Source organism: Perca flavescens, chromosome 10 (assembly GCF_004354835.1).
Source record: "Perca flavescens isolate YP-PL-M2 chromosome 10, PFLA_1.0, whole genome shotgun sequence".
Classification (NCBI taxonomy): domain Eukaryota; kingdom Metazoa; phylum Chordata; class Actinopteri; order Perciformes; family Percidae; genus Perca; species Perca flavescens.
Genome location: NC_041340.1, coordinates 7,480,772 through 7,552,860, shown reverse-complemented (window position 1 = coordinate 7,552,860; position 72,089 = coordinate 7,480,772). Strand labels below are relative to the sequence as shown.

General features: G+C 41.9%; 2 protein-coding genes and 1 long non-coding RNA gene across 3 annotated transcripts in view; all 3 read left to right on the top strand.

Moving 5' to 3' along the window:
• afg2a (AAA ATPase AFG2A) overlaps positions 1 to 23,475 on the top strand; it is a 128,998-nt gene extending 105,523 nt beyond the window's left edge. The window contains exon 17 of the mRNA XM_028589954.1: positions 23,230 to 23,475. Within this exon, the coding sequence (XP_028445755.1) occupies positions 23,230 to 23,412 (183 nt within the window). The 3' untranslated portion in view covers positions 23,413 to 23,475. The remainder of the gene's footprint in view (positions 1 to 23,229) is intronic.
• Positions 23,476 to 26,519: 3,044 nt separating this feature from the next.
• spry1 (sprouty homolog 1, antagonist of FGF signaling (Drosophila)) lies at positions 26,520 to 30,141 on the top strand. Its single transcript, XM_028589407.1, has 2 exons — positions 26,520 to 27,221; positions 28,694 to 30,141. Exon 2 carries the CDS (start codon positions 28,749 to 28,751, stop codon positions 29,835 to 29,837), a length of 1,089 nt encoding a protein of 362 aa, XP_028445208.1. The 5' UTR covers positions 26,520 to 27,221; positions 28,694 to 28,748; the 3' UTR covers positions 29,838 to 30,141.
• Positions 30,142 to 49,095: 18,954 nt separating this feature from the next.
• Positions 49,096 to 60,580, top strand: LOC114563423 (uncharacterized). The gene is made up of 3 exons (XR_003693612.1): positions 49,096 to 49,467; positions 49,793 to 49,994; positions 60,545 to 60,580. It is a non-coding gene; the product is annotated as an uncharacterized LOC114563423 (long non-coding RNA).
• The last annotated feature ends 11,509 nt before the right edge of the window (positions 60,581 to 72,089 follow it).

Here is a 72,089-nt window from a genome sequence, read left to right as displayed (position 1 = left end):
AGTACTAAAGATAATGCTGTGTTTACAAGAAAAGAGCACCAAGGGACAAATGCAGCAAATCACCAAGTAAATAAACAAGTAAATGTCCAAACACACTGACTGCTGATTGGTCACATCTTGACTGGCTGTTCTTATGCTCATATATGTCACTGTTATGCTTAAAGATATTACACATTACAGAGATACCTCAACGTTTTTTCTTTCTATTTCTACTGAAAGAACAGCCAGAGCTTTTAAATGGAGCAGATTCAAAAGTCCAATCCAAAAGTGTTTGTTTCCTGCAGCAGGAAGACACCGGTCACCGCAGTTTACAGTCAATGAAATTGCAGTACATCCAGTAAATGTTGACTACTCAGAAAATGTTTCCGGTAATTAAAGTGAAAAGAAACCAGACAGATCAGCTGCTGATTATGAGTTTCTCTGACAAAATAATAATAGTAAAACTTCATGCATTCATTTTGGGCACAATGATGCTGCATACATTACAAACAGTGAATAGTAATCTACAATCAGATTAAAAGATACCGGTCAATAAATAGAAAACTGTCGATCAGTAAATATAGCTGGTGCAATGGTAGCAGGTAATAAATAAGTACAAGATCACATTTAATAAATATTACAAACTAAATAAATAAAAATTCTCTATGTGTCGACTGGTTGCATTGAGGCTTTGCAGTAATGTGACAAATCTTCTGTCAACTGTAGTCTGTGTGATCATTGAGCTTTAACAATGATTTGGTTAGGGTCTTCTCTGTTGCAACCTCACTTCCTTCTAAACAACTTGCTTAGTTCTGATTCAGCATGCTGTGTTGATCAGCGGCGTCGGACTGGGGGTAAAAAGGGGTCTACAGAGCCCTCATATGTGGAGGGCCCACAAAGATACTATAATGAATAGCCGTGGATGCGGGATGGGGCCCATAGAGAATGCCTATATATAAGGGTCCAGAATTTAGAATTAGCTACACCCCTGGTGTTGATTACTTTTATTTTATTTATTGCTGTATTCTATTAGTATTTGTTGCAACCGTGGCCCGTTATCCTGTGTAAAGTTTTAACCAACCTCGATGCCCTATGGCCTGCAACCTGGCCACATGACATTGTTGCAGGTGACCCTGTATTGGCGGCAGGGAAGAAGGGAGAATGATTTTTAGATTTTATTACTTAGTTTAGTTTTTTTTTATCTCTCTCCGTATGAAAACTCGACGAGGGAGCTGATTAGTCGAGCATTTTGCGGATGGCTCGCACATTGTTGTCGAAGTGATGCACGAATGGGCGCATTGAGCACGTTTCAGTCCTCAGTCTTGGCAGTCCGACTACCTGAAGCTTTGACTTTAATTACATTCCTGGGATTTCAGACTTGTTTGAGAGAAGAGGGAGGCAGGGTCGAGAGGAGTAGGAGGTGGGGGGGGGGTCATGCAGGAGGACACGGTTGTTGTCAGCTCGGAGCTAGAAGCTTGTTAAAATCACCTGTCTTCCTATCTGCCCCGAGTGACATCTGGTTTCACACACACCTTTAACTCACGCTCATCCCAGAATATTGCTGCCGGCTCTCCTTACTAACCTCTGCCATCACTTTCCTAAACAGAAGCAACATTTGATACTGTAATCACAGTGTTGTCTCGAAAAAGAAGAAGAAGGGCTTAACTTGCTCCTGAAGGAAGGTGTGATGCTACTCCACTTCTCTCTCTTTTTTTCAATTTATGATCAAGCCCTGACAGGAAAAGACCTGGAGGATTGATTGCACCCTGTCACATGCACGGAGTCAGTTCCAGGCCTTGTTTGTAGCCTTGCTGAAAAGCTGAAGCCTCTCAGTTGTTTTCACAGCTTTTTATTTTTTTATTTTTTACATTTCAATATAAAGAGATTTAATTCCAAACTGAAGATTTTTTGCTATAGAGGTGAGAAAAATATTGACCACACAGACTCATTTAGTCAACAAAATGTTTTTAAGATATTGCCAGTGAGCATGTGTACACATTTACTCATGTCTCACGCAGGCATAACATTTTGAAAAAGTTCTAAATCTGTGGCAAATTGTGCATTATGTCTTTTTAATCTTCTCTCATAATGATCCTACTTTATATAGTCTTACATATATAGGCTACATGCATATGTTGTCTATATGGGAGCTTTAGTTGAATCCATTAAAGAAATGGTCCTGCAGCTAGCTTTTCAGTATTCCAAACTCTTTGGTAATGCTGCCTCAGAGATTATTATGGCTCTATAAAAATAAACTCAGTGGGACATCTTTTAGACTTCCCAACTCGCTGCCTTGTTAGCTAAGTCCACTTACTTGGTTGGATGGGGTTGATTAAAAGTGTATGGCTAGATATTACAGGATTTAGGAGTGAATCAAAATGTATGTTCAACAAAACATACACATTAGGAAACAAATGATCAAAAGACTTCAAATAGGCTGGTGCAGGCTGAATCCATACGATCAGAAATCTATGCCCAGATAACAAAAACTCAAACATAAATCAATGTTTTCTTCTCTGTGTCCTCTCAGTAATATTCACACACACACACACACACACACACACACACACACACACACACACACACACACACACACACTCGCACACTCACCTGTGTTGATCAAATTAGTCTCGTGGAGGGAGACACATTTTTCAAAAACATCTGGTGTCATACTCACTGATGGGTGTTTTTCCCCAGCTGGAGAGACAACCAAGCTGATCACAGCTCTGTTGATAGGAATAAGAATGGGGACTTTTTTGGAACCACGTATAAAAAAAATCTTAACTGGTCATAGTAACCGGTACTGCAGCTTCCGTGTTGACTGAAAATTACATTGTGCAAATGTGTTGATATTTTCATTGAATATAATATAAATGTTTTTTTTGTTTTTTTTACTGCTTTCCTTTGCAGTAAAAACGGTTGAGCATGTACAGAGTAAAGAAAGGCTTTTCTGTTTGCTGTTCCTCAGATGCACACACATTGATGTGTGTCCTTCAGTATAGCCTGTTTGGAATAAACAGGAAAGGAACTGAGTCACTGAGTCCACAACTTATAGAAACTCAATAAGCTTCATTAACCGAGTGTGCTGCAGACCTCCCTGTGCTGTGTGATTGACAGGGGACCTCTAGGAGGTGAAGTGCAAAAACACCACAGCAATGAGCACTTAGCAGATGTTGACAAGTTCTTTCTTTTTTCTTAAAGATTATTTTGTGGCCATTTTAGGCCTTTATTTGACAGGACAGCTGAAGACATGAAAGGGGAGAGAGAGGGGGGAATGACATGCAGCAAAGGGCTGCAGGTCAGAGTCGAACCCGGGTCCCGCTGCGTCGAGGCATAAATCTCTATATATGGGCGCCCGCTCTACCAACTAAGCTATCTGGGCGCCCGACAAGTTCTTGACAAAAGAAATCAGGATTTCCCCGCATGCAGAGGTAGAAAGTAATGAAATACATTTACTCACATTACTGTATTGAGTAGTTTTGTTGTGCATTTTTTATTTTTCAAGTATTTTTTAAAGCACAATTTCGACGCAAAACGAATGTGCTAACGTGTGCAGCTTCTTCTTCTCTGGTTGCAAGTCGCAATTAAAAAGAAGTGGAAGAAGAACTGCAATGTGTCGGACCCGTTGTCTTAATACGTCCATGGGTCAGGTCGGACCCATGGATGTGTCGGCGAGCCGCGAACTGAGCTTAGGAGACATTAGCACAGACGTGAATGAGCTGTTATCCCTCCAAAATGATAGCTAATGGGAAAGAAAGAGGTCGATACAGAGTGCTGAGATTTTAACCAAAAATGGACTTCTAAATATTTATTTGCTGAAGTCAAAGATAAAGCCGTGTGCTTAGTTTGCGGAGAACAGATCGCTGTGTTAAAGGATTACAATACTGAACATGCAGAGAAATTCAACAACTTGACTGATGCAGAGCGGGCACGGACATCTGAAGCTTTGCTAGTTAAGATGCAAAAGCAACAAGGCATCCAGGGATGCAGCAGTTAAGACCAGATTTGTGATATCTCACAAAATCGCCAAAAACAGTAAGCCATATTCTAAAGGAGAGTTTATTAAGGAGTGTTTGGTAGACAATTTATCAGATTGTTTGTTAAATAAACAAAGATATATTCTCTTTCGTATATGTATATTCATAGAAAATATTAGAAATGTATCCACATATGTGTGTGTGTGTATATATATATGGTGGAAATTTGTATTGAGCAGAATTGACTTTAGCCTATTGGTCCAGCCCTCCACAACAGTCCCTGTTTCTCATGTGGCCCCTTGGGAATATGAATTGCTCATCCCTTGCCGTAGGACAACGTATGTAAGAGACTGGCTAAGTTAATTCACATACATCTAATTAGCTCATACGGACTACTTAGGTGTGTAGAAGCTAGCTGCTAGTCTGGGCTGTGAACATTAGGGTCTAACCCATTTATGGAGTCAAAACACGTGATTTGGCCTTGATTTGCATTATAACTGTTGTTTATATTTGGGAAGAAAAGAAGGATGGCCCTCAGAACTAACAATGTATGGCACTGTCACTTTCAATTGATTGTTTGAAAACGTTTTATGGGATGGTCTGAACTGAAATTACACAGTATACCTTTCTAAGGGTTTTAAATGTCATGTGTGACATGTGTTATGTTGTTATTACATGTGTATACATTTGTATAGATGTTTATTACGGTGGCCGACAGGGGCAAACGCCCTGCAACTTCAGAAAACACATGCAAATAGACAAACACATGCAAATAAGAAAACAACTACATTAATTTGACAACACATGCGCAGCATTCAGCAAACGCGATGCAAATACACACAACACAACCAAATGATGCGAATAAAAAACGATGCAAAAAGAAAAGCACACAAACCCCGAAAACAAATGCAAAAGAAAAACGCTGCATCCAGATTCCACAACGGAAGTTCTCCAGACCTCTAGAGGGAGCAGCTAAGTGGAACAGCTGGATTTTCGACCCCTTTTCTGCCTTTTTATTAGAGTCGGGTATGGCTGCATAGTAAAAAGAGAACTCCTGTCTCATGCCCTTATTAATGACATAATATAATATATTAGTAATATACAGTCTATGCTCCCGTCTCAGCCGGGAGGCGGGTGCTCGAGCTTCCACCTTTCAAAATAAAAGCTTGCGTTTGGTCGGCTCGTCTTCCTTTGGTGTTTTGGATGTTTTTGAACTAAACCGTACGGCAATCATGCTAATGAATACAATAACTTTTTTAGGGATCTATTGCTTACAACACAATGGAGCAAGCAAAGCAGTTTTGTCTTTATTTGCAGGCGGGATTCAGTTTGATAAATCCCACGGTAAATTGGCTGTTTTTTTAAACAGGGAGGGATTATAAATATTCTGTTTTTTGTATTTCAAGAGCAAATTGCTCCACAATATGAATACAGATTGGTCACTTATTTTGTTGTATAATCACAATATTGAGGAGGTCTACACTTCAGTGATGCGCTTTCGGACCTGGAAATTAAACCCTCTTAATTAATGTGGCTTAAACAAACGTCAACGTTAAACACTGATGCAGTTTTAAATGTTTTATTACCACGAGTTTACGGACACGTTTACAGACTCTGCTGATTGAGTATCAGCTGTGACCCGAGCCGAGACACACCCACCAAACGAGAGAAAACATATCTCAAACATAGACTAAATATTTACAGTCTATGATCTCACCGTTGCACACCGTTCTGAGATTGAACGTCTCTCTCCCCCCCTCTCTCTCTCTCTCTCTCTCTCTCTCTCTCTCTCTCTCTCTCTCTCTCATAGACTGTTAGTAGGCTAAGCTCTCCCCCCAGCCCAAAAAAAAACTCAGCTGTTCCACTGCTAGTGTAATATTGTGACAAAACAACAAAATAAGTGACCAATCTGTATTCATATTGTGGAGCAATACGCTCTTGAAATACAAAAAATAGACTATTTAAAATAGTCCCTCCCTGTTTAGTAAACCAGCCAATTTACCGTGGGATTTATCAAACTGAATAGCCTAAATCCGGCCTGCACATAAAGGCAAAACTGCTTTGCTTGCTCCATTGTGTTGTAAGTAATACATCCCTTAAAAAGTTATTGTATTCATTAGCATGATTGCTGTACTGTTTAGTTCAAAAACATCCAAAACACCAAAGGAAGACGAGCAGACAAAACGCGAGCTTTTATTTTGAAAAGTCGAAGCTCGAGCACGGCACCAGCCTCCCGGCTGAGATGGGAGCAGAGACTGTATATTACTAATATATTATATTATGTCATTAATAAGGGCATGAGACAGGAGTTCTCTTTTTACTATGCAGAAAAAAGGCAGAAAAGGGATCGAAAATCCAGCTGTTCCACTTAGCTGCTCCCTCTAGAGGTCTGGAGAACTTCTGTTGTGGAATCTGGATGCAGCGTTTTTCTTTTGCATTTGTTTTTGGGGTTTGTGTGCTTTTCTTTTTGCATCGTTTTTTATTCACATCGCGTTTATGTATTTGGTTGTGTTGTGTGTATTTGCATTGCGTTTGCTGAATGCATGTGTTGTCAAATTAATGAAGTTGTTTTTCTTTTTGCATCGCTTCTTTTTTCGGGGTTTGCTTTTTTTTTTGCATCGTTTTTTAATTGCAGCGCGTTTGTATATTTGTTTGTGTTGTGTGTATATGCAGCGCGTTTGCTGAATGCTGCACATGTGTTGTCAAATTAATGTAGTTGTTTTCTTAATTTGCTTGTGTTTTGTCTATTTGCATGTGTTTTCTGAAGTTGCAGGGCGTTTGCCCCTGTCGGCCACCGTAGTTTATACATTTGTATAGATTTTTCTTTAATTAAAAACAAAATAGTTTTGGATTTATGACCCCTTGTCCTATTTTCACTACATGGGAGAGATCCCTCCCGCCCCGTTTTATAGTTTTTTTAATGTAACTAAGTAACTTTTACTTAAAGTACATTTTAAATGAACTACTTATTACTTGTACTTGTGTAATATTTCATCAAAGTATTGGTACTTTTACTTGAGTACAATATTTTAGTACTTTTTCCACCTCTGACCGCATGAACATAGTGAGAGCAGAACTGAAAGTTGCTGTTTAGATGCAGAGCACGTTGAGGTGGCGTCGTGACTGACAGGCAGTGCCAACCCCGCTGCCCGCCCTCCCTCCAGATCTCAGTGTTGTAACATCCATCTCCCTTGAGGGGGGGCATTTTAATAAAACCTCAAGCTGCAGCATTCAGCCGTATCAGAATAACTTTGTGTTCAGTCACAGATGCCTTTGACCGACCGCGACCTCCATAGCGGTGGGTCTTTTCACTGCCAACAGGGGGAGAGCTGTTTGGTCCGAGCCCAGGTGTCTGAGACGCTTGGCTGACAGCCATTCAAACTCACTGCCGCAATTGTTCCCTTAACATTGTTTTTTTATTATTTTTTCACACTGGCAGGAGCAAGCCTTGTTCCAATGCAGCACGTACTGTACAAATCAGGCAGATCAACAGTCTGTCTTGACGTCAATGTGCATGTGCCTGTGATACTTAATGTCCCCCTTTCCTATAGATTACTGAGCACCTCTGCAGCTCCCAGTCAACAAAGTCAGTGTGTTAAGTAGTAACTTGATGAAGCAATGTGGTGCATTTGTGCATCAGTTTAAAGGACATAAAAGTAGTTTTGGAATGATGATTAGTTTTGTTTTGTTTTTTTGTGAAAGCCCACATTATGAAATAGAAGCCTGAGCAGACATGCTGGATTTGTAGAAGCTTGTTTGCAACGATTGAAAGCTATTAAAAAAAATTGTGAGTTTGATCACAAATAAGGCTTTGTATAATGAAACACACAGACACTCCACCACGATGACACACACACGCACACACACACAGAGCAAAACCACCCTCACAGGAAGACAAATGGTTTCCTCTTAACACCTGTTGTGGTTGTGGCTGTTCCTCCTCTGGCTCTGTGTGTCGTTTGTCTGATTTATGACCCGGTATTTGTTGTTGCAAAGATTTTTATCACCAAGGACACAGACGCAAAAAATGCATCAACAAAGCATGTTGCCGTTTGAATAACATTACACAACGTACAAAGCTGATATATGCCATCAACCCAGGACTCTCTTATGTGAAGAAAGAAAAAAAAAAAAAAAAAAAAGATCTGTAATCATCATCAATAAACATGTCAGCTTTGGTGGAATGCGTATCGGACGAGGTCTGAAGTTGGGAGTGATTTTCCAAAATATGGCTTAACCTTGTGTGTGTGTGTGTGTGTGTGTGTGTGTGTGTGTGTGTGTGTGTGTGTGTGTGTGTGTGTGTGTGTGTGTGTGTTTGTGTGTGTGTGTTTTATTTTTCAATGCGGCTGACCACAGAAGCGGTCACGCTGCCACTCAGAAAAACATAGTCAACAGCTCCACAAAGGCTGGGAGGAAAAGGCCTCTCACACCTCTGTAGCTCTGTGTGACTGTGAAACACCTCGCCTCACTTCCTCTCCAACAAGCCTTTTGCTCCTTGTCATTGTGAATATATTGTTCTTAGTCGACACTGCAGGTTAAATAAAGGTTAAGAAAGAAAACATTTCCCTCATCGCTCCAGCCTGCAGGCTGCTGCGGTTTGCAAAAGGCCAGCAATGGCTGAGAGGGAAATGGCTCCTATTGGCCCTAATTTAACAATTTATATATAAAGCCTTCGCTGTGGTTTATGTGCGAGTACATTTTTGAGCACAAATTGAATTTTTCCTGGGAAATATGAGCCCTCAAGCATACTGTTTCCCTTGGCCAGACAGGAAGACAGAACGTTGGTAGCAAAAGCCAAAAAAGAGACAAATGGAGCAAGAAAGGAAGAGTAGAAAGGTAGGAAAGGACAGGGGAAGTGAGAGAAAGTGAGGATGCCAAAATGGAGGGAGAGAGAGATGACGGTAGGACAACCTGAAAATAGCTAATAAAACCAGAAAAGCATTGTGGAGTCTGTAGTAGAGGGAAATACAGAGTCAGTGACCATTTACTTGTTTCAGAATCTAATGTAAATTGTGATATATTTTGAAAGACTAAATGAAAATGGCAACAGTTTAGAATTAATAATGATAACTTTTGAATGAACTAATGACCTTTTTTTTCATAAAAAGTTGAATTACGCAATTGTTCTTTTTCAGTATACTGAGAGGTTTTGCTGCTATGACCAGTAGCTTATGGCTAATGTTAGCAAACTTTATTAAGGTGGATATTTATTCCATATTTATTCCAGTTTCACAAAAGAAAATTAGAAGAACTAGTTCCAAAAGTTCCTCTGCGTTGTATGTTGTTGTTGTTTGTACTGGAGTTGCTAATACATGTGAACGTCCACAGCGTGTATACAGGTGCTCTGTATCCTAGTGTGCATGAAAGATGGAGCACACAGGAAAGAGAACATTTCAGTGGAGCACATCACACAGATGGAGTTTTACCTACCTTGACATTACCACACGCAAACACATCACATATGCACACATATGCACACACGCACACACACACACAGTCTCCAGGTCACTTAAGTGTGGGTGTGTTTGGTAAATATGCCATCCCTGCCTTCCCAAGTCCAGGGAGAATGTGGAGCTTTCATTCGTCTGATTAAGGGGCGAGGACAAATATGCCCTTAAAGGTGAGGCCCTGCTATACCAACCCACACACACACACACACACACACACACACACACACACACACTAAGACAGCCTTAACACTGTGTAGCCCCAACACAGGTGCTATACCACATGGGTCTTTCCAAAACATAAGGTGGGTAGGAGCCTGAGACGATAACACTCAACCGCCTGACATGGAAGTTATTTGGTAGCTTTTGTAGGAGGTTTCCATCTGAAACTGACCCTGTCACTTCACTCACATTATCAGTGAGTCATGCAGCAGGGGAGCATCGTCAAACATTTCCTGCGTGGCAAGAAAACACACCTCACACGAATGTCACAAATGGCATTTTACTGTGAGCCTTATTCAGTTGAGGCTGAGAAGTGAAGTATATAAACAGCGATGCGAACCTAATGTTATAGCCATTGTATGTACACGTTTCTTCTGTAGCATACAACGGTTTCTGTCTGCTGGAATACTCGTGTCTCCCCCTTGTCTCTTTTGTCTCAGCTGTAACATAGGGTGAGAAAAAGCCCACACCATCACACTTTCATCATCACAGTTTCTATGGAATCTAAATTCCTCTGCTGAGAGCACAAGCATGCACACTCCACTCTGCTATTTAGGATCATGTGCCATATTTCCGTTCTCCCCCTTTCTCCCCATGTGACTCTCTCTCTCTCTCTCTCTCTCTTTCTCTCTCTCTCTCTCTCGCGCACGCCTTGTAATCTTAAATAGGTTTCACATGGAGCTGTGGTCAGGCCTTGTTTCTCATGGCAGAGGCATGTCACTGCAGACACTTCCTCTCTGCGTCTTTAAAGGATGGAACATTTTATTTCTGGTTGAGAGTTTGGGCTCTGCGCCCCCAACTTCGTTTGATTTGTATATTATTTCATTTCCGCTCTAAAAAAATTGGATGCAGCATGGCTTCTTTTTTTATTAGGGTAATGGTGGTAATACTGTGGTGTGGTTGGGGCAGTTTTATTGGAGGGAGTTAATATTTTGCTAATTGCATAAGAGCACCTCTTAGAGCCAATATCATCTCTGGTATTGGATGTAAGCTATTCAAAAACAGTTTATGTAGGGCATGTGTGTTATGCATCTCTATATTCAGTTAAAGTTATATTATATACAGTGGGGGAAATAAGTATTTGACCCCTTGCTGATTTTGCGGGTTTGCCCACATACAAAGAATGCAAAAATCTACAATTTTAATCATATGTACATTCTAACAGTGAAAGACAGAATCCCAAAGAAAATTCCAGAAAATCACATCATATGAATTTATTAAAATTGATAACCATCTGATGAGGAAAAACAAGTATTTGACCCCCTGGACAAACAGCAAGTATTCTGGCTCCTACAAGCCAGTTAGTCTTTCTTTAAGACACAGCCCCAATCCGAACCAATTATCTACATCAAATACACCTGCCTCACCTCGTTACCTGTATAAAAGACACCTGTCAACACCCAAACAACCAGCATCCAATATCACCACCATGGGCAAGACCAAAGAGCTTTCTACGGACATCAGGGACAAGATTGTTGATCTGCACAAGGCTGGGATGGGCTACAAGAGAATCGGAAAGCAACTTGGAGAGAAAAAGATCAACTGTCGGTGCAGTTATCAGGAAATGGAAGAAGCACCACACCACCGCCAACCTCCCTCGGTCTGGGCCTCCACACAAGATCTTGCCTCGTGGGGTGTCCCTGATCATGCGAACGGTGAGGAATCATCCCAAAACCACAAGGGGGAACTGATGAATCAACTGAAGGCAGCTGGGACCACAGTTACAAAAAGAAACGGTTGGTAACACACTACGCCGTCATGGATTGAAATCCTGCAGCGCACGCAAGGTCCCCCTGCTCAAGAAGAAACATGTACAGGCCCGCATGAAGTTCGCCATTCACCACCTGGACGACTCAGAAGAGGCCTGGAAGAAGGTGATGTGGTCAGATGAGACCAAAATAGAACTTTTTGGCCTCAACTCAACTCGTCGTGTTTGGAGGGCAAAGAACACCGAGTACAACCCAAAGAACACCATCCCCACCCCGTCAAGCATGGTGGTGGCAACATCATGCTTTGGGGTGCTTTTCAGCCAAGGGGACGGGACAACTCCATCGTATTGAGGGGAGGATGGACGGGGCCATGTATCGTGGAATTCTGGACCGACATCTCCTTCCCTCAGTGAGAGAGCTGAAGATGGGTCGAGGATGGGTGTTTCAGCACGACAACGACCCTAAGCACACCGCCAAAGCAACAAAAGAGTGGCTGAAGAAGAAGCACATCAAGGTTCTGGAGTGGCCTAGCCAGTCTCCAGACCTGAATCCGATTGAAAATCTTTGGAGGGAGCTTAAAATTCAAGTTGCCAGGCGACAACCTCGGAACCTGAATGATTTGGAGGCTGTCTGCAGGGAGGAGTGGGCCAACATCCCTGCCGAAATGTGCACAAACCTTGTCACCAACTATAAAAAACGTTTGACATCTGTGCTGGCCAATAATGGCTTTTCTACAAAATATTAACATGCTGTTTGTCCAGGGGGTCAAATACTTGTTTTTCCTCATCAGATGGTTATCAATTTTAATAAATTCATATGATGTGATTTTCTGGAATTTTCTTTGGGATTCTGTCTTTCACTGTTAGAATGTACATATGATTACAATTGTAGATTTTTGCATTCTTTGTAAGTGGGCAAACCTGCAAAATCAGCAAGGGGTCAAATACTTATTTCCCCCACTGTATATGTGTATACATTCTATTCTTTCTTTTTCTGTACAGTAGAGCTGAAACGATTAGTTGTATCAGTATGTTGGCCAACAGCATTTGATAATTGATTATAGGTTAGTTAATTTTCAAGCAAAAATGCAACTCATTAGCCAGTTCCAACTCCTCAAATGTGTATTGAAATAGTTAACTGAATATCTTTGCAATTTGGACCGCAGATTGGACAAGAAAAAGCAATTTCAAGGTGTCACCTTTGGCTTGGGACAGTATGATGGACATTTAGCCATTTTTCTGGATGTTTTCACGACCAAACAATCAATTGATTAATCGATGATAAAAAAATTTAAAAAATCGTAAGTCCTACAGTAGGGCTCAGCTCTGAAGTCTTTCCTGCACAGTGAATTTGCACACTGTCATTTTCATGTTTTTTTTTTGGTTTTGCTCAAAGACCTGATTTATCATTAGAAATTTCAGCAATAATAGTTGCAGTTTTTTGCATTTCATTAACCTCACTACAGTGAAATATCATTGTTTGGACTGACTAATTACAATTTGCACTTAAAGCAAGTGATGCCCTCTTACGTTATTAAGTAAATCATAAAAACAAGAGAATACGCTCTTACTTCTAGCTGTGATTTTAGAGGGTTAAATTAGTGTTTGACTGTTCATCAAGCAAATATTCATGTGTGTACAAGACTTCCCCAAGAAAGATTGTGCATGTTTGCATGCAAAGCTTGTACGTACTACTGTACTGCATGTGTGTGCAGTGGTCGGTGTGTGTATTTGTACATGAATGGGTACCTGTGTGGTTGCTGTGTAGCATGATTCTGTGGTGCACAGCATGCATACTGTAAGTGCACCGACCTATAAACCTTTTATCTGTGTGGTCCTGCGAGTGCAGTATGTTACATATGAGCGTGTACGCGTGTGTGCAACTGCATGTTCAGTGCATCGTGAACTGTATGTGAGCAAGTGCACATATACTGTAGAGTATGTGTGCAGCACTTGTGGAGCGATGGAGGAGAGGTTTTGTAGGAGGTAGGGAGGGGGTGTTGGGGGGAGGATCGGGGCTCGTTCCTGTAAATGTGGCCGTTTGTGTAGGGAGGGGGCGAGGGAGGAGGTGAGTGCTGGATGTAGCCTGCTGTAGACACAAGGGCGGATTGATAGTAAACACACACTCCGGGTCTAGTGGATCTGCTGCCGGTAGCCCAGCTAACAAGCCCTTCATTAAGGCCGTCTGATACACTTACTGAGCGCCTTTGTTGAAGTAGGAAGCGAAAAGTACACCAGACAGATTTGCTGAGAACGTTGGTATGCGCTGCCAGCAGTCGCAAGCTCTCTCTTTTTTTTTATTTTTTTCACCCCATCCACCTCTCCAGAAGGGTTTATTTTCGTCGTGCTGAACAGGTTGTCTCATGGCACGTGCCACTTCTCACCACCTCTAGGGAAATACTGCTTGGGAAAAATATAGATTTCTATAGTTTTTTTTTTGTTTGTTTTTACTGGGATGTGTAGGATGCATGTAAATGAGTGGCACTGCGTGCTTTTGGGTTTTCAAAAACAGCGTGCATGTTTGTGTGTATGTGTACAGTGTGTTTGTGGCATGCATATAGTACATGGACATGTAGAGTTTTTGTTTAAGTTTTTATATTTTTTATTATTCTGACACATTGTACAATTTGCCTGCTTCACTCTGTACTCACAGCACAGTGATTGTTTCATGTATATGTGTACATGTCTGAGATTATTTATCATGCTGCACATGTTTTTTGTTATTCTTGACCTCAAAAGGGCTAAAGGTTATTACTGCCACTATTTTGCCCTCCCATCTAGATGTTGATACTCTAACCTTTTTATTCCACTCATATATTTCTGCTTGCCATGTTCTAGTGCTAAAAAGTGTTAGGTGTGTTTATGTAACCTCCACTTTGATATGTTCTTATTTATACTCTATATATATATATATATATATACTATACTGTTATTCTTTGCTGTATCTTGTTACTATTTGCTGCTACAGCGGCCTTATTTCCTCTCTGGGGTCATTAAAGTTTTGTGTTGTCTTATCTTACAAGGACAACAGGACCTCACATACAGTGCTGGACGTGCTGTAGTATATCATTCTACATACAGAATATACATCCAACATGATATCGCTTGGGTGCATTCAAGCAGCATGATATAGAGTGTAGTTGTGGCTACAGAGGGAAGTGCAATGCAGTGACCAATAGAGCATAAAGGCCACTGTTGTGTGCAGGGTTTCGTGTTGTGGCACCCTAATGGCTCGGAGCATGGGAGGCGAGCGAGGGCCTCCGGTCCTGAGCAAAAGGAGCCCTGCAAGTACCCGTACTAATGTCATAGCCCCATTAAAATGGCTTCACTGGCTGAAACCCTCTGCCTACTTCTGTCACACTACTAGAATTTTAAGTCAGACACTAATACAAAACCTGTTACCACTTTCTAATAAGGCATACCTATGAACGGGTTTACAAGTTAAAACTAATAGTACTCGAGATCGGTCTTGGTCTTAAGACCGGTCTCAAGACCACTTTTTTAAGGTCTTGTCTCGGAATCGACCGCATTTTTACTCGTTCTTATCTCGGTCTCAGATAAAGAGGACTCTGGATTTTATGTCAAGACCATCTTTAAATGCCACCAATAACTTGACTCATTTCCAATTTGAAATTTGTTACCGTTAACCTCCTCTTGCCGCCCCCCTTAACACGCACTCCCAAGAGTGAATGCGGGAAACAGCAGAAGCTCTTGCTGTCTGGTCTTGTCTTGGTCTCACCCTGCTTTGGTCTTGTCTTGGTCTCGCCCTGCCTTGGTCTTGGTCTTGACTGGGTCTCACCCTGCCTTGGTCTTGGTCTTGACTGGGTCTCGCCCTGCCTTGGTCTTGGTCTTGACTGGGTCTCACCCTGCTTTGGTCTTGGTCTGGACTGGGTCTCGCCCTGCCTTGGTCTTGGTCTTGACTGGGTCTCACCCTGCCTTGGTCTTGGTCTTGACTGGGTCTCACCCTGCCTTGGTCTTGGTCTTGACTGGGTCTCGCCCTGTCTTGGTCTTGGTCTTGACTGGGTCTCGCCCTGCCTTGGTCTTGGTCTTGACTGGGTCTCGCCCTGCCTTGGTCTTGGTCTTTACTGGGTCTCGCCCTGCCTTGGTCTTGGTCTTGACTGGGTCTCGCCCTGCCTTGGTCTTGGTCTTGACTGGGTCTCGCCCTGCCTTGGTCTTGGTCTTGGTCTCAACCCCTCAAAGTCTTGGTCTTGACTTGGTCTCGATAAACTCTGGTCTTGGTTATGACTTGGTCTCGGTTGAGGTGGTCTTGACTACAACACTGGTTCTGTACTAATTGTTAATAAATAATTTACATGCAATAAAATCGGTAATAAGCCATTTATAATGAATTTATATAACAACCTCATTGTAAGAAACATGATAATTTATGTTAATGAAATCTGAAATTGATGTCTTATTAAAAAGCTAGAGCCATTATACTTTATTCATTATTTAATAATAGTAGACTTTATTTCTGCAGTTAATAATCCACCATTGGCTTCTCACTTTCTAATCAGCCATAAACCTTACAGTTATAAATATTATGTAAATCATTAATAAAAGGGTATTGGGTGCAACTTTCTAAGAAGCCATCAGTTCTGTGACTTTACATATTCATAAAGCCATTACTAATAACATTTTTGCAAGTTAAAATAATTCCATATATCTCTCTATTCTATCAAACATGTTGTTGAACCAGGATCTAGGTCTAGATCAGGTCTTGACCCTGTTGTTTTTTTCTGGTACTTTAAATCTTGTCAATCGTTTGTTGTCCAGAGCTAGACCTCTGTTCCAGACCGTGTTCTTCTTCTTGTAATTTTAATCTGTTCCCCTCTGTACGTCTGCTCCCCGAAGGGGATGTTGGAAATGAATTTCAGCTCACCCAAAATAGTATTTTTCTTTTTTTATTTATTTATTTATTTTTTACTTTTTTTAAGTTCCATATTGAATTCAAACTTGTTGAGTGACTTCTAAATAGGTTCTCATTCCCTCTCTTTTTGGAGAGACAAACCAAGACTTATACATGTCCCTCCATACATTTTAGTGTTTAAGAAGTGTGTGTGTGTGTGTGTGTGTGTGTGTGTGTGTGTGTGTGTGTGTGTGTGTGTGTGTGTGTGTGTGTGCGTTTGTATGTTCATGCATGTGAGGTTTGGTTTTCAAAGGGGTTTGAGAACCACCAGGGGAAACTTGTCATTAGAGGAATATGTGGAAACAAGGATGTGGTGCGCGCTCCAATTGAGTATCTATCACTTTTCCAGCGACCCATTTAAAATGCTTTGCGGTTCAACAGGCTCTGCTGACATTTTATTAAGGTGGAATGACTTGACACAAGTATTCCTGACATTTCTGCTGGTGGTGGCGGTGGTGTAGGAAGGATCTTTAAGCTTAAAGATCTATGCTTTTGGTCGGGACAAAAGGTGATGACCTGAATATTATACTTTATGTACCTTATATTATACCTTTTATTTACTTAGTATTGTTTTCATCCATATTCTTTTTCTACTAGTACTACTGTTACTTCTGTCTGTCTACTGTATATTCTGTACACACGGTATATTACATGTCTGTCCATCCTTAGAGGGGCCGAGCTGAAGACAGGAAGGTTACAGCTCAATAAATAAGTACCACTCTCCGTTCTCACACAGCAGTTACCATTAGTGTGCCCTTGAGCAAGGCATTTGGCCTCCTCCTGCCCCGGTGCAGCTTCTCATTGGTCAAACATTTTTCCACAGATCCAAAATGAGCATGTGGAAAACATACCCAAACCTGACATGCATGATGATGATTTTTATTTCTTTTAAAGACACCTCATTGGTAAGGAATTTGAGGACCATGAAGTACAAATTGAACAACAATATACATTGGTTGTCATAATTTTTAAAAAAAACGTTAATATGGCTCCGCTATGGTTAAAGTTAGGTCAGGTTAAGGCACAAAAAATCATACGATTAGGGTTACAAAAAGATCCATATTTGGGTTTAGATAACTACTTTGTTATCGTTAGGGATCCCTTTTCATCATGTTTAAAAGAAGTCACTAGAGGTCTTTGTCGGTTACATTCAAGCTCTTGCCAAACAAGTTCACACAAAGCTGAATAAGCCTATAGCTGTCAGGGAAAACTCTGTGTATTTGTCATTATACCAGAGTTGTGGTCTCTGGTGCCTGTGGCGAAATTACCGCGCTGGTGTACCGGCAGGATGCCGATACGGCTTATTTGTGCTCAGAGCGAGTAGTATCAACTACATAACAATGTGAGCACTACACAAAGGACCGTCAACCAACCTTGCTCACTCACTTACAATTCTTCACAGCGTAGCCGATTATTCCGGCTCTCTGATTGGTTACAGGGTCTACCTGTATCACCCAATACCTTGACAGGCAGGAAGGTGGGGAGAGATCATACTGACGCAGCCCTATTATGAATCCCACTGCTTTTCTTACGGACGTTGACAGTGTGTGTGTAATGACTTACTGCCAGAGGGGTGGGACAAAAGTTCCGTACTGATACTGTCGTTTTTCTTCACGATTAATTGACCCTCCGAAAAAATCCAAAATGCAGTCCACCCAAACCAACCCAAAAAGAGAGACAAAACCAACAAGACCCTTACCAACCCGATAAGACTAAATATAATCCGGGCCCATGGATCCTGGAAGATCTCTATGAAGATCTGGGGGTCACAGAGGATGTTTGTATCATCAGCGAAAACATCTGCTGAATAAATAGAAAATGAGTCGGTGAATATTTAGGAGTTAGTCACAGGCTTTACTGTTTAACCTAAATGGAAGAGCCTTCTGTACAAAATGTTACTTTCAACAGCTTTTGCTTCGTCATCAAAACCTCTCTCTTTGACTATCAGGCCGACTTTTGGGTCATCTTGAGTCAGCAAGTTTTTAACCCGTCTCCAAACTGAGAGGCTCTTGATGATTAATTTTATATTTTTTTTCTCGTTTGCTTTGCCTTTACGACTGGCTATGTGCCACCTCCAGGAACTATGAGCTTGCCCACATCACCAGAGAGCAGCCACTGCAATGCATCAGCTTAGCCCTCTCCATATATTTAAGTGATTGCTGACATAATTTATGAAGGGAATGAAAAATAAAGTCTGCATTGCAATAAAAAAATTAAAAAAAGAGCGATCTATAATTTATTTCGCCTGCCACAAGTCAGCACCCCCCCCCCCCCCCCCCCCTCACACACACACGCACACACACTCAGATCTCATTTCTGTGCATTTGCAGTTTTCTCCTTCCTCCTCTTTTTCCCTCTCAGGAGCACAGGGGGCCATCTTTAGGGGGTGGTAAGTTGCTTTTTTGGGGGGTGTAAGGGGTATCAAGGTGGTGCTGGAGGGGGATCGGCGCTGGACTTTTGGCTCCGGTCTAGGAATGCCTTCACGTTTACAAACAAACTGGCTCTTTCGCATGCCCTGTTTGCCTTTGTGGCTTTTTATTTTTTTTAAGGCCTGTATGGGCAAACACACAGCGGGAAACACTGGCTTGTTGATCACCTTCACAGACCAGCTCATAAACCCAGCAAGCATGAATGTGGGGGCCTGTGTGTGTGTGTGTGTAGTTTGTGTACTTCAGAGCAGCTCCGGACATTTTTTTCCCCTTCTTTAATAAACCCGAGGGGTGTTGTGGAAGTAAACAACCAAATAATTATTAACCGTTGAATCATGAGATTGAGGCACGAGGAGGCTTACATGTCCTCTAAGTCAAGTTTCAATGTAAATAAGAGATTACAGTCTGATTGTGCTGCAACTTTTGTCTGTTCCTGTTTATGGATGTTGCTTGGAAACAACACTAAATCACATTGTTCAACATGTGGCATCTCTCTAGTTCTCTCTCACTAACTCCTTTCCTTGCTCGGTCGCCCTCACTCCGTTTGTAAACAGGGAAACCAGGATGCATGGCCTCATTGTTTTGCATCATTATTACTGACAGGCCTAAATGACTTGAATGATGGGAAACCCTCATACAAAATTAACCCGGCCCCGTGTGTTTACCTTGCCTAAATCATGTTGCTCATTGGCTTATACCAGAAGAAGAAAGGGGGTAAAAAGGCCTCACATCCTGACATCTGCAAAGCACCTGTCCTGAGCTGTGCATGCTAGCTGGGCCAGAGCACATTCAAACAGCTATCGCCCCCCATTTTACTCTCTAGCCTTGAAAAACGCCATGATCGTCATGTGCTTTAACAGTTGACAACCTCTGCTGTGTTTTTTTCCTGTATCCACCAAGTCTGTGCATTGGATGTGTTTCAGATGATGTCACATTCTGTTGATATTCAAATGTGGTCATTTAAAATCTTAATTTTGTGCATTTTAATGTTTTTGGTGAAAATATTAGAATGCTCCTAGTACTTGTTGTAACTACCTACATAGAAAACCAAGCAAAAAGGCAAAACAAATCCTTTTTGACATATGGCATTTGTTATTCCTCCTTCTTCTTTACTCGCTTTTACTTCATAATGCTTTGCGCTATTATAGGGGCTTTTATAGGCTAAAGGCCGATTCATGCTTCTGCGTTAACGCTGTGGCTATGTACGTAGGTACGTGGAGACAGACCCTACGGCGTAGCCTGATGTGTACCTCTCAAAAAATACACATCGCCCGTGGCTTGGTAGCGTTGCATTTCCCCCTAAGCATTTCTGGGTTTTCCATAAACAACATGAAATCAAGGAGAGGGTTAACTTTTTACTGCTACAGATTCCCCACCAGGGTCAGAAAGCACAGGGGAGACACTTTGTTTCTCCCACTATGCCTCTAGAGTCGGTACTCGCTCTGAAGCTAATCCCCGTCCCTCTCTCACTCGCTCTACCACACACTATTCTCTTTAAGAGATCGACCCACACACCAACGCACAAGTATAAACTTCAGGCGACTTACGTAGGCTGCGGTGAAAGCTCTGCGCGGAGCACCGCAGAACCATTAATCACGCTTTACACTTTGATAGCATAGCCACAGCCTCCTCACCACTTCTCTGCCACACACAAATAATAAAGGTTAAAGGAGAATTCCAATTCCAATTGCCAATTTTTGTCTTGATCGTTATGAATATGTGAGTACAGTCGATAGAAAAAAAAAACGAGCCGAAACGGTGTGGTCAACAATGAGTTGCTGCAGCTATGTCTACGAGCTTCCACTTAGCTAAAACTGCAGTTGTCGGGGGCAAGTTTTAGAGTGCCATTGTCCTATAACTACAAATAACTAATGTGAGGGAAATCAGTTTATTTTTACGCGTTTCTGGATTTTTTTTTTAATATATATCGGCCAATATATCAGAATATCGGATTTTTAAATCACCAAATATTGGTATCGATATCAGCCTTAAAAATCCTTTATCGGTCGGCCTCTAATAGAAAACCATGCTTTTTTGCTTATTTAATCAACAAATTGTCAATTTCTTTTAATCGACTTTCAGCATGTTCTTTGTTTAAATTTAGAAAGTTTAAAAAAAATAAAAGCGAAATGGCCCAAATTAAAGCGTAAAAACAAGAAGAGAAAAAATGAAAATGCACAGTTTCTCAGTCTGTCTGTCCCTTTGGTTGGCAGTTCCCAATGGTTTAGTTTCCATCCATCCATCCATCTTCGTCCGCTTATCCGGTGTCGGGTCGCGGGGGGAGCAGCTCCAGCAGGGGACCCCAAACTTCCCTTTCCCGAGCAACATTAACCAGCTCCGACTGGGGGATCCCGAGGCGTTCCCAGGCCAGGTTGGAGATATAATCCCTCCACCTAGTCCTGGGTCTTCCCCGAGGCCTCCTCCCAGCTGGACGTGCCTGGAACACCTCCCTAGGGAGGCGCCCAGGGGGCATCCTTACCAGATGCCCGAACCACCTCAACTGGCTCCTTTCGACGCAAAGGAGCAGCGGCTCTACTCCGAGCTCCTCACGGATGAGTGAGCTTCTCACCCTATCTCTAAGGGAGACGCCAGCCACCCTCCTGAGGAAACCCATTTCAGCCGCTTGTACCCTGGATCTCGTTCTTTCGGTCATGACCCAGCCTTCATGACCATAGGTGAGGGTAGGAACGAAAACTGACCGGTAGATCGAGAGCTTTGCCTTCTGGCTAAGCTCTCTTTTTCGTCCTAACGGTGCGATAGATTGAATGCAATACCGCACCCGCTGCGCCGATTCTCCGACCAATCTCCCGCTCCATTGTCCCCTCACTCGCGAACACAACCCCAAGATACTTGAACTCCTTCACTTGGTTTAGTTTCACAGTATTTATTTATCGATACACATGCAGCACTTCACATCGGTTGTGTAGAGGGACAATGCAACATACGTGACAGTTGTAAGTTCTACTGCTCACTGTACATGTGGATATTCAGTATCCACTTGCATGTCACACAGTGCAGCTGTAGAGGGAAGGGCAGTGACCAGCGGTGCTTCGGTCCAGTGAACAATTTCAGAGGACCCACATTGATCTACATGCACACTTTCACTATTCAATATTCCACAGCTCTGCTGCAGCACATGACATGCCTGTCCCACTAACCTCAGACGTTATCAGCGGTTGTACAGGCGAATGGTTTCCTGCATGGCTCTTGTTGGAGGCAGTTGTGTAAGCTGCCTTGGCTCAGAACAAAGCTGTGCTTCTAGAAAGGGAGGAGGGTGGCACTGCTGGGAAAGGTGCCTGGTGTTCATCAGCCATCGCCACCGATTCGGAAGTGAATCACTCCTTTGCTGTGTGCAGAATCTCTCCCAAAAGGTCACCCGCACTTGCCTGCAGCACTCCCCCATGTCAGCCATTGCATAATTCCATCAGTACTGTAGTAAAGAAGCTGCAGGGAGAGTACCGTATTCACACTTTGGATATGACGGATCAGAAATGATGGTTAAACAGAAATTGTTTCATTGAAGGAGCTGCTCTGGATGCAGAAATAATCCTATTAGTTAAATTAAATCTGCAAGGGGCAGAACCAGAAAACGACAGGTTTTCTACCTACAATATATTGTTACATTGCAGATTAAAGGCCAGTTTAAAAAAAAGAAAAGAAGGGGGTAACAGAGGAGGCACACATTGAAAGTCTAACCTTTTAAATAATGCATTTAGGTGATTAAATTTAAAACAACAGCTAATGACTGCTGTTATTTTCACGAGTTTCCGTTTGTTTCTTGTGACGCTGTCAGTTCCTTCCAACCTGTAAACATATTATTTAAAGATGATTTAATGATGTTACAGAAACAAACTCTTTTTGCACCTACATGTATATTTACATATGCTAAATCTCAATAATGACGTTGTACTCCCGTCATTTAACTGATTTTATTTTCCAGAGCATGCGACACTCTCTTTCATCTTACTCCTCCAGCCAATTTAGAATGTGTCTTACATCACTGTTAAACAAAACTCTTCTATTTCTCACTCACTCTTACTCTCACTACCTAGCTTTATGTTTAATCGTCTATTACTGTCCCCTATTAAAGGAATAAGTTCTACAGCTCATTCATGACATTCATGATCAACTCATTGTCCGCTCATTGTAATATGTCACTTGTATAGAACACAGAAGCTACTTCAGCTGAAATGATTTCACTTTCTAGACAGGCTCAAATGCTCACTTGTTCCCAGTGCAATGGATGCTCATTATAGATGGTTGTCCTCCAGTACTGTTTAGTACAGATCTATTGTTGCCGAGATTGTATACAGTTTGATTTGTGTTTGTCCCTCTGTACTGCAATGCTTTTGATGTTAACAAGATAAAGGCTTTTTTTTTTTTTTTTTTTTTGTAGAAAGATAAATAAAGTACTTTTCCAGTACCGTAACCCATCTACCCTCAAGAGACTGTGGTTGAAGTCGATCAGCCTCTAACTGTGCTCCCATGATTCAGTGGTGTTCAGTGGACGGAGCGCCCTGGCTGACAGCTGAATGTCTGTGTCTGTTTCCTGTCCCAGATAACAGCAGTATGCAGAGAGGCTGCCCTCCTGGCCCTACAAGAGGACATCAAAGCTCAGCACGTCGAGGCCAGACACTTTGAAAGTGCCCTGAATACTGTGAAGCCCCGGATCCCCGACTCTCTCATCCAGTCGTATATCAGCTATCAGCAGCAGCAACACAGCGGCCTGTTCTTCTTCTGACCACGCTGCTAAGGAACCCTTTCCCGTGTAATTCTAATATCGTTTTTTTTTTTTTTTTTTTTTTTTTTTTTTTTTATTTTAAGAGAAAAGGTTTTCGACTGCCCCGTGTCTGGTGGACAAGTTACCAGCATATGATAAGAAATGGACACAACCACCAACCGAACACGTTATGGCAAATACAAAATAACAAATAAAATAAAAATCAGTTTCCCCAAAGTACTTTTTGAAATGAGTTTCTTTACTGTAGGTTTTAAAACATCACCCAGCCTGTCTTTTAGCTCAGCACGGTTTTGAAAAATGTGCTTAAGTGTCATGTTTGATCAAATAAAATATTAACAATGTAGAAAATGCATTATTTAATGTATGTATCCATTGCATTTGGTTGCCTCGTCTTTTTAATAGCTAAAGAATGGAGGAGAAAGGAGGAGGAGGAAAAGTCACAAATAAGCGCTGGTCCAAAACTAAGTTTATAGGAGAAATAGACTGCTTTGAAAAGTCTATGAAATACACACATTTTTGTCAAAAAAAACATGTAATTCCCAGATAACATAATGTCAAATGCATTCGTTTTCAGTGCAAAATGTAGCTGGGAGCAGGTTTTGACCGGATTTTAAGACTTTCTCATGAATTGGTCTGTTTAAGCTCAGCTTTTTCATACACCCAAAGAGAATATGTCCTTTCTGTATGTTTTTAGTGCCACTTTGTTATTTGTAAGTTTAAAATAGAGATGGTCCGATACCACTTTTTTGATTCCCGATACCGATTCCGATACCTGAACTTGCGTATCGGCCGATACCGAGTACCGATGCGATACCAGTGTGTCATATATTTCATTATGTTTTAACAGCTGTATACTACTATCCCTGTATGGATGTGATATGATTTCTATCTTTGTTGTCGGTCTGGCTCAGGTTAAACTCTTTGTGAAACGTGAACAAACACAAACAATGAATGCCCCAGAACTTTCTTTTATTCTCCAGTTTGACAGTCAGTTATAACGGAAAAAGAACATAAATAAACTACTTTAATGTAGATTTTCTTTAGGGCTTTATTACGTGGTATCGGATCGGTGCATAAACTCCAGTACTTCCCAATACCGATACCAGCGTTTTAGGCAGTATCGGAGCCGATACCGATACTGGTATCGGTATCGGAACATCTCTAGTTTAAAAGTAGTCTAAGTTGTGGCTCTTCAGAAAAACATTTTCCCTATAAGAATTTGGATAACTGCACAGTCAATTCCCAGTTGTTGTTTGTTTTTAACGTTTTCACAAAGACAGAAAAGACTTTAGTCCCACATTTGACAAGATTGCAAGTAATTCTAGGTTGGTAAACACGTTTTATCCCTGTTAATACTGATAGTGAAGAGCATTGAATACCCCCTTGCACTAACCTCTACGGAATTAAATAGTGGAATTAGACTTTATCTGGGGACTTTCTGGACCCCCTTCAAAGACCCCTGGTTGTTCCTAAACCCCTAGTTTGAGGAACCGCTGCTCCATATCCACCGGGAGAAAAACAACCACGGCTGGTATATTCATCACATTCATCCATGGAAAATCAGCTAATTGCTGTAATCGTGAGATTTCCGTCCGCACTTCCGACCACTAAGAGCAGGGATCGAGGCGGCCATCTGTCGGTCTACCAGGATTTGCTTTATCACCAATAAGCTGAATTTTAACATCCTACCTAAAAAAAAAAAAAAAACAACAAAAAAACGTGTAAGTCTACTCCACACAGTCGCTTTTACCAGTCCGTTAACTCTAGCAGGCTTTCTCCCTATTCTTTTTTAAGCATTTGCTGACCCGAAATGGCACTGGAGGTCACTCATCCATTGATTTGTCCCTTTTGAATAGGATAAATTGACTTTGTATTGAACTTCCTTTTCTCATGGATCCGGATGTAGCGCATCCGCGACACCAATCAAACCAGACAGTCAGGAACAGAGAGGGGGTGGGGGCTGGCAGCAGTGAGGGAGGGGGGGGGGGAGTCTTTCCCCTGCCAGAGCTGCTTTTCTCTTAAGGTGGCCCCTGGACTAAAAAAAAAAAAAAAAAAACGACCATTTCCATCTCCACTCACCCAAAGAATCGAGCCGTGAAACTCTTCATATGATGGGGAAATGTCCATATCAGGGAGTTGTGCAAGCTGCAGGCTCACCGTGACACATTGTGTTTCCTCTGATGACATACGCAAAATGCGTAATGGGAACATTCAAGACAGCAGAGAAGACATCCTGTTGATGTTTCCTCCCTGTGAGTTGTCACACACAGTTGTCTGTGCAGACAGTGGTTTCCCAAAGTGGAGTTTCCAGGACCAGCAAGGGGTCTTTTAATAAAGTCCACGTTAACTTTTTAAGAGTGTAACAATAAGTTAATATGTGTGGGTGTCCGTTGTGCAGTGCTAAATGCCAGAGATTAACAACTTTAACTAAAAATGCCTAAATGAGAATGTCCCTACACTCGTGTTTATAAACCATCTTAATTACATAGACCTGTATATTGTTATTTGTCAAACACTGGTCATTTTGAGATTCTTAACATGGTAAAAAAAAATATTTGAACCACATATTTAGGCCTAATGCATTGAGAGTCTCCGTTTCTCAGTCTAATGCTTCAGTTAGAATCAGTTTTTTCATTTTATTAGATTAGAAATGACATACTTCCATTCACTTCTGTTATACAATATGATTGTTTCAACACAAACACCAAAAGGCCCTATATGAATAGTGTATTAGTTGTAGTAAAATGCTTTTAATGTTTAGAGTATATTGTATCTTTTAAGGACCAACATGGTGTGTCAGTTTATTTTTGAAGCAGAGCAACAACAAAAAAACGATTCAAATTATTGTGAATTTATCAAAAATAGGTTTTTATTTGTCTCTTTATGTTGTGTGTCTAAGGCTTGCGTACTAAAAATGACAAATCAGCAAGGATATAAATACATGGCGCGTTTATTACATCACTGTTAGTCACATGAACCATATTCACATCATTATTCATAACCCGCAAGAACGGAAACCAGTAGTTTTTTTCTCCCCTGAGCCCCCTTGCCGAGGCCTCGCAACAACAAAAAAAAAGAAAATCCCCGTTCCACCTTAAATAGTGCACACATCTCTATCGCCCGGCCTTCCACATCTGCCCAATGAATCAGGAGCGGATGCGATGTATCCTTTTTCAGTGGAGTGAATGGCCAATGGGAGTTGGCTTGTCGAGCAAACACTGAGCCCTGCGTTCCCATTCATTCAGTGCTGAGCAGGCCCGCGGAGCAGGAGAGAGCGCGCCGATGTCCGCGAGCCGACGACGCTTTTTTGCGAGCGCAGACTCACCGCAACAATAAGTAGCCAGAACTCAAACCCAGCTCTCCGCAAATAGGCCCTACTCGAAGAGGAAAAAGTCTTGGATATAAGCTCAGTCGTGTTTGATTTTATTTCTTCCGAGACGTTTTTTTACGCATTTCTTTTTTTATTTTACAACAATTCCTGCGGGACTTAAGTTGCCTATAGATCGGCCTCCCAAGTGCGCAGCAGTTCTCCGGGTGCCTTCCCTCCTTCCTCCATCAGAGCTCCACTTGGGATTTACTTTGTTTTATCCTGGGACGAATGCATGCGTAACCCTCGCAGAACTTCTCCGCTAAACCACCTAAGAAAAGGGAATAACGCAAAGGGATACACTCAACACTTGGATTAACAGCCAGTGAATGTTATGCATCATAGTTTATAGTATACGTTTGGACATTGCCCCTTCCTTTTGGATGGAGTTTTGGTAGGCTATTTGATTGATGGATTCGACGTTATGGATGGTTGCATATAGGTACGTATCTTCCTTACTAATTTCCACTTGTTTTACATCTATTATGTTGCTTTTACGGTCTTTATTATACGATAGTAGCGCACATATAGCGACCTAGTCTGCGCCGCTGGAGCCATATAAATGTTTTGTCAGACTGGTGCACACAACCTAAGACTTAACGTGTCATTTCCAATGTGTTTTGCACTGGGGGGAAAAACACCCGCAGCGGGTTAAATTAATCGCATTTGGTTGATGAAGTTGATGGATTTCAATGCCTGTGTCCGCCCGTGGCTCTGCTGTAACAAACACCCTTCCCCCCACGGCGGTTGTTTTCATTCATAAGTTTTTTTTTTTTTTTTTTTTTTTCGTCTATTTGGATGTGTCCTCTAATGTCTCTTGATCTCCGGCTCTGTGTGTTTTATAGGATCCTGCTTTTATTAAATGCACACGACGTCTCCTGCTTTAAACGCGCTTTGTGCGGATAATCATATGTGTAGTGCGCCCTTTGAAGCGTAGACTATTACAAAATATGAAGAGTTTGTTTATTTGCAAAGAGCAAAATAATCCAAAATCCCTCTGGCTGCGGTGCTTCTCCCGGTCAGGTTTAAGATGCGCTTCACCGGGTAAACGTAGGAGGCTTCGGCCTCGTGCGTTGCTTCATAACATCCACGAAGGCTCAAACCCAAATTGCTGATAGTGTTTATGCCATAAACTCGGTTATTAGACTAATTATTTGCTTCAAATAAACTTCAAAAAATCGCGTCTGTCTGTAGCGTGAGGGGACATTTGAATCCGACAATTTCCAAGCGCTCTTTTCGTTTTTCAACCAAAGTCTGTGTTTTGTCGGAACTTGGTCTGACCTTAGGTTTTTTTTTTTGCTCTACTTTTGTCCCTATTTCCCCGAAATCCTTTTTGGTGTAGTGATAGAATACTAAGTGAGGCAGCTCATTTAGTTCCCTTGGATCGCGTCCTCATTTCGTCGCCGCGGTGCATTTAAATGTTAACTAGTCATACAAATGTAAATGAGGAGGGGAAGTATTTGTAGGGCCTACTGAAGTTTAGATGTGTGCGTATTGGGGAGGAAGGTACATAAAGTCTAGTTAACAGTCAACTTTTTTCCCCCCGGGTTGCCTCACTTAACGGGATCAAAAGTGACGCGTTGCCATGTTGACAGGATGAAAACAGTCAATCTGGGTCAACTTTAAATAAATCTTCTAATATACACTTATTTCACTATAAACAATAATACATGTTCAAAACTTGGTATTTTTGCTGCTGCAGAATAGTCATTATGTTATTGTTTAGGAACAATGATATGCTACTGATTGGTTTCCACTTGGCTTTGAATCTGAACTGGCCCTATCAGCCCCTCTTCCATTAGGACAGTGTGTGTTTGAAAGTTTATGCCATGTTTTGCTGTGTCTGATGATGTCCCCTCCCTCCCTGCCTCTCCTTTGTCTCTCCCCCCCGGCCTCTCTTCCCCCCTCTGGCAGGTTTTCCGATGCATGCCAAGTCCACGGTGAATGTCGGAAGTGGTGATCCCCCCAGATGGAGCTCCAAAGTCAACATGGCCCCGGCGGTTCATTAGTGGTGATCCAGCCGCCTCCCCTAGAGAGCCGGCAGAGGTCGGATTACGAGCGGGAGCTCCAGCATGCCGCCATTCTCTCCCTGGACCAAATCAAGGCCATCCGCTCCAACAACGAGTATACCGAGGGCCCCTCGGTGGTACGGAGGCCCCCTGTACCCCGCATGGCCCCCAGGCCCCAGGACAAGCAGGAGAGGACTCACGAGGTCATCCTCGTCAATGTGAACAACAATTATGAGCACCGGCCATCAGGCCACCACCATCACGTCGGGGGCGGCGTGGTGGTTGTGGCTGGGGGGCAGCAGTACGGTGGGTCCCGGGCACCGGGGCTCAGCCGCTCCACTAGCACAGGAAGTGCTGCCAGTTCAGGGAGCAACAGCAGTGCCTCCTCTGAACAGGGACTCTTGGCACGCTCGCCCCCCACCAGGCCCGGGATGAGCTTACAGAACCACCACAGACCAGAGCGGCCTGTTCGGACTCAGCCCAAGCCCAAGGCCCTTTTACAGCCCCAGCAGGGACCTCACTTCCATCAGCCTCCACTGGAGGCTCCACTCAAACCCCAGGGCAAAGGGAAATCCGACTTTTCTGGCTCTGGCAACGGGGTGGTGGCCGCCGCCGGCCACCAGTTCATCTGTGAGCGCTGTGGGAAGTGCAAGTGCAGCGACTGTACGGCTCCCAGGAGCCTGCCTTCATGTCTGGCGTGCAACGGCCAGTGCCTCTGCTCGGCTGAGAGCGCGCTGGAGCACGGCACGTGCATGTGCCTGGTTAAGGGCATCTTCTACCACTGCTCCAATGACGATGAGGGGGACTCATGTGCGGACCAACCCTGCTCGCTGTCACGTTCCCACTGCTGCTCTCGTTTCCTGTGCATGGGATTAATGTCGGTACTCTTCCCCTGTCTGCTATGCTACCCACCTGTCAAGGGGTGTCTGAAGGCGTGCCAGGGCTGCTACGACCGGGTTAACAGGCCCGGCTGTCGCTGCAAGAACTCCAACACTGTCTATTGCAAACTGGAGAGCTGGGCCCCACAGACCCAGGAAAAACCTTCCTGATCGCCCCTGTGTGTTTGTGATTGCGTGTGCGCGGGAGACTCTTGATGTGGATCTTATGATGATAATGATGATGATAGTCACAAATTAATGTTTATCAAACATTCTAAGCACCTCCCACCAGCCTCCCCTCCTCGCTGCGGAAACCTAAGGAGCTAAGCAAAGGAGTAACGAAAACCACTCAATTATTTTTATTTTCTCTGGATCAGGACCATGTTTTTACAGACCAGTGTTTGCCTTAACTGTTTCTATGTCTATCCTTAGCTCCTCATTAACACTTTTATATTTATATATATACATATATACATATATATATATATATATATATATATATATATATATATATATATATATATATATATATATATATATATATATATATATATATATATATATATATATATATATGTATACATATATATATATATATATATGTATATGTGTATATGTATGTATGTATGTATGTATGTATGTATGTATGAAAAAGTTTTTCTTCCGTTTTAGGTAGGCAGTTCCCTCTGGGCCTGTGTGCCCAGTGGGAGCTGCCTCTCACCAAATCTGTGAAGGACGATCTACTATAGGGCAATTATGTAGCTGTTACCTGGTATTCATAGCAAGCAGGTATGTTTGAATTTATTGGTTGCTACCACACTAAAACCGTGGTTCCTTTGCTCGTGTTGCATTAACGAAAGCACATCCATCTCATAGTGTTTTTCTTCTCCACTTGGATATGTTTCTCTCCTTGACCCATCTGAACTCTTCATACACATTCTGTGGCATTCTCCCCTGTTTTGTTTTCTTTATTTTTGTGAAAATTGTATGTTCAAAATCCATAAGAGGAATTCTGGCTATTTTTTAAAAGAAAAAATGTCTGTTAAAACATTTTTTTGTTGTAAAAAATATTTATTATGTGAAGCTCTATTATTTTATGATATTTATTGCAAGAGACAGTCTTAAATTTACTCATGTCTGAATATAACAAAATATCAAATACTTACTGAAAAATTAAAGGGTGGCACAAAAGAAAACTATGTTAACTTTAATGCAGAAAATATATTAATTAATGAAAAAACAGTACTGTCTGGTGTCTTGATTGAGCTGCTGACCAACCGTAACCTGCCTGAGGAATGAAAGATCTGACTGATGGCTGACTTTAAGGGTTAAAAGTTTGAGTTCAATGGTAAACAGAAAATCACTGTGTGTGTGTGTGTGTGTGTGTGTGTGTGTGTGTGTGTGTGTGTGTGTGTGTGTGTGTGTGTGTGTGTGTGTGTGTGTGTGTGTGTGTGTGTGTGTGTGTGTGTGTGTGTGTGTGTGTATATATATATATATATATATGTTCATGCTGGGTGTGGAATTCCTGCTAAAAATGTTGAGCAGTGAGTAGAAACAGCTTGTATCTCCAAATGTGACTGTTTACATTCTTGGAGGGCTTCTTTGCTGCGATTCTCCTCGCTAACCTTGAAAGCTAAACAATACAGGTCATTGACACGATTAGCCCTGAAGCTGCTAGCATCAACAGAGCCTCCACATTTCCATGAGTTATGCTCACAGGAAGTAACTCTCCTTCTAAACCCCCCACTCCACTCACCAGCCGACAAATCACCACAAAACTATGCACTGTAGTTCACTCCCTGGGCTTTAATGTGGCTAGATCGGGATGTTCCCAAACTCCCAAATGGTCTCCATATTGAGGAGCCCAACTGTGTGTGTGCCTTGAGAAATGAGAGCGACCATTACGAGTAGCCGGGCCACCTGTTCAAAGATAATAAACCAGGGCTATCAATGCTGGGCTTTTATGGCGTGGTTCCTGCACTAAAGGCAACGACAAGGGCAAATCCAGCCCCCACCCCAACCAACCAACCCCCCACCCACCCACCCCATTTGGCCGCCTCTTTTTGTCAGTGAATTTATCACTTGGGAAGTCCACTGACCCCCCACCCCTACTGACACCCACTCCCCCTTCCACCTCTGGGCCCCCAGGGGATGAGATCATCACTTTGGAAGTTGGTTGGTCAGCCAGAAATGCCAACAGTTGGGGAAACAAACTGTGACCAGGAATTTCTCTGGGACAAAGGGAAAAAAAACATACTGTGGCTTAGTTTTGGAAAACTGCAGGGTTGACAAGAAAGCAACACAAGCGTGTCTATAATCAGCTACATGTGACGGTGGTGCCCTTAGGTGCTGTGTGCAGCAGGCCTGGGATCTTTGGATTCAGAGTTTTGCTAAACGGAAATATGAACCTCTTGATTTAACATAATTGAACCCCATTAGTAAAAGCTGCAGCAGTATTGAGAAGTAAAAGGATCGGTACGAATACTTTACAGATAAGAAGCCAACAGTAAACATGAGCACAAAGGAAGTATCTTGTGGCTTTTGTCATTTAGCTGATCAGGCTTTCACTAGCATGCAGTCTTATTCCAGTTTGTCAGCAGTTTGCATTAAATTAACCATCCCACCAAATGGGCCTTCTGTACTTAATGTGCTTTTCCCCCCTTTTTTTTGGTGAAATGTACCTTTTGTTGCCCTGAATAGTTAAGAGTGGATTAGCGATTTGTCAATTTCCTGTTACCTTTCAGAGCTGCAATTCAAGCCCCATTTGCTCCTGGCTCCTGGATGATAGCAGACAATAGGAGGCATTTTTTCAGGTTTCACTTTAGTTCCCCTGTACAGATGAACAGGAAGACAGTGTTTACTTGATATTTTCCAGCCTAAGCCAAATAAGGAAACTGATCCTACTCCCACCATTTCCAGAACTGGCCTCTGTTAAGTCCTTAACATGTCTCTTAAATCTCTGATATAATCTGTGGAGGTGTCTAAAATAACATCTTAAGGCTTGTGAGTTGTTTCTTTAACTTTTCAGTCCCCCTTGCCACGTAAACTGCACTTTAACTGCGTCACATGTTCCTCATCACGGGACTACCACTCCACTGTGAAAAAAGTCAGTATTAAGTAATTTAATGATATACATGGTCATAACGTCCCCCTCCTCCTCCTCCTCTTTGCACTTGTTTCAGAGTAAATTTAGCTGCTCCACACACCCACGTAATGCTATTTGGAGTTGTCAGGCTTGGCGGGTCCCTTGGTGTAGCTTTGTTTTTTTTTGGGGCAATACAAGTGCAAACACGCATGACTACCAAGTGAGTCATGGTGGAACCTCCAACCCACACATCCTACAGGGGCAGTCCTGTTCTTAGCCAGGGCACCGCTGCAGGCAGAGCCGCGATGGAGCAGGATACTCTATAAACAGGCATCCTCCTCCACAGCATTCATCACCAAAAGGCCTGCTTCAGCTTTCCTCCGCCTCCTCATCTGGTTTTCATTATTTCCTCTCATGGCATATAAATAGAAATTAGCAATCAGGGGAAACGTGGGGGTGGTGGATTTTGGAGAGGAAGGCAGCTGTTTTGGACTTCAGCGTGATGACCAAAGTTTATAAAAGTTATCTCCTCAGACATTTGGTTTTGGATGATCTTGATGTGCTGGAGCGACATGTGAGAGTTGATGTTTTCAGAAACCACTCCAACATCCACACTCGGCCTCCACAGGATTAAAATGACATTGAAAAAATATTAGATAGCCATAAAACATTTGAGTACAGGTCCTGATAAAGTCACTGCTATAAAAAATACAGTATACTGCTTTTGTCTTGGGGAAAAAAAAAATACTTGTATATATACAAAATGTAAACATCTTCATACATAAGAAAAGCAGCCTTGTGTTTGCCTCAACTACCATGCATTTCAGCGTTTACATAATAGGTTTTGAAAGGGTTTGGTTTGGAGAATGTTCCCAACCCACAGAGAAACATGTAATCCTTCAATTTAACTTAAAACGTGAAAATCCCCCAAACTTGGAGATATGTTATTTTCACCTAACAGAGATTATATTATAAAGACTGTTTTTGGTTTGACAACAGAAAAGGCCAACAGTTTTCGCGGCTTCAAGCGAGGTCCAAGCAGCCATCATTTGAAGATTGTAACTCTGCTTGACTTCTACTACAGTGGTACAGAACTGCTTTGTGCAGGACGTAGATCTAGAAAATCTCATGGAAGGAAGGATGTCCTGAAAGATTAGATAAGTCCTTACAAATACAAATGAACTTGACTGCAGCAGTTCAGTAGCTGGACAAACTCTTCTCTCTTCTCATTTAAGGGTTAGTCAGAAAAAATAACTAAATGACTTCCTTATCTAGCTAGCATGTAGATACTCTACATGGTAGATAAGTTTTGAGGTAGTTTCCTTTGAGAATTCTGCCTCCACACCAAAACAATAAACGTGAATGGGATTTAGTTTTGTGGTGCTGCTCACTGCATTCGCATCTTTTTTCAAAGTGCCTTTCCAGGAATGTTGTCCTGGTTACTATGGATAATTTACCTCCCTGTCAGCAGTTTTCATGTGGAAATACTTTCTACTTTTTGAAGAGATAGTCCACATGAAAATCTGTTGACAGTGAGTCTGTAGATAATTCAAATAACTGGAACATTGTTTTCTGGAAACACATGTTGTTGTTCAGTGTTGAAATGTAATTTTCAGCGTTTCAAACAGCACAAACAAATTTCAAATGGATCATCTTGTGCTTGAGTGGAGTCAGGAGTTTCAGTGTCCAATATTTTAAAACCAAATCAAATCAGGTAAGAGAGTTTTTTTGCACTTTTAGATGAACGTCTGCTGGAGAAAATTACTTTTAGATACTACTGGCTGCTTCCTGTTTGTCAGTTTGCGTCAGTGGTCCTTTAGCGGCCTCTTTTCTCCTCAGGAGCCATAAAGGGCCTGTAGGGATGACTGTGTTTTATCAGGTGTCAAGGGCCATTCGAGATGGAGGTGTTTCATTGGGGCTTGAGCCTCTTAAGCATTTGCTCCTGGGTACACACACGCCCACGCACCGGAACTGTGGTGTAAAACTTTCACACCCCCCACTCCTAACCTGCTATGTGTCTATGCAGCGTTACTAGCCATCTGATACCACATTCTTCTCCAAGCCTCCTTCCTGTCTCTTGCCTTTGTCTGTCATTTTATGCACAAAGGCCATTTTGGAGGATGATGAGAAAGAGGAGGAGGAGGCCCACGGATCAATACAACACACAACCCTCGGCAATCATTCAGTTGGCTCCTTTTTTGTAATTAACGACCAGGCGTTATTTCAGCTACAGATGAAAATTGCTCTTGATCAAAGACTCCTATTTCATCAGCGTGATTGACTCATCATCAGTATTCAAAGTGTCACTTCCTTCTTGCAAAGTTAGCGCAAAAAGCCTTTGCCAGCTCTCACAGGCCCCAATAGACTAGCTAGTGATTTTGTTTTCTGCTTGCTAATTAAATCAGCGGGTGTTTGTCTCAGTGTTGCTCTTATTGGAGACTGATGCTGGAAAACAGCCAGTTGTCAAGAGTCGTTAGATTTAATCTCCAAATATGATTAGAATGGTTCAAGAGATACCAAAAGACCATAATTTATAGTAGGGGACATTTCAAAAATGATAATAACATCAGAAAATGACAAAAAAAACAGAGCCGCCCATACATAAAAATCACCTTATATAAAATACATTATCTGAAAAGTCCATAAGACGCCTTCATTGTGGAGATTTTTTAGACATATACACTGATACAAACATTCTTTCTGATACATACATATTGTCACGTCTCTCTTAACCCTCTTAAACTATCCCCTGAGCTGCTTCAACTTATTCTCACATAGACTGACCATGACAAGATCACGTCCTTGTTCCTCTTTTCGAAGCCTCAGGGGATAGTTTTGTGTTTGCTGCTGCATTCCAGGCCCCCTACAACCACTTTTGTTCTGTTTTTCCCTTTGATAGCTCAACCAAGGACAACAAAAAGCATCACACATGCACATTAGATAGATAGCGAGAATGATAGATATAGATGGATTGAAAGATAGATAGATGTTTCTTTGCGAGGAAGAGGAGGAAGCTTGCTCTTTCCTAATCCACCCTTTCCTCCCCCTTCATACCCTTTTTTTGAGATTGGACTACGCATCCAGACAGATGGTTCCCGTCTGCTGGCTTTTTTTCAATTCACTTCCTCTCCACACAGACAGCAACCCTTCCCCCCCCTCTGCTCTCTCCCGTCCTTCCCTCTCCCTCTCTCTCTCTCTCTCTCTCTTTCTCCCCCCTCCAACGGCTGCTCTGTTATGTGGCCAGAAATAATCTTTTATTGCCCAGTTGTTCGGAAGTGACCTCCTGCCCTTGATTAGATAGGGCCAAGTCCTATCACACGATTGTGTTTGAGCTGGTAAGCTGACCACCCCCCCCCCCCCCCACACACACACACACACCATACTAGCCCCCTCCCACCCCACACCAGCCCCATCCTATTTCCAACCCCCTGTCCCTCTCTCACTGCCGGGGCCTTGGTGATCCTGTGTGAGGGGACAACAATGGGGGGCTTTAGTAGTCCTGTCCGGCTCGTCTCAGCTGGGGGGCAACAGGGTGGGGGTCATGAGGGACTTTCTTTTTTTTTCCCATCAGTCAGCCAGTCACTGGGTGGAAGTTGCAACCCTACCCTCCCTCCACACCATTGCCCCCAAAGCCTCCATCCCACACCCAGTACGATAGTCATGGTGCGTTCCAGTTGAACCGAGAAGTTGGAATTTCCAAGTTCCCAGTCAGAAATGTCAACTGAAATGCTCGCAACTCAGACAGTCCAGCAAATCTCATCAACCCCGACGTCACAATCCAACATGGCTGCTCCGAGCAACAACAGTGTTTTTAAATTAAATCAGCCGTACACCCAGTACTGTATGTATTCTATTTGTGGACATGTTGCTACTGTGTTTGCATGTGCAAAATACCATAAAATGAGTTGTTGTCAACTGGTATTGCTAACAATGGCTGACCTGGCTAGAGTCCCCCTACCCACGTTTTCCAACTTGTAATTGGAATGCGGTCCACTGGGGTATGACGTCATTCCCAGTTCCGACATCTGACTTTCGATATAAATGGAACGCAGCATTAACCTGCCATTAACCTGTCAGTTTGCTCACCCTTCGACCCTCCAAACAATACTCCTCCTTCTTTTTCTGATGACCCCCCCACCCTCACCTCCCCAGACACAGATAGATAGGCTTAGGGCCCTATCTTGCACCCAGCGCAATTGCCTTTGTACACCGACGCATGTATCATTCCTATTTTGCACCCGACGCACAGCGGACTTTTCCCTCCACAGACGCACGTCGGTAAATTAGGGAATGTATTTGCGCTCCCGGGGGCGGTTCAGCGAAAAAGGAGGCGTGTTCTGGCGCAAACGTTATTGGTGCTATTTTGCAGTTTCAGAAAACAATTCCGCCACTGACCAGGAAAAACCTGGTCTAAAGTCAGTGGCGCTAGTCTAAAGTCAGTAGCGCGTTATTCAGATGCTATTTTAGGGGTGCATGCTTGGCCATAATGTAGCGTGTGCACAACACGCATACACTTCTCTCATCTAAACCGACGCAGCAGTTTCCAATTTTTGCAAACCATACATAATTACAAAGAAAAATATTACTGAAAATGCGCTTCAGGTGTTTGGATAGATCAGGAGGAACTTTACAGTACAGTCCTCAAAAAGTCGCAGCATTCTTTGTGGCTTGTTGTGTTTTACACAACATTTCCATGAATCATGGATGTGTTGATGACATAAATGAGGAAATATTAGAGGACTTAAGGAGACGTGATGTTGAACAACGGCGGGATCTGGTCCGGGAGTAATGCGCGATGTGCTCCTGGTGGAGCGGGTGGACGGAGATGGAGTGGGGGGGAGGAGGAAGGGGCACAACAGGAGCAGGTGGTGCGTTTGGAGGCCCACGCTTCATGGCTCCATCCTCTCCAGACTTGAGGAGATGCGCCCGATAGGCCGCAGCAACATCGCCACCAAGACAAGACATTTATTACTTTGCCGCATCCCGGACAGCTCCACTGGCGTGCGCCAGGCAAATCTGCCGTTATAATAGCAATCCGCCATGGAACAAGCGCGCCTGCTCTTAAAGGGAATGTGAGATGACGCTCTGATTGGTTTATTGCATGTTACGCCCATACCACACCTAGCTATATTTGGTCTTTGTGAGTTTTCGATCAGGCTGGTTTCGATCCTGATAAAGACCCATGTTCCCTACAAATCTTCAGGTCTGGTGCAGATTCTAACTTTTTAGGGGTCCAAGCCCGAAGGGGCATGGAAACCACGTGTTGCAAGGCAACGCGGTTCACAGCTCCAACGGAGTGTGGAACCCTATTGTTTTTCTAAGGATTTTTCATTATTTTTATTTTCCATTATTCTTCCCCGCCTAAAACTCCGACTGCAGCCTAAACCGTACATGGTGGGGGTTTGCCATTTTCAGGACTGGTCCAAAACCCCGCAAGGACCTCAGGCGCAAAAATTGACCCATTTCCACCACTAGGTGGCCAAATCGGAGGCGGATGGCATCGGAGGCTTGGGCCCCGTCATAACTGCTTGCAGTTTTAGTTTTTATTTTCCATTATTCTTCTCCGCCTAAAACTCCGACTGCAGCCTAAACCGTACATGGTGGGGGGGTTGCAATTTTCAGGACTGGTCCAAAACCCTGCAAGGACCTCAGGCGCAAAAATGGACCCATTTCCACCTCTAGGTGGCGCTATAGCAGACAAAAACGCGTTTGGCCCTATAACTCCCACACCGTACACCCGACATTCAAAAACCATACATCCACGCGTTCCCTGGATCCAACTGAATCACGTGATATAGGCCACGCCCATTTCCGCCTAGACTCCTAGAAATCGCGATTTATCAAAAACCTACTTTTTTGAACTCCTCCTAGACCGTGCGACCGATCTGCACGAAACTTGGAACCTAGCATCCCCAGACTGACCTGACAAAAAGTTATAAAAGGAATTTTTGTATGATAAAAATTGCGCATATAACGCAAAAACTAATTTATGTAGCTAACTATGAAAACACCAACTTTGTCATATCTCAGCCAAAATAAATGCTATAAACGCCAAACTTTAGATTATTCTTTGCCATGACCCTCCGGAGGTGCCCCATGCGTTTTACGAAAATGGGTCACTAGGGGGCGCTACAACTACAAAAAGTATTTATCTCATGAACGGCTCATCCAAATTATACAAAATTTGATAATGGGCCATGGACCACACCCACCAAAAATTACACATGTGGACCACTAGGTGGCGCTGTAATGTTTTTTTGTCTTTAACTCCCACATTACACATCTCACATTGGAAATTTTTACATCCACATGTTCCTTTAATCAAGCTGAATTACCTGATATAGACCAACCCCATTTCCGCGCAAAAGTTTTTCCGCAATATCGTATGGTAGATAGCATCTCCAGCTGGACGTGACAAAAAGTTAATGAAGGACTTTTGTTACATTAAAGTATGCGCATTTGACAACAAAACAAATTTTCCTAGCTAGCTACCACACACATATCATATCATATCTCGGCCAAATTAAATGTTATTAGAAAATAACTTGAGGTCCTTGTTCAACATCTGACGCTGATACTCTGTACCAAATTTGGCGAAGATCGGCCTTTAGGGGGCGCTATAAGCAACATAAAAGTGTTTTGCCCTGTTAATCAATGTTAATGGAATATTTGCAATGGAAATGTATCAAAGACCTTGCAGCTCACACTTTACCTCCTACCGTTACGGTTTGGTTTTCGCTTTCGCGTGCTCCCCTGGTGTTATATACAATAAACAAACTTCTTAACCCACCTGACAAAGTTTCTACAACCTTCACAGTGGACAAATGTAACTCTTTTCTCCCACTTTTTCAATCCAAAATCAACAACATTCATATACCCTGATACCGTGCAATTAAACATTGCAGTTGGTGCTAAGTGGAGAGTCTGTCATAGTGTGATTGGGTATGTTGGTGGCATTGATACTTAATTTCCCACGAAGGTGATTGCGGTTACGTGTCAGTTAAACTTCTCATCTCCAATCCTATCTGTATTTGTGAGAAGTGGCGCTGTCCTGAGTTGAAAGCCTACTTTACGGCTTTATTATCGAGTTAATAGGCACGTGTGTTCTTGTCGGCCGCTGTCCCTTTCCTAAGGTTTTGAAATGCAAACAACTTTTGACTACTTTTTTTTTTTTTTTTTTTGAACGACGTGCGCCTGTGACCACCCACGGAGGAATACATCAATCGGCGCCTATGACACCATTTACAAAAACCTGACCACCTCCCCTGCTCTTTCAACCACCACACCTGCCGGTACCTCCACCCTCTAAGTCACTCTCTCGTTTCTCTCTGCTGTCCCCTGTGGTCAGGGGGGTTAAGAAGTTTGTTTATAGTAGAGAATTGTTAAAAGTAGTCTGTACATGCATGGAGATGAACTGTTAACCACTACATTTGCAACGGCAGAGTACCGCAGACCTCGTGCATCAAACCTCTCGATATTCACCAACGTTTGCCCCCCCTACGTAATGCTTCGGGTCCCGCATTGGCGTAGCTTCGTGGGTCATCGGGGGCGACTGGCGTGGCTCCCCGGGGCATCGAGGACGACTGGCATTGGAGGCAAATGGCATCAGATGCGATTGGCATCGGAGGCGAATGGCATCGAAGGCTTGGGCCCCGTCATAACTGCTTGCAGTTCTAGTTTTTCTTTTGTTTTCTACCTGGTTTGGAATCAGTTTTGGGACCAACATAAGTATACGAATTTTACTAAAAAATATGATTTGAATCTGCCTGTATAGATAATTAAGAGTAACCTCCCATATAACCTTTGATATAAGCTTTGTGCGCTCCTAATCTCTCATAAACTATTTTCAGAAAGGGTTTCATGTTTCCTTAGAAAGTCACATCACATACAGCCTACCTTAGATCAGTTTGACACTTTCAGTTCAACTTTATTTGAATGGGACCTTCATACAGCCTGCTAATGACTTACAGGTGACTGACAAACTAATTCAATCAGGAGACACTTCAGTGCAGATATGCAAAGATTTATTGTACATAAACATAATATGAAATCTACTGAGTCTTTGGGGATTATTACTCCATCATTAAAAATATTTGAAAGGGGTATAAAAACCAGACATATTCCCCTCCCCGATGGAGCCTAGACACTGGTGATGGTGGAGAGGGAACCCGGAGACCGAAGGACCTGTCTGTCGGAAAGGAAAGGGACTCCGGTTGCCGTGGTTGACGATGCCCGGAGGTGGAAGGGAAGGAGGAGGGTTGCACGCTTGCCTGAAAAGACAGCTGATAGCAAGGAGAGAAGACATTTAAAGCAGGATGTCATGCTGTGATTGGATCATGAATTTCGTGGCCAATTCTGGTTGGTTTACTGAAGAGTAAACGCCTCTTAACAGCTGAAAGTTTAGGGAGAGATAGTGGTGATTGAAGTAATTTAGAAGTCTTCCTGAAAGAATTTGTGCTGAGCTTGATTAGTAAAAGTTACTAATACTAAAGTCTGCTAGGATAGGCCTGGCAGAACGATACTAGTGACTAGTGTCTACTCATAGGGTTAGTTGCCAAACTACTGTAGCTGGTGAGCTAACCTGTAATACACTAGCCAGCTAGTAATTCCCATAAACTGAAATCTGCATATGAATGCAGAATCCGTAGGCAACGGGACAAGATTTTGATATCGGAAGCGTTCGGGTTTCAGTGTGTAGTCCGTTTGTAGTCAGAGTAGTGGGAGGTAAACAGTCCGTGTAGAGAGCAAAAGAGGCAGAACCCATTGGCCGAAATGCAATCTCTGAGCCCACTGGCTATCGTCTGACAACGATTTAGCTTTTTGTTAGCTTTTTTCAAATTGATCTCCATTCATATGCATATCTGTTTATAGAAATAAGGCAAAATGTCATCTGGACTGGATCAGGTTGGTTATTGGACTGTAAACAATGACCGGCACACAGAAGAGGAAGTCTTGGCCTAAATATCCGCTGGCTACATCGTAAATATTTTCCGTTGACTCCAGAAGCTAAATTGTTGTCGGATCGATACCTGATGGGTTCTGAGATTGGCCAGCCGCCGACATGCTTGAGTCACTATAGTTCTGCGAGGTAGCTGGCTTTCTGTCAGTTAGCTAGCTATTTAGCTTGGCCGCTAACGGTACAATAAGTTCATATTTGTATCATTGACTTCTATCTCATAATTGTCTACAAACTATGGTACAGCAGAGAAGTTTAAATAAAAGTTGATGCTGTAACACATTACGCAGTTTCCCAATTGGAGACATGACATCTACCCACAACTTTGGCTCTTTTTCAACTGTGGTTGTGCTCGTCAATTGTATAACCTCACAAACTACTTCAATTAGTTTTAACACAAGACTCAGCAATCAAACCACTATCTCGATCAAAGAAACAACACAAAGTCACGTCTTCCTTTTATGTAAACTATTTTTCTAACTTTAGTGTCATTTTTACAGCAGTGCAACAACTCCAGTGGAAAAAGAACCTTTTTTCTGCACCTTCTTGTTTGTCTCCCTGTCCTCTGGAGCTGTAAACCCACGACAAAACCCTCGGTGTCCAGTTTCACTTTGGAAATGAAGGCCAGGCTGTGTGAATAGGGGGAGAATAGACAGGAAGACAACTCTGATTACCTCCATAAAGGAGCTGACCTCATGTCACTCCCTCTTCTTCTCTTCCTTTGCGTAACAGCATTTGTATTTTACACTTGAGCCATGTAGCTCAAACAGAAAGGTAAAGAAGTATGATGTGCTCACATAGATCTATAAGGCATGATTTCTTACTAAAGATCATACATGTTAGTGTCAAAGCAGTGTGACTTACAGTATATAGAAAACATAAAATGAACAGCTTCTCTGAAAATATATTTTATTATAGCATACTATAAATACACCATATTTAAATCCTTTATATGTCATATATCATATATTGCAAATCCTTATATAAGTGTTTTGTCTGCATAATATACACAATAAGTCCTTTAGTCCAAGTAAAACCTGCCCCAGGATGATCATACCAAAACAAATTCAATTGGGGGAATTGAATTGAAGAGATAACGGCACTTCTGTATCAAGTCCATTCAAAATGTTATTAATATTAATGCTAGTGGCAGTCCCCAATGGAAAGTTTGAGGGCATCCTATCATCAGCGACCCTGCACTCCTCCCTCCCCTCCTTTCAGGGTCTCCAGCCCCAAATCCAGGAGGGGGCCAGGAGGGGGGTCCAGAACAGGAAGCTTAGGAGTACCCCCTCCTTCCCTTTATCCCCCCCCCCCCATGCTGTAAGGGGAGGGGACCTCTAGATCAAAGAGTAAGGACACAGAAAAGGCTTATCTGTTGTTGATTTTAGGCTTACGCTCAAGCACAGGGTTCTAGAAATGTGTCAAGGAATTACAGGGTTGGATCATTGAATCCCCCCTTTTCATCCTTTTTTTATTCGTTTGTTCTTCCACGTCTGTGAAACTGGGGGTGTTCTTGTACAGTTTTGAGGGACGCTTTGAAAGTGAAAGCAACAAGTAAGAGCAGATAAGGGGGAGAAAAAAAAAATCTGAGTACAAGGGTGTTGTATACCAGTGCTGAAATGAAAACAAACGCACAAAATGTGACGGAAATGGCTAATTGTTTCCAAACTGACAACCAGGACTGTTTTTTCTCTGTTGGCATTTTGCAATTTGACTTCCTTGCTCCTACAAAAACCCAGTGGATTTCAATAATTTCTCTTCCCTCTCTGCTTGGTCTTTAACATTTCAATTTCGAACTCTGCGAGAGGTACGATTCTATCTCCATCTTCTTCAATGGCAGTATTATGCCAAAGGGGAAATTGGACCTTAAGGGCAGGCACTTTCCCTGCTGTAGATCTTATTAAGTAGGTCCCTCCATAATACAACCCAGCTTGACTCTCCCAAGACCACACCCCTTCATAGAAACAGACCCGTCAATCCCAGCTCCTGTTGAGGCTCTGACATGGTCAACTACGGCATGACTGGCACCTCGTAGGATGTGTGCAGGCTCTGAGGGAGTATACAGAAATGCTGGTGTACCACCGGGAAAAATTATTTTCCGCATCACTGCTCAGCCAGAGTGTTGTGTGTGCATGTGTTAAGTTGCTGAGGTCTGAAGGCTGCTATTTGCCACGCAAAGCAATTTCAGTGAAAAGAAGCGAAGCTGAATGTTCACCATTATATATTCAAAGTCGTAGTATGCAGATACGCAATCCTGCACACCATCCTGTGGAACAGATACAACGCTTCAGTGGTTTCCAAACTCTCTCAGTGGACTCAGAATTCCCAAAGTAATTTTCCTTGCAACCCAAAATTGTTGGTATAGACTACTGTGCAGGCCGGTCTAATCTTCCCAGGTTTTAGAGGCATAAATCAGCAGCAGATAAAATGAATACATTATTTGGCCTTTCTGACAGAGCAGGACTTCAGGAAAGTTGGGCAGCATAAAGGCAGCGATTTAAACTTTTGTTTTTTTAACTTTTAATTTAAAATATTGTCAAGACGTTTATCTTCCTGCAACATTTCTTAAGGATCTGACCCACATGTAGGGCTTTCTGTTGTAATGGTTTTGGTGTAGTGTTTGCTTTGTACTCGTCTTTTGCTGTTTTAACCTTTATATCTTTTGTAAAGCACTTTCTATTTTTTGGCTATCTTGCCTTTATCAGGTTGATATATAGGAGGTTGTTTACAGTTTCTACCATGTCTAATTAATGGATTGGAGAACACACCATGGTATATGGACGACCTTCTGTTTTTCAAAAAGATTCATACCTCACTGTGTGCATTCTCAAAATAAGAACGCATTGAAATATGGAACGTAAATACAAAACATTGTCCCTATGTGGACATACTTTTAATAATACTGCTGTTATGTATTGCTGACTTTTAATATTATATTTGTGGTATATTGCGAAATATAAAAATTATTGTTGATTTCCATACTGGTTTATTGTAAAAAGTAGGCTATTTACATACACATTTTGCATATTGAGATCTGATAAATGACAACATATTGGCATATATTGCAAAGTATACGTATATCTAATTAAAATGCATTTTTTAGATAGTATATATATATATATATATATATTTCTTTAGGATATAGGCCTATATTCATGGTTCACTTTGTATTTTTCTCTATTTTTCAATATATTTTCAGCCTTTACAGTTGGTTTTTAGACTTTTAGACTAGATGATGTGAAAGTCAGTCTGAATTTCCACCAATTTGCTTTAACTATGTTGTTAATACCTGTTTTTACAATGATGTTGGTTCCTGTTCATAGTTTCAGCTCCAACAGGCTCGACACCACTGCAAAGCAGATGGAAAAAATAGCTGTCACGCAGGGGCCTATATCTTTTCGTCTGCATCTGTTCCAGGGCCCTGCTCCGGAGACGGCCAACTGTGGAGGCTGTGTGAGAAGTTGAAAGGAAACTTCAGCTGCCCTGCAAATCTCACACCATTACTCAAGATGAATCAAAAGAGGAACACTTTGGTCGAACAAAAGGAAAGCGAGAGAGGAAGAGAGAGTGAACGAAAAAGTGAAACCAGCTGTCTGGAAGTGCTTCATCTTTACAACGGTGCAGCGGCGCATGCTCGTTCAAGTTTGGCAACAATCAAACGCTCAATTTGCCTTTACAGGAATATCAGAGATGTTCCGCCAAGGTCCATTTTTTTAGGGGAGAGGGGCCGAGTTCGGCTGCCCTCTTGTATTTGTGCCTTTAAAATATATATGAGGTGTAGCTAGTGCAGACAACAAAGACCCCCTCTAATTCTTTCCTTTCCTGAGGGGCTAGAGCACACACTGCGCCCACATCAAGCCTCCAGACGTACCCCCACCATGCTGTACAGGTGCAACTTTAAAGAGCTCTCAATCAAGGCTAGACGCCTGCAGTAAAAACAAATCCCTTCTATGCATCTCCCCTCATGATTCTTTCCACTTCTTTTCCCAGTACTCTTTTGTCTTATATGATCATTTCAAGATCAGAGAAATTGCATCTGAAGCCAGATCACTATGAATCTGGTTTTTGCACTCCGTACTATCGGTTGCATGTCATGATTATGATTGAGGAATGAAGCTCTCTGTATGCAGGAGCTCTAACTTTGTAGGAGTTGGAGATTTTCTGTCAATCATAGAAAGCAAGTTGAATGTGGAGAGAGAACAAAAATGATCGATTAAGGTATACAGTATTGTTTTGTTCCAGCAGGAAATTATTTTAGATGTGCAGCAATAAACTTCTATCAAACCATGCTTCTGGAATGCTACTACCAATTACACTAAACAGGGAGACAATACAAAAAAAAAATTGATCATAGCAAACATTTGGATTCACCATACAAAAAGTATAAACTCCTAGACACGGAGCTTCAGGAATGACCCTAACCCTGCACGGAGGCTTTCAAGAGTGCACATTTAAGTGCCTAAAATGTAAAATGTCATAAACATAAACAGAATCTGTCCTGGAGTTAAGATTAGAACAGAGAGACACACATGTGAGTGAGAGGGCAGACAGACGACATTTTACTTCATGAAGGGCTTTTCGTGAATGAACTTCAGCTACAGATGAAGACTGTGAAGACTTCAAACACTGAACAGACAAAAATGATCGCCTGCCTTCTCCTACAAGTGCTTCTCAGCCTCCACTCGTGTATGTAGACGGGCAGGCCGATGATGTCAGTCATGCTGCTCTCAGGTATTCTTTGGACTTTGTGATGTTCCGTCCGCTATCTACGATCCAATTCGCAGATAACAAAGTTGTCAGGATGCCATTAAAACGGTAATAAATCCCACTGATTAAGTAAGATTGTAACTCATCATGCTAAAGGTTGTTGCTCTTCTCCGACTCTACTACCAGCCAAGTTGATCTAGTATTGACCTAAATAGGTCTATAAAACAGATAAGGGTATCTTGCATCCTCAGGAAGTACACCCCATAAACACTGTGAGAGTTTACAGACCCTAAAAGTGAATAACAAACTTGCAGAGGTCATAGATTGAACTATATTGTTGAGTTTGGCTTTTTTAAATATGTGATTGTTTGTGTTGTTTTTTCTCCAACAGAATGACTTCATGAGAAAGGCAAGTGTGCCAATACGTGTATGTTTGTTTTTAAAATGTACTAGCCCATATTTATGAAAGGCTTTTTTCCACTGGAGTTGAATTTTTATGCCACATGGATGAGGGCATATTTTTTTTTAAAAATAGGTAATTGATGAATGATTGATGAATGATTTTTAAAATTATTTTATTTTATTCTTATTTACATTGAATTGACACATCATACAACACACAAGCTGCAGACATATAGCTACATATTTATACCCATTGGAATGCTCCCATTTCTTTTTAAGGGGGATGATTTCCTCCTCCCTTATGTGTAATGTCTTACCTCATGCTGAATTTAATGATTTTGCAATTCATCATTTTCCACACTGGAAGCATAGTGAAAGAGGAAAGAAAACTATAGCCTTGAATGTTAATGAGACAGGCTAATCAATGGTCAGCTATTATTCCAGCAAAGGTCGCGCTCCCTGCAGAGGAAGTGCACCGCTATCATCAATCTGGTCAGAAGGGCCTGCATGAGAAAGGAGTCGGAGGTCGTGGGCGGGGTTAAAAGTTTAGTGCACTGTAGGTGCCAAATAGTACATTCAATACCTTCACACCCCACCACCACCACTATCTGCATGTCAATGGACTCTCCTTGTTAACTTGGTATGTTCCACTTCCACAGGAACCTATTGTAGTTTCGTTGTCATTTGTCATTTCTTCTTTGTCATCCCGCTTTTCCCTTCCCTTCCTCAGTTTTGACTAACTTGGCTCTCTGATTCAGAAGGGAGGGAGGTCTGCTGGTAGGGGAATGGGTGACGGGGGTGGAGGGGTGTGGGAGTAGGAGTAGGAGGAGGAAGGGTGGGGGTGTGTGTGTGTGTGTGTGTGGGGGGGGAGTTGTAAGACACATTGAGTTTGCCAAGTCAGGCAGAACGATCGACAGGAAGCCAGGCAGGAAGGAAGACGAGCCTCTCCCCATGAAGTACCATTGTTTATGTGACGTGACTTGAAGCAGCCAAAAGTGACTGGTGGTGGGCTCCTCGGCTGCTCTGACCCACTTCTCAGAGTGGCACAAAACACTCACAGATGGAAAATACAAAAGAGGAACATTTCTTTCTTTTCAAATAATGCAATACCAACTTTGATCTAATCATAATACGTTTGGTAAACCCACCATATTGACTTTCTCCTGAAGAATATAGAAATTGTTTCCAACTTTACAGGTCAATACATATTCACAGTGTACTTTACATCACATGTACTATAATGACAATTATTTAGAATTAATACAACTAAAGAAATTATGTTTTTCTAAACAATTGACTACTGACTCATGTATAAAGGTCATCCTTTTTTTCATCCTTTTTATATACAAATATATGCTTTCTATATATTTTTTTTCATCTTTTTATTTCTACAAAATCACCTTCCAAAATATCCCACAAATATTGCATGCATAAATGACCGGCTTGCTATGTAAGATACTACAGAAAAATATAGCCGTTTGGTCAAATTTATCACATGTTTAATAAGATAAAGTTAGGTGAACACTTCACCCTAACTTCTTAAAAAACTGTCATCCTGCAAAAGTAGGCCTAAACAACCAGTAAAACACCACAAATGTTTAAGTCCCGCTCCTTTGCATCTTCCAACCAATTAATTGTCTGGGGCGCGTTCAGCCACAACAAAGTGGCAAAACATTTATTTAAACTGAAACGGCTGTGCGATTAAAACCCTGTTGTGTACGTGCCCGATACAGGCCGTTTAACACAAGGGGGTAAGCTTCGCTTCAGAACTCGAACCTCCTATGGTGCCATTTTGATGCTACAAAGCGATCACCTCCCGTTAGCATTCCATTGACTGCCATTCACTGTACATTCATTGTACTTTCCAGTCCTATCGAGGACCCTCTCGAAAATGAGATGATACATCTCAAGAGGTATTCCTTGTTAAATAAATAAATAAATAAATTCATTTTGACGTCACTTTGACAGCGAATAACATCTGAAGCGTTTACAGACTCTATTTGTCCATTGTTTATTTCTAAAGAAACACGACAATGTATAAAAGGCTCCATTACCTTGTACCTCACATTATGGCTCCGTAGCAGATGTTTTTGTAAAAATAGGCTAACGGTTGTGTCATTGTTCAACCTGGAAACTGTAGCAAAAATGGTGCACACCGTTTTGAGATTGAACGTGGCCCTGCTCTTTCCCAAAGTGATATCTCATTGGTTCACATTGATCCCTCACTGCGTTATGTTCCATCCCCCAAAATCCTGTTCAAGCAGGAAATACATCACATTCAGGAAATTAGATTCTTTCAAAGCTGGCACCTCACTGAAAACTGAAATGCCATCTACTTTCTAGCCCACGCTCACCCTGCAAGTCACATTAAGTGACTGCAGGTCCACTTGTTCCTGTAGAGGCAAGTAGTGAAGGTCATATACGTTTATGTGAACTCAACAAACTCCTTCACTGAGAAAAGTGATTTTTCCAACCTGATTTGTGGGCTTTGATTCCCCAGTGTTGTGTTTTTAGTTTCATGAGTAATAGTTACACCTGTTGAAGATTTCAAAATGGACAAGATATTGATTCCAGGCATTTAAATCTTCCAAGTTCTTTGCAACTTTCAACATCTCAGAGTTTGGAGAGTGATTTCACCTGTGGAATTGCAAGTAAGCTCCAAAGTAATTTCAATCATTTTGCTAGAGATTTGTGATGGTTTTGATTTAGGTTATTTTTTTTATTATTTTTAAGTAAATGCTACTGCATTTGTGACTGGTTGTTTATTGGTTATTTGTATACTTGTGGGGGACAGAGCACATGGATCTACATTGACATTGTAACAACCTTAATGCAAAGGTACCATAGTTAGCCTAACATCTAATTTTGTAGCTGTTGTCTCAACTAAAAACACAAAAAAACAGAGAAAACTCATTTAATAACAGAAATAAGAATACAATTCAGTGTCTATCTGTTCTGACTATGTTTTCTTTGCAGGAGGGTGAGGCAGTTCACCTGGACCTCCACCTGGACTTCAGGGAGAAAGATGAACTCTGGTCTCCATCTGCTCAGCAGTCCACCTTTGGAATGTTCTTCTTTTCCCATCGAGCTCTTGGCCTCATCCTTCTCGACTGATGATCAGCCAGATAACATTAGCTCCCGACCAATCAGGCGCCTGGATCCGTACCTCATCCCACAGGTAGGCTTTCCAACAGAAGAGCCGGTGGAAAGAGCGTTGCTTTTATTGTGAGCCAACCAATAGCAGCACAGAGATGTGATCCAGCACTAAAACGGGGCCACCTGTGTTTTGTGGTGTTTGTTGAGGTATTGTTGAGTTGGGATAGCATTTCTGTTCAGTGTGCATATGGCTCCTGAGCTAAGTTTTCAATGCTGTTCCTTCAGTGTGGACAGATGTTGTTCTGCACTTGTGTATTAAGCTGCTTCTATTAATCTGCCTGTTTGAAAGTATTAAGTTTATAGGTGGTGTTGAAGCTGGTAAAGCTGAATGTAGAGGGCAATGGTAAGTGCCCACAACAAACAGAATTGCATTCACTTCCATAGTAGTGAGTTGGAGGTAGATATCCTAAAAAATGATCTAAACAAACCAAAAACAGTTTGAAAGGCTAAATCCCACTACAGGCCAGTGAGAAAATATGTTTTTTAAGGCCTTTATTTGACAGGGCAGCTTAAGATAGAGAGGGGGGAATGACATGCAGCAAAAGGCAAGAGGTTGGAATCAAACCCACAACTGCTGCGTCATTCGCCTTGCAGTTGAACTTACATTATACTAATTTTAGCCTGTTTGGAGCCTCCGATGGGAGTTTATCCTTCAGATAGCGTGTTTTATGTTGACAATTCTTTAAACATTCCCTTTCCTGTGCTTGTATGAACTTTCTTTCACTCCTTGTATTGTCCAGCTGGGTGCACCTTCCCCATCTGGCACCTAAACAGTATATAACACATCATAAAAAGTATTTGCTAATATTATTTGACCCAGGTCAGTCTTGCGAAACACTAACCCTTGCAGTTTGCTGTTAAATATTGGACTCTACTCTTTGGAACTGTAGTGAGAACACCCCTCCATCCCTTCACCACGTCCACCACCTTCCCCTTCCTCCTCCTCTCTCCCTCTGTGTCCAGTAGGGACCAAACAGACGGCCAGTGTTTGTTTCCCCTCTGGTCTTTCCTGATTGCCCGACCAGGCAAATTCCGGTCGGCTCTAATCTAGCCGTTAGACAGCCACCAAATTAACGAGAAACCCCATTTGACACACATGCTTCCACTTTTCTGTTTGTTGCCTCCCCCCTGAAGTCTGCTTAATTCATACAATTTCGCCTTCATTAGGCTGCATTTCAAGCTGCGGGGCACAGGTAATGCAAAGCATTTCCCCCTCCAAATTGTAGGCCCTAGCCTCAGTTGCTAGGAAGTGGAAGAGCCTCAATTGCAGCCATTTCCTTGCCAGTATACTGAGAGGTCCTATTACAGCGTTTAGGTCAGGGCAATTGGTGTCATTACAGGCTGCCAACTTCCCTCCACCTAAGTAATGAATTAGCCCAAGCTATTTGGGCTGTATGATTGCAGTTGCCAGGGGAGATGAGTATGAAGTGGGGGGATAATTATGGTATGTATCCCTGAGCGGATGTGTGCTGGTGTGGGCCAGCCACGGGGGCGGTTTCCACACTTGTGTAATGGCTTAATGTAGCTGCTGACAGGCAGCCGGGCAACATGGAAAGGTGCTACTGTGCTCTGCTTGTGGAGTGTGACTGACATGCCAAACCATGCCAACCTGTTTTAACCCCGCGGCTCATTTACTTTAAATGGCTCAGCCCAACGTCCAAAAGTCATTTCTGCTCAGAAATGTTCATGAGGGATGAATAAAGCTGATTGAATATAATTGTTTACAGAACCTTTTTAAAGATAATTTGCATGGTAATAGAGTGTAACTTTATATTATCAGTTAACTATAAATTGTGCTCAAACTTCATTAAGAGCTCTAGTCTTTACAAGCTGTTGAGACAGGCAAGGAAACCATTAACTCTTGGAACACTGATAAATTACCCTTATAATAAAACAATAGTGAACTTTGATTGCATGGGCCATTCATAAAACAAACAAAACAATAACCAAGAGGTGCTACTTTATTTACACCGCCGACTCCTGGAGGGGGGGTAAGCCCTGTAATAAAAGTATCAATGATAAATATGCAGTTTATATGCAGTGAGGTTTCTTGTGATGCTTTAAAAAAAATGAAACAAATACAACCTGAATAAACCAGCTTTGACTAATTTGTTGAAGAAAACGAGGAGGCCAAAAGCCTCGGGTTTGCAGCACAGATCTGAATTATGAGTGCCATGCTCGCTGGTGGCTGCGGGGCAGTGTTGGGTGGGTGGAGGGGGTGGTTGCTTGTTTTCTCAATGGGAAGTCGAGCGCTGCAATAGGAACCCTGCCAGAAAAAGGCTTCACCAAACAAAGAGGCCGGTAGGAAATAATGCTGGTCGAGGCTTGTTGGGCCATCTATGGGCTTCGTTCCAAACTGCTGTAACCAGCTATAAGTCTTTTTATGGGGACACCCCGAACAGGGGGCCCCACCGAGGACAGGAACTTTTACATTTCTGCTTGAATGGGACCTCAGCCAGGGGCTGAGTTCAGAGTGCACTTTCCAGTCATTTGATTTAACTGCTTTGTGTATGTGATAGGCCGGCAGTGAAGCACAGGACCTGAAGTAATATTCCCTGATTTTCAGTCTCCAGTCTGAGGGGAAAACGGGACAAAACCTCGTAAAACTGTGGGACTCTGTCTCTTTGTGTGTGTGCGCACGCACGCACGCACGCACGCACGCACGCACGCACGCACGCACGCACTCAAGCAAGCATTTAATTTCTGGCTCTAAAGCCTTCCCTCTGCTTTTCCTCTCCATCCTGCAGATCATATCTCATGTCAGTGAGAGCAGAAAAAAAGCGCAGCCTGATTATTTCTCAATACAAACACCATGTGTCGTCTGCATCCATATGTCTGTCATTGTATCTCTTACTGCAGCTGCTTTTTACTTCACTTTTCATGCAATTTTCTTTTGTATGATAACAATTGCATATAATGCCCTATTCAGTTTCAGCAATCTAAATCTTTTACACAAGGTAATTCTTTAAAAGACGTGTCATTTGGTTTTGTTTATGAACTCTGATATCTACAGTATATCTATCCACTCAACAATTTTACCTCCTTGGTTAGAGATTGACTTTACACAGAAGTCCAACTCTATCCACAAAACCCCTTTGAAATCAAACCAAGTTTTTTTCTACACAGCCTTCTTATATCACTAGCCCACCATGGTTTTGATCAACAGATGAAAGAAATTTGGACGAGCAAAAAAAAAAAAAAAAAAAAAAAAGGTTACTGCTGCACGCTGTGGCATAGTTACTGTAGTTTTCCTCTGTAGAACGGGCCATTTGCTAAGCAGTTGCATATCTTGCCAGCGATCAGCACTAAGCCAAACTTTCATCCTTTCTCTGCTGGTAAGCCACTGTTGGTGGTATTCTGCCAAATGGCACCAAAAGCAGAGGAATCTGCACAACGCCACCTGGTGGTCCATAACTGGTTTGAAGCTCTGTCAAAAACTTGACTAAAATGACCAATATTCACTACTTAAAGCAAGAATTACTTATTTTCAAATGCAGGGCATTTATTTATTAATTTTAGTTTTGTAACAACATAACACATAACAAACCCAACAGTCCTGTAGCTGCTTTCATTGTATTACAATTTGAATACTTTTGTTGTACGTGTATCACTTTAGGTAATTATTGATATAGATACACTTTTTTCCAAAATATCTGCAATGAAACATAGCCATTTGATCATTTTAACCATTTTCCTCAGTAAGAGCTGCATGCTGAATTAATTTTGATTCAACTTTATTTCAAAACATCAAGAAAACCTGTGGACAAGAATTATATTATAAACAATAAATGCACAGAGACTGAAATACGTTAATTAGATTCAAGCTAAAGTAAACCTCTTTTAAAATGTGCAATAGACATTTCATACAAGGCTGTTATACAGAAATGTGCATTAATATTAAGCACAAGACACCACACATCAGTGATTCCATTAAAGAGGTACTCCATCAGTTTAGTATTACTCTCCATAAAGTTGGGGGACTTAATGGAGCATGAGGACATTGGGAAAACATGTACAAATTCTATATTCCACTCAATGTTGTGGTTTCTCATTTTAATTAGACTTAGTGTACTTGACTTGGGGCTGTTTTTCTCATTTCTTACAGATGCTGGGTTTTCATAGAGCACCGATATGGTTTGCTTGTAATGTAGTCTTTGATTTGGTTTTTCAAAAGCAGTTAATAAACATATACTGTCAAAACAGTGAACATATCACAGGTAGCCTTTAATAAATCTGTTTACATGTATGAAAAAATAATTTGAATCAGTGTTGGTTCAGATGGAAACAATTCTTGCCTTTTTGTTTTGATCTATGAACAGCACCAGATGGAGTGAGTATGTCCACATCGGCAAACACACAGAGTACCAGAAGCGTTAGCCAGTTTGAACATCAAATCGTTGTGCTCTCCTGTGGCTGACAGCGTACTTGGAACAATGCAAGTTATCCTGATGCAATAAGGATAACCCCCCCCCCTCCTCCCGGTGCACCGACCGGATTAAAACAAACCCAATGATTTGATTCAAGCCTGACTTTGTGTCATCTTGAAATGTGGCCTGTAATGGATGGTGTGCGTTGTGAGGATGAAGTCATTCTGCTCACAGTGTGTGAGAGAGAGAGTTTCACTTCCTACCTTTGGAAGAGTATGAGGTTAGTATGACAGCTTGATGGATGGTCTTTTTTTTTGTAAGCACTGCTTGCGGAATAAGATGATTTCATGTGGTTGTGAGGCCGCCCTGTTCTTGTTGCTTTGGAGCGCTGCAGCAATTAGCCCAGTCACCCATTACATTCACTGTATGATAGGGCTGCAGTGTGTCTAAGTGGGTGTGTGTACATATGAAATGGAGAGCTTGCTGTGTGTGTGTGTGTGTGTGTGTGTGTGTGTGTGTGTGTGTGTGTGTGTGTGTGTGTGTGTGTGTGTGTGTGTGTGTGTGTGTGTGTGTGCACGTGTGTGTGTGTGTGTGTGTGTGTGCACGCGCGTGTGTGTGTGTTTGTGGATGTGAATGTCAAACCTCACGGGACATAATTTTAAAAACCACACTTGTAGTTTCATAAGACTACTTTGGCAAATGTTTGCTGTGACAAGTGAAATATGCGTTCAAGCTTTGCCAGTAAACAATTCAGGGCTGCTCAGTGCACGAAACAAAGCAGCAACCCATGAATTATTGGATTTCTGTATGAAATTAAGAATGGAACTGTTCGCTCCCGTAATCAATCAAACTAAATAAATTAAATGCATTTAAATAAATTAAATCTAAATTGTGGGAGAAGGAAAAATATTAAATTATGTGATGATTATAAGGCACAAATGACACCAACCTTTTATGCGTACGTACTAAGTATGCGTATGTACGTACTAAGTTAGTACTATGTACTAACCTCCTACCAAAAACCACAAACAGACTATCCTCAGACAGTCTGGGAGGTCTTTTTTGTCATTTATGTATTAGGAGTTGTGTGGCCAAAAATGGTTTTTCAGTACTTCTAAATAAAAATTATGTCATCTCAGACCTTGACTGAAAAACTCAATCTGTGTTTAGGTTTTTCTGACAAGCAACCTCTGGTTGGTTGTACAAATAATGACTGTTTCCTCTCAGACGCATTGTTACTGTATACTTCTTCAAAACCTCAAAGGATGGATGGTTGGGTGTAAAAAGTGTCTGATTTTGACAGTCTTGACTGCTCTTTGCATCTTGCATTGGTGACTCTTAACCATAACCCTGATCTTTCACTAACCTTAAAGGAACACGCCGACTTATTGGGAATTTAGCGTATTCACCGTAACCCCCAGAGTAAGACAAGTCGATACATACCTTCTAATCTCCGTGCGTGCTGTAACACTGTCTGACAGTTCCAGCATTAGCTTAGCCCAGCACAGATCCTGCAGGTAACTGGTTCCAACTAGCCTACTGCTCCAAATTGTGACAAAAGTGACAAAATAACACCAACATGTTCCTATTTACATGTTGTGATTTGTATAGTCACAGCGTGTACAAAACACAACGTAACATGAGACACAGCCATCTTCTAACAATAAACAAACCGGGAACTATATTCTCAGACAGGCTTGCTGCGAGCATATCACTCCGCCCAAGTACTATATTCTTCCGCCTGAGAATATAGTTCCCGGTTTGTTTACAGTTAGAAGACGGCTGTGTCTCCTGTTACGTTGTTTTTTGTACACGCTGTGACTCTATAAATCACAACATGTAAATAGGAACATGTTGGCGTTATTTTGTCACTTATTCGGAGCAGTAGGATTGCTGGAACCATTCACCTACATGTTCTGTGCTGGCCTGATGCTGCTGGAGCCGTCAGACAGCATTACAGCATGCACGGAGATGAGAAGGGTATGTATCGACTTATCTAACTCTGGGGGTTACGGTGAATAAGCTAAATTCCCAATAAGTCGGCGTGTTCCTTTAACCTAGTAGTTTAGATGCCTCAACTTCTTAACTAAAATGTTATCAATAGAGATCGTAGATTAAAACCAATATGCTCAAATGGGTCTTCTTGGAAGGCAATGATGTTTAGATATGAGGTTAATATGGGAAGGACAGATGGATAGACAGTTTTCATAAATATATAGACAGACAAGCATACACATAATCATGTCAGCTGTGACTTTAAATTTGTCTTTTTCTTCCTCCTCCTCTCATTCCTGGGCTTTGCCACTATTCCACCTATCCTTTGACACTGCAGGAAACGCCAGGCATTCAGGGCATTCTTTGTCCCTGGAGAAATAAGGAGGGAGACGGGGGGGGTGAGGCAGTAAGGGGGTGGGGTGCAGGAGGGGAGACAATGCGAGAGGTTCCACTCCGTTCAATAAGAGCCCCCCCCCCGCCAACATTTTCCACACACACATGTACACACACACTCCTCGACCACCTCCCAGCTCACGGAAGGGGCGGAGTTGTGGGCAGCGAGGCAGTGTGGAGTTAGAGGAAGGGGGAAAAAAAGAAAGAGAACGGACCCCACCACCACCACCACCACCAGTTGCCCCTTTTTCAGTGTGTTGTGGGATGCCAGCATGTCCTGAGACCCCTTTTTTCCCACAGGGAGCGAAGAAGAAAAACACTCCTCTTCATAGACCCCCACCTCCCTTCTCCGCACTTCAATGACTTGACTTTGGCATCAGAAGCTACTTGGTTGGACTTGTTGTGATTTATTATTATAGCCTCACCTGCTCCATTCCACTGCTTAAAACGGATGGGTGCCTGTGCGTGTATGGTCCTTGGATTGTGTCATTTCTTTCTTGTATTGAAGAATGATTCCAGTTTATTTCAACTTGGCAACTTTAACATCCATTGTTCGGGGCCATCATTCGTATTAGATTAATGACATTGTATTCACCGGCTGAGATATGGAAATGTGTGCAACGTTTTGGGTGTGCGCACGTTTGGTTTAACCTCCAAATAAAGTTGTTTAGATATAATCTGGCCCGTTGGCTTGTTTACAACCTGCTTGCTTCTTGCCATGTCAGATGTTGCTTAAGTGATGTTGCCATGTTTCCAGATCTCAGCAATTTATTTGTTGAGTACAAAACTTTAAAATAAAGAAGAAAAAAATAAAATAAAATGATTATAAGGAATTATCTGTAAAAGTTTTCAGTGATAATGTGCTAGTATTCCAGAGACGCAGGTTTTCATTACGATGCCACTTGGTGCAACATGTTATGGTCTTTGGGCACTTTGCTGACTTTTCATTTAGCACCATCATCAGGTTTGTGTTTCTCTCTGTAAGAAGCACTTTTTTCTGTCTCATGTTGCTGCTGTACAGTAGCTGTTGCTGCTTATGTGACAGATAAGAATAGGCTAATTAAGCTAATATTAAGCTAAGAATTAAGCAAACATTGCAGTGTTTCCTCTTTTTGTTTCTATAAAACAGGAACATAAAGTCACTTTCTTTGCAGCAGAGAGTTTTAAGAGGACACCAGTTGCTTTTTGGAAAAATTATGTGCTTATGTTTTTTTGTGTGGACTCACCTGGCCCCCAGGAAATGTGAAACCTTTTCAGTTGGGTGATGAACATGGAATCCGTAATGTATGGCAACAAAATGGGCATTTATTTCTAGATAAACCAGATTACTTATTTAAGCCAGAAGTCTCTGGATATATATATATATATATATATATATATATATATATATATATATATATATATATATATATATATATATATATATATATATGCCACATTTACAGATGCTGGATGTGTTGTCTATTAACATCTTGTGTGGTTTTACATCTTCTTAACATTTCAAATAGAAAGGAATGTTTGTGTGGGAAGATGAAACCAATTTGTATCACTGAAAGGGCATTCATAGTTTTCAAACCACACTTGTTCCAAAGACCTTTTTTTAGAATTGTACTACAAATGCACCAGCAGTACCTTTTTACAAAGGAAAGTCCCAGTAATGACATGGTGGCCATCTTGGCTGTTCACACGGTTGTCAGTACTGAGGTAATGCAATTTGTCTCTGTATATTAAACTGGGCAGACTTGGAGGCAGATGCCCACTCTTATTACAGTGAAAGCAGAGCAGAAAGCAATAAGTCTTTGTGAAAATAAGAGGAAAATGAAGGAGCCAGCTACAGTGAGCGCTCCAATATAACAAAAAAGCCCAAGTAGAATGTAAAAATAATCCAGCATAAAATAATTCCATCCCAAATGGTCTTTTAAAGACATGTTACAGACGGTAATCATGAATGTAAGCGACGTCAGCCAACCTCAGCCTCAACTGGGCCATCCCGCGTTACTCTGTGGCGTAAAAATTACAGCCGTGGCCGGAAACGGGGAGTTACTTTTTTATCTGACCTGAATATTAACATTCTTCCGGACCTACTGGGTGAAACCATAAGCCGGTGTTTAAGAAATATCACTGCTGTCATGGAAAACCCATATATCTGCAAAATGTGTTTTTTCAGGAATGAAGAAAAGAATGCTTATTATCGAATTTCCCCCATTACACAATAGGATTTTCATCAGGCAGCACAAACCCCAAACACCTTCTTTAACATATAACAACCTGATTATTTTGATATTTGAACACATGGAAGGCCTGATTTATTCCTCTAAAAACCAGCTGCTCGCCTGTTGACCTTGGTGACCACACTCATCTGTTGTGGTTTGGCTGATATGTTATATAAATCTTATAAGGCCTAAAAAAAGGAAACGACACACTTTTTATTCTCAAAGGAAGACTGAAAAACTAAAAAATATTCTTCGGTCACCTGCAGACTTGGGTGCATTAGTTTGTATCTGGTCTCGCATTTCCAGACCTTCCTGCACATTCTGGGGTGGGAGAAAAACATGCTCTGGTTTATTGGCATTTCTATAAACCAATCACAATCATTATGTGCAGCGCTAAGCGCCAGACGGAGCCGCGGTGCCGCTGCAAAATCGCCTCTGGAAAGAACTCTGGAAGGAAAATTCCAATTAGTGTTTTTGTGTAAATGAACCTAAAGAGGAAGCAAAGCAAGGAAATATTGTTTGGCTGCATTTGACTGCCCTCCTGTAGCAGGACTGTACACTCTGCTGCTGTAATGCGGTGACGTTTCTTTAGGCAGAGTTTAAAGAGTTTAAAGGGCATAATATGTGCTGTAGATTTCAATCATTTGTCATTTAGTTTGCAGCTTTCACCTACAAAGACAGTAGATGCAGGGTCTGAATTAAATGTTCCCAAAAAAATACTGTTGGTGCTTTTCTATTACGTTTGATTAGCCAGGTAAACACTTTGCTCGGTCTAATAACAGAATCTGTTTTAACTTCATATGAATGTTCTGGCGCTTAAAATGGCTTAATCTAGCAGTGTGGGTTTGTTTGCAGTTGTCAGGCAGAGAGGGAGAAAGAGGGAGTCAGTTCCAGAGGCCTGTAGATAATAATAATGTTACAGGAGGAGGATTGTGGTCTGCATTCTGGAACAGTTTATTAGGGGGAAGTCTGCAATTACATATTTTCTGGGTAAACATTATCTAGCTCTGCATCGCAGACCTACACAACAACAGCAGCTTGGACTATAACAGGCATAGAGTGTATACTTATGATTCACTTTTCCTAGAACAGTTACCAGTTCAGGAGCTGAGCACAACAGTCTGCTTTATTTTAGAAAACTATTAATCTAATGTTGGTAGTTTCCAGTGGAGGATATTTTGACAGTATTAGGGTTCAACCAAGAAATCCTCATGGAAACCATGAATTGGCCTTTAAAGTGTTATAGTTAAGTGTTATATATTAAATGGATTTGGTTTTGGTCTTGTAGCTCTTGCCTTTGGTTCTATCGGTTATGATAATATTGCACTCACCAAAGTTACAAATAAACTTGTAGCCAGATTAGATATAACTTTATTTACTGTAGATATAAAACCCAGAGTAAGGGCTTCTGCACTGTCTGTCAATCTCTCATTGCACAGAAGCCAGTGAGTGTTTACAACAATGGAAGAACAGTAGGTCAAAGTTGAACTGGGATGTCAAGCTGTGAACTGGAATGATTATTTGCAATAGACAGTTTGGGTTGTAATTTTGCTATTTGCTTTCGTTTTCTCCTTGAACTAAATTTTTATTTTTTATTTTGACAGGACAGCTGAAGACATGAAAGGGGAGAGAGAAGGGGAATGACATGCAGCAAAGGGCTGCAGGTCGGAGTTGAACCCGGGCCCGCTGCATCGAGGAGTAAACCTCTATATGTGGGCGCCAGCTCTACCAACTGAGCTTTCCGGGTGCCCACTGCAACATAATGGAGTGACTGGATGTTTCTTACTGAAATTTTTTTTTGGAATCGTAGTAGACTTCTCTCCCTACATTTTAATGTTGGCAAGCTTGTACTTTTTTACTTTTTATGACAGAACCAGATAATTTAAAGTGCAGTTGTTCATATTATGTACTGATGATTCAATCAGATAAGTTTCATGTCCATCCAGGCTAATACTGATGTAAATCTAGACACTAAAACAGTGGGCTAATGTCATTGCTAATATTGCCGCTAAATATGGACAGCAAGACTAATACGGAGTTCAACTTACATCCTTGCATTCCATTTTCGCATTCACACATAGCAAAACATACGCACGGTGTTCAGAATAGTCATTCCTATGTCTAGAAAACACATCCTGCATCATCATCATCATCATCATCATCATCTACAGAGCAAAGGTTTATAAAGAAAAGAGGCAGAGTGGGAAGGAGAAGAGAAAGAAAGGCAAGTCATAATAGCTTACAAATGCTCTCTCTCTCTCTCTCTCTCTCTCTCTCTCTCTCTCTCTCTCTCTCTCTCTCTCTCTCTCTCTGTGTGTGTGCCCATCTGAGGGCAATTTCCAGACCGGGGCAGTTGTGATGGATCTCTGCCTTTCAGGTGTAATTATTTTAAGAGAGATTGAGCTGTTAAGCACTTGAAAAGCATCACAGTGGCTCGGCGAGTGTTTATACTTTCCCTTCCGTCTCTTAGGACAGGGGGACTGACTCCCTCAGTAGGTCCTGCACCAGGTGATGTAGCACATTACTATATGTGACAGCAACAGGATGCATTCAGGTAATTAAGCAACTGAGCACGAAGTAGTCAGAAATATTGTATAAAGATGCATTCATGCAAATATACATTTTGTTTTTAGCGAGTGCAAGCAAACAGACAGGTGACCTTGTAATTCATTCATGCATTACTAAACTAGTCCTTAGGAGTCTCAGGTCTCCGTTGCACCTCCCTCAGTAACCATGGAGCTGCTCTGTGCTTATTCCAGCAGTGGATCACCCTGGGTCTCAGGACAAGGTAAAGGAAAGAAAAACATGCTGCCGTTAGTCCCCGAGTTACTCTAAGTCCAGCTAACATATGAACCCCCTCCACCCAGAGAAGCTTTCATTTGACTGATCTTATCTCTCCAGAAAAGGAAATTGGCTTTGATGACTTCCATAAGTAAAAGAGACTGCAGAATAAAGGTCAAGTTCTTTCTTTTCAACCCCCCTACCCTCCGCCTCCACCATCCCTGCTGTCACTGTACTCCCCTGTTTGGTTCTATCCTTCCCTACTCCTCCTCTTCTACCTCTTTCTCCTCTCCATTTCTTTATTTTACTCCTTATATTTCTGTTGTGCTGTACTTCATCATAAATCTCCTCTTTACTTTTATTAAAACAAAGTGTTAAGCTTTGCTTCCTCCTAACTTAACACATTTACAATGAATGCATTTGTAGTTACTTTCATGTTGGCATCATTTTTAATGTAATTTTTGGATTTCCAACAGCTGTCCAGTGCTTTTATGGATAAAGACATTCAGGGATTCCAAATTCCTAGAGCCTAGATCAGATAAACAAAATGTAATAATATCAAACTAACTGTTCAACTGTTTTGACAGTAGCGATGATTATAGATAAACACTCAAGTGTGTTCATGTTACAGGTAGACGGGGGGGGGGTTTGGGTGGTTTGAAAGCCCCACCGAACAATGTAACAATCCAACAATCCACGCAACTAACTTCATGCACTCATAACAAAATGTTTGAGGCGTATGGACTAAAAAAGGTTGTACAGGATCTTGGTAAACAATTTGACAACATTGTAGTGAATATTTTTTGTGCATCTAAAAGCGTGCTCGTTAACATACCAGCAGACAAGCTAATCCAGCACAAATTAGTGCATAAAAAGTCACCAAAATGAAGTATTTGAACTCCTAATCAAATACAAAATCAGGGAAAAACTGCAAAAAGGTCCACTTTTGGAAAAAAAGAACACCCCCCCTTCCACTAGGCTGGCTACGGGCCTGTGTTTACATGAATTTAAAACTTAATTTCATTTTTAAACTATATAATTTCAGATAGCAATCTTTTAAAAAAGTGGATACACACTTTTTAATGATTATTTTAGCATATCCACACATCAAGCTTGGATGTGTGCAGACATGATGATTTTCTTTGTCCTTCCAAAGTGGCTTTTTCTGCCTGTAGACTGGAAACACCTTTCCTCCTCTTTCACCCTGGACAATGGCAGAAAGAACCAAAGAATTTCTATTTGTCCACATCCTTTGTCTCGCCGTATTAGTGTTATTTCCAGCCACCTGAGCCCATCACACTCGATCAAGGGCCATCTATACACGCAAGTCAAAATGATTCCATTAGTAAGTCACCTCCGTGGTATTTAAGCGAAGCTTTGGGATTTAAGACTTCCTCTTTGCTTGGTGGAATTCGCCCAGCCTTTCGAAGCTACCTTTGTGTGACTTATGTGCCTCCGGTGGATTAGGAGTACTCAAAAGCCATTTAAATCACAATCCTCTGCGTTCCAAAGCAATTCTGGAAGGACAATGTAGTGTAGTGAAAAAAAGGCCCAACAAGTACTAGGCTGATAGTTATAAAGCAGCCATATTCCAAAAAAGGGCCCATGAATAAAAGTGCAAACCCCTCTATTAGGGGGATGTGCCTGAACTTGAGCTGAAAGGAATGTTTTGGATTCAGAAGGATCCTGTGTGTAAGTTTATGTGTTTGCATGTGACTATGGTTTAAGTGCGCTGTAAAGCTCTGCATGAATAGATTAATTGACCCCAGGTTAGCATGTTCCATGTATACGCAGGAATACAACATTTAAAATAAAATCTTTTTGTATAAAATGCACAGCTGCAAAATGCTTCCACCATGGCATCATCCACTATATGCATATCTCTGATGAAGTCATGAAAGATGGCCTCTGTGTGAAAAAACATCTGTGTACAAAATTATGCATACTTTCAGCCGTGCTATAGCTCCAACCATATCTGTTTTAATCATGAGAAACTGTTTGTGTGCCTCCTCACAAGCTTGTGTTTGTGTGTCGCATGTGTGGTCAGAAAAAGCGAGGCTGTTTCCTTCTGAAAAATGCTGGGAAAGGGACATAAATCTCCCCGGCTCCCGGTGGCACGTCACGGAAAACGGAGACCTTACAGGCAGGCCGGCTAGCAGCTCGGGGGAGGAACGCAAACATCAATCGTGGAATCCAAGGAGAACGTGTTCTGGGTCCTGTTGGATGCTTTAAACCAGGCCAGGAAGTGTGTGTGTGTGTGTGTGTGTGTGTGTGTGTGTGTGTGTGTGTGTGTGTGTGTGTGTGTGTGTGTGTGTGTGTGTGTGTGTGTGTGTGTGTGTGTGTGTGTGTGTGTGTGTGTGCATGCTTGGCTTTTTTTGCTTTTTTTTTCTCTCTCTCTCTGTTTGTATGTGTGTGGATGTGCACTGAGAGCTTGTGTGTGTGTGTGTGTGTGTGTGTGGACTTTTCTGAAAACGCCTTCCCAGACTCCCCTCTTCTGGGTTGGAAACGGGCAATAAATAGCAGGGTATCTCCTGGCGGCGGTCCAGCAACCGAGGCCCTGGCAAGGAAGTGACTCATTTCAGCGGCGAGAAAAGGAGGGGGGGGGCATAAGAGGATTTTTGTGTCTCTTATTATCAGTCAGCCAAGGCAAACCACACTGGCAGGCCAAAGAGGGAAGAGCTGGAAGAAGGTGGGGAGGAAGTGTGTGTGGGTGGGGGCGGGGGGGTAAGGGATGGTGGAGAAAGGGGGGAGGCACTGCCAGTTTGATAGGGCCTCTGCTTCTGGTATTTGCCTCTTTTGAGGAACTGACTTGTGACCTTCCGTGTGCGCCGAGCCAAGAAGCATGCTGGGAGAGTTTGTTTGCTAACACCTGAGCGATGAATGCTCGCCCTGCATGTTCTAGGTGTGTTTTGCTTGATTAAAAAAATCTTTGGTTAAGGAAAGTGTCTCTCTTTTTTTTAGATTTCAGTTTACATTTTCAGCTGGAGAAAAAAAAAAGAAGCTCTGACTAAGCTCCCCCTGTTTTCCAAGCCAAAAGTGTTTCAGGTAGGTAAGTAAAACACCTGAGTAGACAGGGAATGCTATTTTATGTGTTTGTGGGCATGCATTTCATGTGTATGTGTGTCAAGAGTGGGATTAGGGGCTTAAAACTGGGATGCAGCTAATGTCAGCCACATCCTAAATTCACTGGTGTGTGTACAGGTTCATTCACATTTTTACTTTAAGATTATTTTTCTGCCTTTAATGGACTGGACAGGTGAGAAAGGGGAGAAGACATGCAGGAAATCATCACAGGTCGGAGTCGAACCCTGGACCTCTAAGTCGAGGCATAAACCTCTAACTATATGTGCACCTGTTCTACCCACTGACCCAACCCGGCCACCACATTTTTACTTAAAAGGGTAATTTACATTGTTCCTACAGGCTATGATGAGATTTTACTTGCTGAGATTGAGGGGCGTGGCAAGTCTGACTAATGGGCCTAATGGAACATGAGCAAACAGGAACAACTGCAGTTCGATTCCCATCAGGAAGCGCTTCGATGCGCTACAGGCACCCACATCTTTTTGATGCTGAAGATTGGGGGGTTGTGTCTGGCAATTTCTGTAACTTTCTGAAACCAAACAATCTGAACAAGCATGCCTACTTAATGCAGCGTTTGACAAAGTGATCGTTGGCGAATATAAACTCCCCAGGCTACTAGTAGAGTTAGCAAGGACTGCAGGGCATTGGGAATTAGCTGTTCCATTTAGTCGCATTGGACACATACTGTACATCGGTAAAAGTAAAATAACACAATCTGTTTACTGTAAATGCCCTTGCAGGTGGACCACCTGGTTCAATTTGGACCTATAGTACTTATGCATACAAGCAGTCTTTACAACCCAGTCTCACGGCACTTCGTGGAATGTTAACGTAATTTAATCTATTGATTCGTTACGGATACGTTTATCTCGTTAATTTCGTGATGGTCAGCACATGTTTTACAACCTGAATTTTGTGATGGTCAGCATGTTTTTCCTGAATTCCGTGAAATGAACGCTGCCGCTTAAGTTAAGGAAAAGGTCGTGGGTGGGCTTACGTTTCCATGACACGCGGGACAACAATGGGGCGGTTGGGTTTAGGAAAAGAAGAACGGGACAGTTGAGTTTAGTAAAAGAAGAAAGTGACAGTTGGGTTTAGTAAAAGAAGAACGCAATGGTTGGGTTTAGGAAACGTGACACGCAGGACACGATACCCGGTCTCCTGGGTGAAAGTCCTGTTGTTTGACCCATCCACTACCCCAACCAACCTCCCTATGTGGATTTTTGGGCTTTCATACTACTTGCTACCGTCGTCGCTCTTAATGAATCGTGCTGTGATCACGAAAGATGCTTCCCATTGAAATACATTAGTTTAAAAAACGTGCTGACCATCAACAAAAAAAGGAGATAAACGTGTCCGTGTACACAAATCAATAGATTAAGTCACGTGAACATTTCACGAACTGCCGTGAGACTGGGCTGGTCTTTATGTCATGAATCAATATAGCTGACATTTTGGGTATGGTCACTTTTGGTTTAGCTTTCAAATAACACATTAACATCAATTAGAAAAAAAATAAATGCAAAGAAACTTACATATGGAATGTTGTTTAAACTATATGCAGCCCCCCTCAAAACATAATAGTGATTTTAACCAACCAGCACCACTTACAACTGATGAGCTGAAAATAAAAGGACTAGCACATCACAGTAGTGACAAACGGTTGACAGGTGAGTTCTGGGAAGTGCAGCATAAAGACACCACACCGCCTGAGCTCTGAACATCAAAGATGGAGAGAACATAAAAAATGAGAATCTTGCTGATTTGCACTTTAAGGCATTTATCTGGCTGTTGTATCCACAGCAGCAGCAGCAGCAGTAGTAGAATGAGCCTTCTGTTCCCATTATCAACATTACACATCCGGTCTGAAGGGGCCTTTTAACTGCATAATCATAAGTCACACAATGAAAAGCCACCACTGTTAAGCAATGAACACCTACCTCCACTCTGTCCCATCTGAGTTCTCAGGTGGGTGTACAATATGGCAGACCTTTGTTCCGTGTGTGTGTGGAAAAGCACACACTGTCAACACAGGAGAGCAAAGCTAATATTTACCATGTATGGCCTCGGCTTTAATATTAGCTAGAGGCGCTAGTCGAGGGAGAACAGAGGTCTCACTCTGGTCTCACTTCCTGCCCGAAAGCAATATCCAAGAATTTGTTTTTCAAGCCTTTACTGCTTTATTAGACAAGATAGAGTGGAACGTATCAGGTTGGAAAAGAAATAGGGAGGAGTAACAAGTCGGAATCAGACCCACAGCATTATGCAGCCTGTACTGCTGCGGTCTACAGATCAGACATAAATTCCTGCTTTCTTGTATTGAGGTTTCTGTACCAATTAAGTGTTTTTATTTGTCCATAATTCTATTTATGTTTATATTTATTTATAATAATTTGTAAATTTCACTTTTACTTGCCATCAACTTAAATTTCAGAGTGAAAAAGTAGGTGAGAAGCATTAGTATAAATCTCTTAAGTATGAAACTCTATCACAGGCGGCTAATCAGAGTATCTGCAATTACATAATATCGTAGTTTAACTACTTTTATTGGCAGTTTAAACAGAAAGAAACTCAGATCTACATGATTACAAAATCACATTTCCCATCTTTTGTACAGTGCATATAACCTTACAATAGTAATCTCCACAGTGATCTTCTCCAATCCATGCAGCAAATATTCTGTGCATATTTTCCACCTCTCTACTCCTGATCCGAGTTCCAAACAGGAAATGATCAGGGGGCCATTTCTATCCTCATGGCCCAGACCAGCAGAGTGCATATTCAAGACAAACTGGCTATGTCCCCCGTCTCAGGAAAGAGCTCCAGACAAGTTCTTGTCCAAGCATTTCGGCTAAATACCGCATGAAATGAGTCAAGCTGTGGGTCTCTGGCGCGGGACCCACATCAATATCCTACTCATGCCGGTGGCCAGGTGTTGAGGGGAAATTCTCAATTGAATATTGTATCCAGCTTTCTGGGAGCTCGGGGAGCTGTATCTTGTGTGGATATTTGTTTCTCCACCTCGCTATGCGCCCCGTCTCCTCTCCTTCCGTCTTGTTTTTGGCATTCCTCGGCTTTGGGCCGAGTGCAGTCTGCTGTGGCTCCCACTTGCACACCTGCCACGAAGAAACAGCTGTGGTCCGGCACAACATCATTAGTGCAGCTGAAAGAGAAGGAAAGGCCTGCATAGCCGTTTCCCCCTCTGTTTACTCTCCCAAAGAGTTCAACTCCAGGGCATCTGTACAATGGACAAACATTTTTATGATAAAGACGTGCAAAAAGTCGTCCCGCGCCCTGAGCTCTTAGGGCTAGGACGTGTAACACGATCATGACGAAACCTGTGGGAGAGCAGGGGTGCTGAAAGAAAATTTTATACCTCAAGACAAATATGTCCTTTTGGGGTGTTCACTCCCCACAGCTGTACAGTGGATGGCTTTAAGGGCAACCCTTGTGCATTTATCCCTACACAGCTTATATTGCTCCATAGCCATGACCAAGGGTTTTGGTAGAGCATGAAAAATGAACTCTCGTAAAATGAGCTTTCGACCCTCACAGGCAAGACCTCGCCTCTTAACACTAGACCAGAAAATCTCTCGCCAAGCTGCATATTTACAAGCAGTCAAGAAACACGGGAATGTATTACGTCTATTTGCTGTAATTGATACATCCTCAGTGAATGTGGAGGACAAGGAGAAAGGAAGTGTTTCCATTGATTTGTAAAGATACTGGAGTGTAGGCCTCTCTTAACAGAAACAGAGGAGGGAGATTTGACCCCTGTGGGTACCAAGGGCTGCTCCGGAGAGCAGACGCCAAGCCACAGACCCAAGACTCCACTGTAAAAAATGTCCGTTTTAGCAAGTCACTTCATTTTGCTTTTACTCCCTAAAAGAGTGAGATCTTCAATGCAACTGATTATTGTAAATATCACGAGTCACTTCTCAGATTCAAATCCTATAGTTAGGTTAAGCAGAAGGACCATAGGGACTGGATATGTAGTTTGTTTGTAGTAGTGATTGCATCATCAGTAAGTGCTTATATCACCATTCACAATGCAATGCAATGCAGTGACTTCATTAAATTCAATCTCTTTGTGGTTCTGTTTTGTTCAGTTGAGTACAAATATAAGCACTATTTAAATGTTAGTGGCTCAGCAAAGAGTGATCCATATCCACTTTTCATAGCAGAGTTTAGGTGGGTATTCTCGAAAACAGTAAGATATGATGTGTCATCCAAACAGGTCGGAAGGCCAAAGTGTTTATAGGTGTTCTCAATGACTACATCTGAAATCGAGAAGATGGCTACCATAGAGAAAGGACAAGATGCGATAATCATTTAAATGTAGGGATAAAGGAGTGCATACTTTCATACTATCTTTTTCTGGGGGCAGTCATGTGCTTAAACACACTCACAAAAAGTGAAATAGTTGTGTAAAGAATTTAAAAAGGCTGCTCCCCACACCGGGCGAGTTGCTACGTGAAGTTGGTGTGAATGTCTGATTGTCAGTTTCAGTAAGCTGTTAATCAGAATCTAACAGACATATAAGTATGTTGAGGCTGAACTCGGATGCAAAAGTTACTGATTTGGTTAAACCAATGAATTATCACAGTTCTGCTTGAGGATTTTGTGTTAAGGATTTTTTTTTTGTTCATGTACAGAACACGTCTACAACTCCTCACACAAAATCACCACAATGCAAGCTGCAAGGGTTACAGATGCTGCTACTATTAACTTGGCAATGGTTGTGAAAACCAAATATTTCCATTTTTCTGAGCACTTGAAGGACTTCTCTATTTAAACAAGCTTAAATGTTAAGATTGAAAGTTCATTCTGGATCTTGAAAAACAGAAGATGGCAAAACAATCTCACTTAGCTCTTCTGGAGATTTTGATTTGTTTTAAATCAGGAGATCTTAACTTCGGTAACGTGTTCAAACTAGTGAAGATAACCGAGCATCCAATGTTGGTTGAGTTGTTTGTTCCCTCCTGTTTTTATTGAAATGTATATGAAAATATCATTGAACAACCATGTTACATAATTGAAAATATGCCATTTATGGTAGTGATGCACTTAGATGGCATTTAACCAGATGCTGATGACCCAACAAATCTGATCAACAATTCTCAATAGCAGAATATGGAGAGTGAATGTGCCCTTTGTTAACGTTTCACTCATAGGAGTAATTTATGGAGGGGATAATCAAAACTGGACTTTTTCCAAAGTTGTTGTTCCTTTTTTAAGGTTTCTGTTGCTTTGTTGGAGGTGTTTGTTGCAATTTCAATGTTTTTCCCGCATTTTCAATGTTCTTGTTGATTTTTTTTTTCTAGAGTTTTTGGCGCTTTTTCCAAAGTTTTTGGCGTCTTTTGATGCTTTAGTCTCTTTTTTTTCTTTGACAATTTTTTTGATGTTTCTGCGCTTTTCTCAATACATGCAAACATGTCCCGGGACCTCCCTAGATAGTTGGAGATCTCAACCCCCCCAATGTTGAACCCAAATTTACACCCCTAGTTTCACTACACTGCACATGGTTATGATAATATATAATTAAGAAAAAAACAACGGTACAATAATGATTCCAACTTTAAATTAGTTTTGCATTTTCATGGTCCCCATTTAAGGTCGATAAAAGGTTAAGATGACTTAATTCCACTTTTAAATCATATCATTAAATGAAGTTTGGCTGCGTAACTTAATTTCATTTCTTTTCCAGTGCAACTTCACTTATTAAAGAAATACTAAATTATTGGGAAAAGTGATAACAAGGTTGATTTCTCCATTTATTTCAAGGTGATGTCACTTGGCTGAAGGATTTTTTTGAAACAATTGTAGAAAAATGAAATCATCTCTTTTTCCCTCTAGCTGTTTTTTGTCCTCTAAAAAAGAAAAAGCCATTTTAAGACTCAGCACTAGATTAAATAACCTGTTTAGATGAATATTTTTTGCAGTGGATCCCTACCGGAGAAAATCAATCCGTCACCATGCGCACAGGAAGGAAGCCTGGGCTGGGGAGAGATACTGCTCTTAATGACATGTCTCTGTGTGCCTGGACCAGAGGGGGAAGTAACCGGATATTTAAACAGAGATAAGAGTGTGTGCCAAAGGGGCTGGGATTGGATATGACTGAAACCCCATGGCAACCGGCCGGGGCTATCGGATATGGAAAGGTAAATAGTAATGCAGCCGTAGCATGTTTTAATGCTGTAAATTAAAAGCTCATGTAACATTCATGCGAGGGTGATATATAGGTGGTTAGCTTCTGCCAAGTTTTCATTAGTGATTTCCTCCATGCTTTTAGCAGCGCGCTTGTTTTAAATCAAGATTTGGAACATGCGTTTTGGCTCATCAGGATCTGTAAGCAGAAATCAGATATGCAGTATTTCCAAGTAAGAATATTCACTGCCATACAATGATGAAGGAGATGAAAGTATCATTTACTTAACCCTCACAAGAGGAAGAAAGAAGATGAGAAAAATGTGTATTGGTACATACAGGGAAAAAGACCTTCAAGAAAAAGAAACTTGAAAGTTATGTGTTTATCGAACCAATATCTGTAGCTGTTAAAGTCTTACCTTTTACTTTATAAACTGATATAATCTACTTCTACATTTTCCAGAATGGCTTTGACATCTCCCAGAGAACAGGCCTGAACTTGTTGTATCCAGCTGTGGGTTATTCAGGTTCCTCACACCTTAACTGCAGCCTATGTTGTGGCTGCATTGCATTCTGGTCTGTAGAGTAGAGTTTAGATTCTCTGCCCGAGCCCGAGCCCGAGCCCGACCCGAGCCCAACCCGCCCGGCCGGGCCGGTATTTTCCGCCACTATCCTCGGGCCGGGCCGGACCGGACCCTTGATCAAGCATTTGTGTTTTTTTTAATCATTACTTTAGCCTAATTGGGTGGGGAGAAAGCTATACCATAATCAGAACTATTATCTATTTAGGCCAAAGTAACAAATGTGTCAAAAAAGTTACACAAGTTGGACTACAGTTACAAAATGCAACATGTGTCATGCGCGGAGTCTCCTCCTCTCGCACGCATCACACCGGGGCTGCGGGCTGTATTGTGGAGCTTAAGTGCAACATGGAGCTTGAGGATGTAAAGAAAAAAAGAAAAGTTTGGAGGAAAGTCGGAGGTACGGAACCATTTTAAACAAGTCGTGGTAAGTGACAACATATGTGTCGGCTTTGTTGAGTGCATTAAGTGCGGCCGCTGTTCGCCTATGACAGCAAATAAAACGGGGACGTGGATGATGAAGAGACACATGAAGCAGGCTCGCCAAGGCAGAAAA

What these genes read in the sequence shown, in the direction of transcription:
- spry1 (XM_028589407.1), top strand. Translation starts at nt 28,749, where the DNA reads ATGGAGCTCCAAAGTCAACATGGCCCCGGCGGTTCATTAGTGGTGATC.